This window comes from Moschus berezovskii, chromosome 1 (assembly GCF_049115385.1).
Source record: "Moschus berezovskii isolate FMDL1 chromosome 1, NW_MosBer_1.0, whole genome shotgun sequence".
NCBI lineage: Eukaryota > Metazoa > Chordata > Mammalia > Artiodactyla > Moschidae > Moschus > Moschus berezovskii.
The window spans coordinates 115,863,817-115,935,905 of NC_142460.1; positions in this window are offsets into that span (position 1 = coordinate 115,863,817).

The window sequence follows — 72,089 nt, forward strand, 5'->3', positions numbered from 1 at the left end:
ACTACTTCAGAAGATAAGTTTGAATTGTTCTAAAATTAGCATATCAATTATCTGTATGTATATACAGATTTAAAGTGCTTCAAAAATTAGTTACTAAACTATGGATAATATTATTAATTTTCTCTGCAAAAAAACATTGTTCTCTTTATGAAGATAAAGACACATAAATTTACAATAAATTTTCTAATCTGAGTTAAGGAAGATTATTAAGATTATTATTATTATTTAATTGCCCTTAAAACAATAGAAATATGAAAATTATACATCAGTAGAAGAGACAGGCAAGACAAAAAATGGAAATAAATACTATGCATATTTTAATAAAGAGTTCCCAAATATGAAGTATATGCAAACAATGTGTTGAAAATGTAGTCATACAAGCCCCCAACCACCTTGTTTCTGTACCTACAGCTTTGGAAAATTAAACGCTCATAAACTCCTTTTCACTTTGCAATTCTAGGATTTCCTAGATTGTTTTATATCACAGTAACAAATACACATTAAATTTTAATTCAGCCCCACAGCAGAAGGGTGTGTAAAGCAAACAGAATAAACAGAGGAAGCTGCTTCACTGGGGCTGAGGAGAGACCCCAGTGCTGCTCATCTGATTGAGGGAATGCTAGACATTAAAGGTTTATGCTAACAAGAAACATGCACCAAGAAACCAAGAGAGACACCAGAAATTTGACAAACGAGGTAGAGATATCTGCCACCTACTGGCCATCTGTAGAACAGCAAGCAACAGAGCCTAGAGCTGGGGAGGCAGCATCATGGAAGCCTCCTCTGAGACTTGCACCACTATAACCAAGTCAAGCTCTTGGGCATTGCTCTTGAAAGAAAACGTTCAAGGGCCCTTCCAAGGAAACTGGAGATTGCCCTTTCCAGAAACTCCTTTACCTGGAAACACTCTTGCTTGCAAGTGACTGAAGTCAACACAAACTCTCATTGGAAAAAAAAAAAAGGCATGCATTATTTCATGTAAGGAAAATCAAGAGAAGAGCTAGACTTGGAGACAACAAATCAGAAATGTGATGACCTCTGGATTTCTCTCTTTCTCCCCGTGTCTGTCTCATCACTTTTTTCAGGCTTTCTGCATAAAAATTTATAGTCTTAAATCTGTTTTCTCTATACACTTAGAACCACAGGGTCTGGCAGTTCCCAGGTGTGCATCTTTACTTGAATGTTGAGAGAAACTGCCTTACTTTTTATTTCTTTTAGTTTCTATTAGCTGGCTTCCGATATGGTTGTGTTTCATAAAATAGTTAAATTATAATAAAAAATGTATCTGGGAAACCAAAACAGAATTTCCACCTAATTGCTTTCCCCAAAGGAGATATAAAACAAAACAAACAACCTTTCTTCTACAAATACTACCATTTCATTAAACAAAGGGATAGTTTTAACTTGAGAGAATTTTTTATAATCTCAAAATAAGGCGCAGTTCTTTAAATTGAATATATTTAGCTTTCAGTTCAGTTCAGTTCAGTCGCTCAGTCGTGTTCGACTCTCCGCGACCCCATGAATCACAGCACGCCAGGCCTCCCTGTCCATCACCAACTCCCAGAGTTCACTCAAACTCATGTCCACAGAGTCGGTGATGTCATCCAGCCATCTCATTCTCGGTCGTCCCCTTCTCCTCCCGCCCCCAATCCCTCCCGGCATCAGAGTCTTTAGGAAATGTTATTACTTTATTTTTTCCATTTCACCCATGAATGCATCATAACTGACCAGCATCGGTCTTCGCAAATCATCATTCAGTGGCACCAAGAGATATGAGAAAAGTACTGTGGGGACCTGCAAGCAGTATAAATGTATTTCTCTCTCCACACAATCTTGTTTTAAGTTTGTTTTCACCACTGCCCACCCTTCTCCATCCACTCATTCACTAGAAACCAGACTCAGGACAGATTTATTAAAAGGAAGAAACCAAGGAGAAAAAGCCAGCAAGAGAGAAAAAAAAAAAAGGATAAAGAGATATACTCAGTGGTTAAATCATTCATGGGAAAGACGTGAAGCTTGAAGGGAATTAGGATATGACACTCGGAAATAAGCCACTTTGACATCAGATTTATTTTGAGCTAAAGGCATTTGAGTTCCTGAAATCATCAACTGTCTAAAAGCAGGGCCTCCCCAAAGAACTCAGTTGTCATAAATCCCCTCCCTTGAAGCAGGTCACAGAAACAGCAGGAGTTGGAAGGATTCTCTGACCTCCCTCACCTCCCCTGGAGTGGGTCAGAAGACCCTCACGGGAGAGATGCCCTTCCCGTGCGGGTCGCAAAGGAGCATCCTATTTGCGAAGACTGAGGGACACCCAGAGGACTCCAAACAGTCAGGCCTGGCTCTTCCCCCAGTTAACCTCCCTTAGTGCACACCCTTTGTCTTATCATGGGTTTCCATGATTCTCCACTCTTCATCAAACCTACAGTAAAAACGCTCAGGCTTTTCTTTGGGTTGTCATTTCCTTCAGAGGGCTCTCATGTCTCATAAAACTTACATTAAATGAATGTGCCTGCTTTTCTCCTGTTAATCTGCCTTCCTCAGTCTAATTTTCAGGCCCAGTCAGAGACCTTAAGAGTAAAAGTGTTTCCTCCTCTTAAACACATCTCATCACTTTCTGGACTATGTACTTTTAAATCCTTTCCTCTCTTTGAATATGCTACACAATATAAAGCACAGACCACAACCCCAGATCTTTCGTTTAGCACCAACTAAAGGACACAAGATTTCTTCCGAATTCCAAATATTCATGTAAGAATATGCAGCCTAATTTGCTGGTATTGTTTTCTAATTGCATTTTATGTGTCCCTCCCATACCTTCATAAGCATAATGAGGTATTTAAATGGAAAATTTTTCTCCAATGTTAAAGAGCAAAACTCAAACTGCTACACTGGAATATATTCAGTCATTCAACAACAAGCCAAGCTTTCAAATTAGCATTTGCATTAGTGGTGAATGACTCTGATATAATATAAAATTAATCCTTTACAAATTTATACAGGCTTCCTCAAACTGTTAGTGTAATAGATTTCCTTATGAAAGCACACTTAATCACACCTTTTAGGGAGAGTATTACATCAAGACCTAGACATCAATGTTTAAAAAATTAGGTAAAATTACATTTCTAATGAGAAAAAAATTAAAACAATACCAAAATTATCAACATAATTTTCAATTTTCAAAAAGAGCTGATAGAAATCCCATCAATCTTGTTGTGTCAATTTTGGCAAGAAAATAAATTTGTCCTTCCAAGGCAATGCAGCTTTTGCACAAATCTCAAGTTAAAATTTTTCTCTTTGACAAAAAATCACATCATATCCTTTTCACTTCCTCAAGCATTTATTGCAGAGAGAATCAATTAACAGAAAAGTTAATTACTAACTATAAAATTGCTAATTGAGACAAATTACACATGATGACTTTACAATTTGGGTAAATGACAGGTTCAGATGGATGTGTGACCTACAAATTTATGTTATATAAGTATTTGTCTTTTTAACAAAAATTTCAGAACCACCTGTGCGTTAAAATGTAAGAGCAACAGAAGCTACCATAACATGATGTATTAGAGTACAGAATTCAGTAACAGGACATCTCCAACCTGCTGCTGCTGCTGCTAAGTCACTTCAGTGGTGTCCGACTCTGTGTGACCCCATAGACGGAAGTCCACCAGGCTCCCCCCTCCCTGGGATTCTCCAGGCAAGAACACTGGAGTGGGTTGCCATTTCCCTCTCCAATGTGTGAAAGTGAAAAGTGAAAGTGAAGTCGCTCAGTCATGTCTGACCCTTAGCGACCCCATGGACTGCAGCCCACCAGGCTCCTCCAGCCATGGGATTTTCTAGGCAAGAGTATTCAAGTTTTACAAGCAGCTCATTGAACATTTTTAAACTCATCATACAATCTTGTGACTTGAGACCTTGAGGGCTGAGTTACAGTAAGAGTCAAGGTATACTGCTAGAATGGTTTTCATCATGGTTGCTTTTTAATATTCTGGTAAAGTCAATCATTCATTCTAGTATATACCTATGCAAACATTTTAAAGTGCTTAAACCAAATGCTAAATGTTTGGAGTTAAATGCTTAAAACTTTGGAGTATTATTTCCTTTGTGAAAACTAACTTCTCCCTTTCCCTTAGTATGAAATGATTCATATTCAGAGCAGAAAACCTGAATGAGTAAGAAGAAAAACAAAAATCACCAATAAGTCTATCATCCAGAGAAATTCACTATGAAGATATTGGTGCCTTTCTATGTACCTATCTCTAGCTCTATTTGCATTCTTGAAAGTATTTACTTGCAACAAAATAGCATCATACTGTACATATAATTTTATGATCTACTTGCATAATATATAGATATATTTGGGAACACATTTCCTTGCTTAAATTCAACTATATATATTTATTATTACTGCTAGTATTTGGTGTTATTAAATAAGTGATTTAAATATTATCCCATTTTTGTGTCATTGGGAATTTTCCATTTTTGATACAAAAACATTGCTGTGGTGATATCCTCTTAACTAATATTTGTTTATATGTAGGGTCACCCTTATGGCAGAAAGTGAAGAGGAAATCAAAGGCCTCTTAATGAAAGTGAAAGAGGAGAGTGAAAAGTTTGGCTTGAAGCTCAACATTCAGAAAACGAAGATCATGGCATCTGGTCCCATCACTTCATGGGAAATAGACGGGGAAACAGTGGAAACAATGTCAGACTTTATTTTTTGGGGCTCCAAAATCACTGCGGATGCTGACTGCAGCCATGAAATTAAAAGATGCTTACTCCTTGGAAGGGAAGTTATGACCAACCTAGATAGCATATTAAAAAGCAGAGACATTACTTTGCCAACCAAGGTCCGTCTAGTCAAGGCTATGGTTTTTCCCATGGCCATGTATGGATGTGAGAGTTGGACTGTGAAGAAAGCTGATCGCCGAAGAATTGATGCTTTTGAACTGTGGTGCTGGAGAAGACTCTTGAGAGTCCCTTGGACTGCAAGGAGGTCAAACCAGTCCATTCTAAAGGAAATCAATCCTGGGTGTTCATTGGAAGGACTGATGCTAAAGCTGAAACTGCAATACTTTGGCCACCTCATGCGACGAGTTGACTCACTGGAAAAGACTCTGATGCTGGGAGGGATTGGGGGTGGGAGAAGACGGGGACGACAGAGAATGAGATGGCTGGATGGCATCACCGACTCGATGGACATGAGTTTGAGTGAACTCTGGGAGTTGGTGATGGACAGGGAGGCCTGGCGTGCTGTGATTCATGGGGTCGCAAAGAGTTGGACACGACTGAGCAACTGAACTGAACTGAGGGTTATTTGTCTTCCTTATATTTTAAAATAAATACATATGTATTGTTATAGGTTTGGGCCTATTTTTTAAAAATATGGTATTAAAGTTATATACACTTTATACACACAATCCACATTAAAGTTATACAACACAATCCACTTTGTATGGGATCTTATTAATACACAGGCATATTTGGCTACTTTACTCAAAGGAAATACTCCTGTACTTTCTGACCTACAAATGAGTTTGCAGAGGTAAAGGAAAAGTAGGGAAACCAATTAACATACTTGAGTATTTCATAGTCTTGAAAGGAGAACTTGTGGATAACGTCCTCTAAAGGCAATTTAAATTTTGTCTTAAGGGTGTTTCCAAATGAATCTATGGAATCTCACTGCTTGAGAAATCAGGTAGTTCAGTTCAGTTCAGTAGCTCAGTCCTGCGCGTGACTCTTTGCGACCCCATGGACTGCAGCACACCAGGCTTCCCTGCCTATCACTAACTCTCGGAGTTTACTCAAACTCATGTCTATGAATCAGTGATGCCATCCAATCATCTCGTCCTTTGTCGTCCCCTTCTCCTCCCGCCTTAAATCTTTCCTACCTGAGAAATCAGGTAGGGCCTTCTCAATAAATCCATTATAAAATGGCCACAGACTGTACTAATCTCTGATTCCTCTAAAGAGACAGTCATGTGAATTGAATTCAGCTAAATAGGGTATTTGACAAGTTGCCAAAGAAATGATTTTTTATATCTATTCAACCCAGAGATTAAGGTATACAGGTATGCATCAAAGACCCAGAGATTAAGGTACACAGGTATTCATCAAAGACCTGAATTTGATTAAAATGTTTGTGAAGCAACCATAGACTTCTGCATAATGAGGGATTTGGATAAATAAAAACTAAGTCTCTTTAAAAATCTAGAGTCATATTGAGTCTATGGTTAAATATTCAAGTATTTTTATATATAGCATACAATTTGAAATCAGGTTCTGTAAGAATATCATGAGCTGTTTATTGACTGATGGCCATAAAATTAAAATAATTTGACATAATTTTATCTTTAAAACTATAGGTAGGGCAAACTTTAAACTATAAATAAATAGAGCAAAAATATGGTGTATAAGTTGACCACTTTGAGACACAGAATGAAAAAGACTTGTTTTTGTCCATATGAAAATCACTCAAATATGTGAGTTGCTGGAAATTTTCTCCAGCTACTCAGTTTGTTTGCTGGCCCTTCTTCGAATGACCATTTCCACTTTCACTGCTACTCAGACTTGGAAACATTCTCCTTTCAATTACTCTTCCCTCAAGAATAGTAATCATCATTTATTAAGTCTCTACTCAGGGTTAGGTACTGAGCTAGGTGCTTTATATGGGAACTCACTTGATTCCCATAACAAGTTTGAGAGGTACGTTATTACCCTGATTTTATAGATGAGCAAACAGAAGGTTGGAGAGATTGAATGATTTGCTCTGAGACATAATAGTTGTGATCTAAGATTCAAAATCCTACCTTGTTTACCTGGCTCTAAAGCCTCTATCTTTTATGACAGGCTATTAGAGATTAAAGGGACAGATAAAGTGTGATCTCTTTCCTCTGGATACAAGTTAATGGTGAAATACAAGTAAAGAATGAAATGCAATTGTATGGGGAAGACAGTAATAACCTTTAATAGAAGTGTGCATCAAGCGTAACAGGTGAGGGGGAAGCGACTGCTTCTTCCAAAAGTGATAATATTTAAATAGGGCCTCGAAGCACAAGTAGAATATCCACAGATGGCAAAAAGAAAGAGAACAATATAGACGGGGAAGGAATTGAGTGGTTTAAACTTAAGCAAAATATGGGTGAATCTGAAAAGCTTGTGGTGATATAGCAAAATGTTTAAGATGATACGTTAATAAGTTTGTTCTTTATTATTCAGGACAAATAAAAGGATAAATGTAACACTCATTTATATAGAAAAATGTGGTTTACATATCCTAAGATACTTATAAGCTATTTGGTGATTTTTATTTTTTTATAGTTTCCATGGGTCTTGGTTTGTTTTCAATTTTGAGATTCTCTGTTAACTATCGTGTTAACTTTTCAACACTTGCAAAGTCTTTGACAAAGTTTCAATTTACTTAAACTACAGAGCAGTATTAGATATAACCTTTAGAAAATAACACTTTTAAATGAGAATAGCAAAATGGAGATTTATCTGATGTTTTCTCTGGCTTAAAGAATGTATTTGAAGCATTACATATGCTTAGGTTCTGTCTCTTAGTATGAAATTTTAAGGTCTATTCAATCCCTAATAATTTTAAATAACTGCTGGATGACCTTGTAGCTAATTAGAAGTTGACACCTTTGTATTGGATTTGATCTTCCTGAAGATAAATTCACTAACTGACATAATTGCCTCTGAGTTAGTAAGATACTATCATTTCAGCATTCTAAAAAATTATTTCATTCAATTGTGAACATATTGGTCTTAAACTCAATTATATTGTTATTTGGAAGGCAAAAACAGTTATTTGCAAATCATGACAGCATTAAAACCTTTCAAATTCTTTATAGTAAAGTATTAACAGTGTGAATACTGTTAGAAATAAAGAATTCATTCAAGAACACTCAAAATCCCAAGTGTCTGTTATCATTCCAAGAAAACACTTTAACCAAGAAATGGACTCATCAAAAAGCACTACTTTGTGCAAAATCTTATTTTAAAGACTTTATCTGTCATGTGCATCACAGTTTAAAGTTATTCTCATTTCTGAATTTACTATCTCCTCACATTTTTGCAGAAACTGCTCTTTATATTTAAAGATGACAATTTTGATTCATTTATTGCCATGTATAAATATCAATAAAGCACCTGTGTTTCCTCCTTATTATCTGATGCACTTTTATTGCTCTAAACTTTGTGCCCTGCTTTGGTAACTTCATGTTGAAGTATAGCAGATTGTGCTGTCCCCAAACATGGCACTTTGGCATACTGATTATTTAGAGTTGAAAGCAGGTGAGAAGAAATAGATAAAAAGAAAGTTCTCTGCCCTCAAAGGTGTTTGTCCTCCGTGCTCTACCAGAAAGGACAAAGTTTAATTCCCAGAGGCAATTTTAGACCTGAACAGTCTGGAGAAGGCACCAAAGGAATCTATACAACACATTCTACTTAATAGTCCTTAGAAGCCTAAAACTGCTTTTCTTTGTCATTTCTTCAAAAATTTATAGCTATTTGCTGATGATACTATATAAACTAAAATTCTAAGCCACCTTAGGAAGTCATTCACTTTTCTCTGGGTTCTCCCAGGTATACATATATACTTGTTAATCAGCTTCTTTGTTTTTCTCTTGTTAATATGTCTCTTATTATAGCAGCCTCAGCTAAGAATTCAGAAGGATTAAGGGGGCAGTTATTTTTTTCTCCTACAATATCATATCGAAAATCCTCAGAGGAAAGAAGAGGAGCTCTTGATTAATTGTTATATTCAAATCTAGCATCTCTACTATTAATATATCCCTTGAAAGTGGTACCCACAATCTCAACCATACTGCACACAACATGATAAGCAGAATATAGTCTTAATTCCAGGAATTAGATGAGTAAAAGCGAACAGACCATCCCTTACTCTCACCTTAGGGCGGAGTAATGACCAAAATTTGACCCTGGTTTCTCTGAAACAATGACAGTGAGAACAGAATTGCAAATTTTCAAGTTGCTGACTTAAAAATTATGAAACTTATTCAAGGACTGTAGAAGGAACACTAGAACTCCTCCAACTGAAGGCGAAATGATAAAGATGACATGAACAAGACACTAGGTACCCATAGTGTTAGATCAAGACAGATCAAGAGTGATCTGTCCTGTTAATTGTTCCATGGGAAGCTAAGTGTCAGGGCATGTGCCCTTTGAGTGGGAAATGGTATTTCTTTTGAAACCAGTGACATTTCCAAGTCATTCACACTGAAAAAATGATCAGATTAAGGGGCTTCCCTGGTGGCTCAGTGGTAAAGAATTCTCCTGCACTGTAGGAACTGCAGGAGACACAGGTTTGATCCCTGGTCAGGAATATCCCCTGAAGGAGGGCATGGCAACCCAATGGAATATTCTTGCCTGGAGAATCCCATGGACAGAGGAGCCTGGTGAGCTACAGTCCATAGGGTCACAAAGAGTCAGACACGACTGAAGCAACTTAGCACGCAAGGGATAGAAAAATAACGACTAGAAAAATAGACTTCATCAAGAAAGAAGTTGGGGTAAATTCTTATTTTTTCTATCAGGCAGTAGGGTAAAGTGGACATGGAATTCCCTGAGACTGGAGTGTAGGTACTAAGGGAGGTGGACAGGGCCACCGTGGGGGCACTGGGCTACATCAATTACAAGGTCAGAAGCACAGACTTGCTGTCACAGTGGGCTGAGGAGGCAGAGGATTGTGAGAACTTTAGCAAGTTCTCTGAGCTACAGAGAGGGTTCCTTGGGAGCTCTGAGAAGCACTGAAGGATGTTTTCAGGAGAAGCTCTGGCCCTACATCTATCAATTCAGCATTAAAAAAAAAAAGCCATCTCATTTTACAAGCTATAGGCTATAGAAAGTTCTGGAAATATTAAGCACTTACTCTATACCATAGGACTTCCCTCATAGTTCATTTGGTAAAGAATTCACCTGCAATGCAGGAGGCCCCAGTTTGATTCCAGGGTCGGGAAGATCCGCTGGAGGATGGCATGGCAACCCACTCCAGTATTCTTGGGCTTCCCTAATGGCTCAGCTGGTAAAGAATCTGCCTGTAATACAGGAGATCTGGGTTTGATCCCTGGGTTGGGAAGATTCCCTGGAGAAGGGAAAGGCTACCTACTCCAGTATTCTGGCCTGGAGAATGCCATGGACTGCATAGCCCTTGGGGTCGCAAAGAGTCAGACAGGACTGAGTGACTTTCACTTTCACTCTATACCATAGAACTGCCATTTGTTTTCTTGTATGATAAAAGAAAAGTTCCAAGGGAGAAGAGATTTTTCTAGGTTTTGTTTGCTCATGTTAACTTTCTTAGCTCAGTGTTTCAGTACAATGTGAACTTCAAGGAGTATTGTTGAATACTTGTTATTTAAATACATCTGTACAATAACTCTGAAAGGAGCTATTAGTATCCCCAGTTTACAGATGAGAAAGTTAAACTCACAGAACTATCAGGGCCCCAGAGTTACAGAGAGAGAAGCATAGCCTAGACTTGAACCTGGATCTCTTCTTTACCATTAGACAGCTACAACCACTATGGCACAGTTATGGATCCAAGAAACATAAACTAAAACTTTGATAATAAATAGAATCTTTAAACCCCCAAGCTAGTTTTGTGTTTATAGCTACTGTTCTGAATTGAAACTCTGATTATACATTTTTTTTTTCTCTTAGGGGTACCAAGGAAATTAAAATAAATGGGCCACATTCACTAATGTGAAATTGGAACCATTTTCCTCCAGTCAGTTAAAAAAATGAAGGCACATTACACAATATAGCAAAGCAGGGTGGCCAAAAGGAAGGGAAAAGCCAACAAACACTAAAGCCAATTTATTACTCCAATAAATGTCAGGGCAGTAATTGTGTGCGACACAGATTAATACTGAAAAGAATGGATTTGTGTCATTCTTAAAATATAAATATGAATGCTTTTGACCATAGAGTTAATAAAAGTATGTTGTCCGCAGTGACTGGTAATTGATGTGAAATGGTTACCTTTACTTTATCCTGTAAATGGCAGAAGCAAAGCTTCTACCAAGGGTGCTATTCACACGTAAATTGTGTTTAATGGTTTCCTGTTAATGTGTTCTATTTTTATAATGAAAGTCTAGCCAAATTATAAGAGAGATGCTCTTAACTCCTTTACTGCTATCAAATTGAACAGTAATTGAATCAGGCAAGAAATCTCTTTTTGACCTTGAAGACTGAGATTTAGATTTTACCTTCTCATCCCATCATCAGATTTAACAGAGACATGGTATCAATTTTTCTAGCCTTTTATATTTTATATGGTAACCTAATGGCACTAAATAAAATGCTTCCAAATGGAAAATGCAATAAATCATCAACAGATTCATCAGTTTTCATACGGAAACAAATTTTGATGAAGCTCAACTTTAATTCATTAATTCAGGTTTCTCATTCAATTTTTTACTTGCTATAAGATATTAGCTAATAAGCAATTTGGCCATTATATAAAATCTGTCAAAAGAATCATTACTATCTGCAGAAAAGAACAATCAAATCAGAAGAAAAACTGTATAGAATAGATGATACTATTATACATACAGACGCCTTAACAGAATTATTCCTGAAGTATTTAAATAATATTTAGTTCAATTGAAAAGAGTTTTATCCTTTTGTATTATTATCTTGTAAATTTTAAAAATTAAATAATAATTGAAAAGTGTCAGTATTTTGGTTTAATATTGTTAAAAGGACTGTTCCTTTATATAACTTCAGTGATTTTCAGAAGAACATGATTTACATGCAATTGGCAAATTACAAGCTACATTAGACAGATCTATCCTCATTTTGAGGGAGCAAATGGCTAATTATATTCATGCTCATTTGAACTTCAGAGACTAAATTGTCCTTAAACATCACAGAGTTTATCTTCAGAGGTATTATGTGTTTGAATTAAAAAATTTTTTGAAGTCCTGTTTGTAAGCCATCTTTAAAGTTTTCATTTCACATTCCCTAAAATACTTATAAAAAGTTGATACTGATTTAGAGAGGAAGCACCTTCCTACTGACATCCATAAAAGTTTCCAAATTCTACTACTATAGTCACTAAGGTCCTTGGGATCCTCACCTTCCCTAACCTCACTAAGTGTCCTATTCATGTAGCATCACCCAGTTCTATGCCTTGTCCTCTCCACATGGCCACACCTCTCTGATCTTGCTCAACCTATATATGCCTTCTGCCTACAGAACTCTTAACCATCTTTTATGCTCAGATAAGTCATTGCCCTTGTGATAAAGGATTCCCATGTCCCCCTTCTGTTGCCTGTTAGAAATTAATCACTCCTACTTTTACCTATTCTCCCATGAAACACACCTTATAAATTCTATATTGTATTTTCTACTTTTAATTTAACCTGGATATTTACTTTCCCTCATCACCAGCTAGATAATAAGGTTCCTGAAGAATCAAACTATTGTACACTTAGTGTTTAAGAGTGTTGACTCAAAAGTCAAAGAAACCTTGGTTAATTCATGCTCTAACTCCACCAATTTCTAGTGAGCAAATGTAGCAGTGTTACAGAACCTAAGTCTTGTTTATTCTACTATAACATTATAGTATCTATCTCTTAGAGTTAGATAGAGATTTTGAAAAAATTTCAAGAAATAATGCATTTTTTAACACACTTATCATGTTATCTGACATATACTCAACACTCTGTAGCTGTTAGATATTTTAATTAATAGTTATTCAGTATCTTTCATAGAGGAACACAGAATGTAACGCAGAATAGATGTTCAATACCATTAGATGAGGAACTGAATAAATGAATGAAATTAAATCAATAAAAAAAAAAAGACTCTAATTTGAAAGGGGGTTTTCAATTCTTCCCAAGAATCACTGTCTATATGTCCAAGAACATGAAAGGACCCTAAGTTTCATAAAGAAATTTTCTTCTTTATTGGGTTGATGTTTATACAGGGAAGATATGGCCCTTGTCCTGTTGTCTGACATTAATCTGTGTTTCTCCCTAACTGCACAGTAGAGTGAGGATCAGTATTTTGAACACACTCAGGATATGTTCTCCTCCTCTAGGGATGGGCATACCTGTACAAGCAAATCTGAATGTCTGCCTGAAGAGCCAAGAATGATTCTATGGAGTTAGGGCAAGGGTAAACGTGAGGAGGAAATAGAAAAGAACATGGCGGGGGGGGGATATTGGGGTGAGAAGCAAGAGGAATTTAGGATTTTTATGTATCTGCCTTTACTTTCACATATTTTCTTCAAAATCAAACAGTGATACAGTCCTATTCATAACGGGTCCCTCTCTGTTGGGGGAGGTGTATAATTCCCTTCCCACTGACATCAAGCTTTAACATGTGACATGCTTTGGCCAATAAAATGTGAGCAGTAGAGACATATGCTACATCTGAGTAGCACTAGGGGATATTCTGTGGTCCTTTCATTAATCTTTTCCCCTCCAGTGACATGTGCCTGGCAGAAATGAAGAGGAGATGGAATGGGGACACAACTACACCAAAATCTTTATTGCTGCAAGATTATGGGCAAACTTCCGGAGATGGTGAAGGAGAGGGAAGCCTGGTGGGCTGCTGTACATGGGGTTTAAAGAGTTGGATACAACTGGGAGACTGAACAACAAAAATCACAACATAACCCAGCAAAAACCACACTAATACAGAACCCTTTTGGGGTTCATTCATCAAGTAAGATCCTCTTGCAAAACCCTGCAGTGGCATCCCCCATACTCCTCCTACACACACAAACACACACATACACCCCAAATCAGTCAAGACTAATTTGGGCCAGCAAAACCACTATACTCACTCTGATCATTCTGGAGAACTCAGTTCTAAAAACTGCACACGTAACCAGCATAATTTTGTTCATGCGTGTTCATATTAACAAGTGGATGTGTGTGTACATACAGAGATTTATCTATCTTTGAATCTACCTGCATCTCCAGGTATATGTACAACAAAAAGACCTGACTCCTGCTTTCTACAGTTCACGATATTTATGAGATTCCACACATGAAATCCTTGGAACATGAAAAACTAGTTCTTGTTTCATGACATTCAGCACTGCTTTGTCCCATGTAGTGTGCTGAAAGCAGAGGATGATGCAAACATATCTTAGGAAACATAGTTTCTCTTATCAAGAAAATGACTGCTTGTTAGAGACTTAAACATGCACATGATAAGCTGTAACATATCCTAAGATATAATGTAATATGTGCCATAAGGGAAGGTGAAACAAAGCACTCCGGGATGTCACAGTCAGGAAAGATTCAGGGGATGCTTCACAAAACAGTTTTTGAGATCGTTGATTGATGGGAAGAGAATAAAAACATTTGAAAATCAAAGAAAGGCATCATCTAAAGCACAGAACTTGAAATAACAACTCATTTGATTTAAGCATGAAACTGAAGGACGCAAGAGGTGTGTATTAGTTTGCTACAGCTGACAAAACAAAATACAACAGACAGGGTGACTTGAACAACAGAAATGTATTTTCTCACAGTCTAGGGGCTGCAAGTTCAAGATCAATGTGTCAGCAGGTTGGGTTTCACCTGATGCCTTTCCCCTGGACTTACCATGGCCATCTTCTCACTGTGTCCTCATGTGATCTTTTTTCTGTGCAAAGGCACCCATGGTATCTCTGTATGTCTTGATCTCCTTTTCTTATAAAGCGTCTGGTTCTATCAGATATAGGCCCACCCTAATGGCCTCGTTTTAACTTAATTACCCCTTTTAAAGCCCTATATCCAAATACAGTCAGATTCTGAGATACTGAGAGTGACTCTCTCAACATATGAATTTGGAGGAGACACAATTCAGTCTACAACCAGGTGAACAAACAGAATAAGGTATGGTCTGGTTGGAAAATGGAAAGAACTGAAAATGCATAATCAAGAGAGGGACAAACAATTAGATCTGTGATTTACATACATCATGTTTGTGCATGAGGTAAATAAGACAAGCAGAGAGATTGGACAGATCTTTTCAATTACAGGCAACTAAGGATCTGATTAAAGAAAGCCAACATAACATTGTAAAGCAATTACCCTCCAATTAAAAATAATAAAAAAGAGAATGTCAGTGAGGATGGAGCAGAGGAGATACTCGTGAGAGAAAATGAGAGACAGAATGAATAATGAAATTGAAAATATAACTGAATTTAACTTTGTGACTGGATGACTATATGCTGGTGGTTACAAAGGTAAAACTCTTGATTAGAAAAGAAATACAAGTCTTGAAACTAGAAATATAATCTAAAGAGGTAGAAAAAGATCCCCAAAAGAGTTGTGACGTTAGAAGAGGAAGCATTTACAAAGTCATTGGGGTGTTTAAAACTGTTTATGGGGGAAAAGAAGAACCAATTCTGAGAAAGGTCATTAGATTTGGCAACCAGGGCAGTACTGATAATCTTATCAAATGGTCTGTGATAGACAAGGGTAGGTTATGGAGGAGATGTAAAAGGAAGTTGGAGAAGGTAGCTTGATTATATGGCACAGGGGAGTATGAGAACAAGGTCTTACAGCTGAAAGTATGATGAAGTCAACCTTGCTAGCTATTTGATGGTTTGAGTTTTATAACAGCCTAGGAGCTAGAAATTACCATCATCCTTGTTATACGATGGGGAAAATGAGACACAGGTGAAGTATACTATTTAATGTTACATAGCTGGTTAATCAAAGAGCTAGATATTTGACCTTGGGCAACTCACTCCAGTACACATACATTTACTTGTCTATATATAAATTTAGTTCGATGGTAAAAAAAAATCACTGAAGGTGGCAAGAAGAGCATGAACATTTCAAATGGGCAAGAATGAACAAGCATGTGTTTGTGTGGGTGGGGGATGGGGAATTGTGAGATAAGGCAAATGCAGCAATGGGCTTATGCTGTGTACTCATAAGGGATAAAACAGGAGCAAGTTGAAGGAATAAGTAAAGTTTATTTATTTGCTCTTTGCAATTGAAGTCAATTTCTAAATGAAAAAGCCATATATATTATAGTTTGTTAGTATATTCAATATTATTGAATATTTATATTCAAAATATATTCAATATTTACTGAATATCTACTACATTTCTGGCACTTACACTAGAATCTAAAGACATGATGAAGGAAAATCCAGAATTTATGCATTTTCCAAATAGTGATACTTAAAGGGATCACTAGCAATTTGATGAAAAATGGAGGTACTATTTTATATCAGAGGTCATAGATTATAATAAATCTGCCTTCATCCTTAATGGGACATACAACTCAAAGAAAGTCATTACACCTCTGATATCCCAGTTTGTCCATCAATGAGATAGAGATGAAATTACAACAGATGATTATATCCTTGAATAAAAGGCACATTGGAGAGGTAAAGTAATATTAATAAATGAAAATAGCATATAATACTATCTAATAAGAAGAAATCTTCATTTTATTTTCATTAGGGAAATATTAATTATTAGATTTGACCCAGGTAGACTTGTTATTTTAAATACACTGAATAATCTTTAGAGGCTTTTATCATTTTCTCCAGAAGTAATAAAGACATAATTTGTAAAATCTGAACTTAATTAAATTAAAAAAGTCTTACAGTAAAATGATGTTATGATTGAGATTTAACACTGACATAATTTAAGACACAGTTATGACTCCCATGGTAACCATATCTGGCCATATTACACCCTCTCTCGATATGGTCTTTTACTCTGTTTAAACAACAGATGCTAATATTTGGACTGAGTTGTTCTTTGATGACATAGATGAAAGTACTTCTGCATTTTGAAATCTTAAGGATTATCATTCCATTTTAAAGATAAAGTAGAAATATTTTTTATTGCTTAAAAATTAGCATCTTTGCATTCAGAAAGTTAACAAACAGAGCCAATATAAATTCACATAGGACCTTCTTCCAAACTAATTTAATTTTTAATAAAGAATATCTTGATTTTAGCAGCATACTCCCTTAGGTTTGAACACTTTTGTCTATTATTTAAAGAATGATATAAAATGTATTAAAATTTGCAGATGGCAAAAAGCATAGAGGCATAGCTGATATGAGAAGTGAGTCAAGATTCAAATTTATTTTGACCAATACTAACAAGTCAGTCCTACGCCCAAACACCTGATAATGCAGCAGCTATATTTTACTTTCAAAAATACAACTGCACAAGCCTAGCCTGGTAGAGAACACTGGCAAGAAGTCATGGGAGGGTTCTGATAATTTTGGTTAAACATAATTTTAACCATTACAAATGGTCTTTGTAATAACAAAGCTAACAGGAAGCTTCAAGCTACACAAATTGAATTACAAGTTTCAGTTCGTCAGAAGTGATCCTTGTTGTGGATCTGATGCTTGGTTAAATTCTGAGAAACATATTTTAAGTGATACAGATACTCAAAACTTCATACATAGACACTGAGGAAGGGACTGCAGAACTGAATGTGAATTATTTTAGGTCATTTACAAGGTCCATTAAACATTAAAATTCTTTGATTCTATGGAAAGTATAAACTACTACAGAGCATGCTAATATCAAATAAATCCCACCAAATACTGTACATATAATCTTTGATTCAGTTCAGTTCAGTCGCTCAGTCGTGTCCGACTCTCCGCGACCCCATGAATCACAGCACGCCAGGCCTCCCTATCCATCACCAACTCCTGGAGTTCACTCAAACTCATGTCCACAGAGTCGGTGATGCCATCCAGTCATCTCATTCTCGGTCGTCCCCTTCTCCTCCCGCCCCCAACCTTTCCCAGCATCAGAGTCTTTTCCAGTGAGTCAACTCGTCGCATGAGGTGGCCAAAGTATTTCAGTTTCAGCTTTAGCATCAGTCCTTCCAATGAACACCCAGGATCGATCTCCCTTAGAATGGACTGGTTGGATCTCCTTGCGGTACAAGGGACTCTCAAGAGTCTTCTCCAACACCACAGTTCAAAAGCATCAATTCATCGGCGATCAGCTTTCTTCACAGTCTTTGATTATATACTACAAATACTTATAAATATGAGTTTGCATCAAAATTATTATTATCTTGATAAGTTCAATTGTGAAATAATACCAGTTCATAGCCTATTAACTCAAGGAAAAGCATCTAATCATGTAGGCTTTACAGGTAAGATAGACAAGTGTGTTTTTTCTTTGAAAATCTTATTCCCCGTCCATCTTTTAATAAACCATATTTTTTACACTGAAATTTACATAAAGAAATATTCTAGAATTTTAAAATATCCTTTTTTGTATTCCTGAAGGTAAAATATTTATTATGAAAATCTTTTAAATTTGTTTTTAGGCTAATATGAGATGAAGTTCTTAAAGTCATTTTATTTTAATACATATCTACTCACCAAAAGCTTGACTTCCTAATTTAGAGTAGTGCTTTTGAAATTTTAATGTGCATACAATACACCTGCAGATCTGAAGAGGAACCTCAATTATGCATTTCTAGCAAGCTCCCTGGTGATATCAATGTTGCTGGTCCATATGGACCACTCACTGATTAGCAAAGATTTAATGAACTCTACTTCACTAGTGCTATCAATCATTCTAAAATAATTCTCACTTAAATAATGTAAAATAAAATAAATTATTTTCAAAAGAGGAAAAGAACCTTGCAATTTTCTCTTCCCTATAAGTCCTTAACATTTATGATGCTGTTCATCTGATTAATGTCCCTATTACTCTTGTGAAACACTAAATCCTCTTCCCATCTTCCTCACCTCAAAAGGGCTCACAAAATTGTCTCTTGCCACCACAGCCTCACCATTCCTCAACTCCCTGTTACTTCCTTTCGGTTTTATGCTGTACCCGTTTTCACAGGCTTTTCAGGTTGTTATGGACTGAATGTTGGTGTCCTCTCCAGATTCATAGGCTGAAACCGTATCCCTCAATACGAAATTAAGGAAACAATCCCATTTATCACTGTAACAATGAATAAAATATCTAGGAATTTAAAATATCTAGGAAAATATCCACCCAAGGAGAAAAAAGACCTGTATGCATAAAACTATACGACATTGATTAAAGAAATAAAACACACACACAAACAGATGGAGAGATATACCATGTTCTTGGATTGGAAGAATCAATAATATGAAAATGACTATATTACCCAAAGCAATCTACAGATTCTATGCTGCTACTGCTAAGTCACTTCAGTCGTGACCGACTCTGTGCAACCCAATAGATGGCAGCCCACCAGGCTCCCCCGTCCCTGGGATTCTCCAGGCAAGAACACTGGAGTGGGTTGCCATTTCCTTCTCCAATGTGTGAAAGTGAAAGGTGAAAGTGAAGTCACTCAGTCACGTCCGACCCTCAGCGACCCCATGGACTGCAGCCTTCCATGCTCCTCCATCCATGGGATTTTCCAGGCAAGAGTACTGGAGTGGGGTGCCATTGCCTTCTCTGACAGATTCTATGCAATCCCTATCAAATTATATTTTTCATAGAACTAGATCAAAAAAATTTACAGTTTGTATGGAAACAGAAAAGACTGAATAGCCAAAGTAATATTGAGAAAGAAAAACAGCTGGAGAAATAAGGCTTCCTGACTTCAGAGTATACTACAAAGCTACCAATAATAACTTTTTCAAAGTATTTTCTGATTCCTATATTTTTCTTTTTAAACATAGCCTCTATTTTGAGTAAAGATAAAGCTTTTTGCAAAAGCAACAAAGGCAAAATTTAAAAGTGGGACTACAACAAACTAAAAAGCTTCTACACAACAAAGGAAAATATCAGCAGAAAGAATAAGCAGCCTACTGAATGGGAGGAGATATTTGCAAATCATATATGTGATAAGTGGTTAAACAACAAAATATATAAAGAACTCATACACATCAATGACAAAAACAATCCAATTTAAAATGAGCAGAATATATGAATAGGAATTTTTTCAAAGAAGGCCAACAGGTACATAAAAAGATGCTTTGCATCATTTATCCATTCAACTCTTTGCGACCCCATGGAATGCAGCATGCCAGGCTTCCATGTCCATCCCAACTGTCGGAGCTTGCTCAAACTCATGTCCATTTTAGTCATGATGCCATCCAACCATCTTATATTCTGTTGTCCCCTTGTCCTCCTGCCTTCAATCTTTCCCAGCATCAGGCTCCTTCTTAATGATCAGTTCTTTGCATCAGGTGGCCAAAATACTGGGGTTTCAGCTTCAGCGTCAGTCCTTCCAATGAATATACAGGACTGATTTTCTTTGGGATTGACTGGTTGGATCTCCTTCTAGTCCAAGGGACTCTCAAGAGTCTTCTCCAACACCACAGTTCAAAAGCATCAATTCTTTGGTGCTCAGCTTTCTTTATGGTCCAACTCTCACATCCATACCTGACTACCGGAAAGACCATAGCTTTGACTAGACAGACCTTTGTTGGCAAAGTAATGTCTTTGCTTTTTAATATGCTGTCGAGGTTTGCCATAGCTTTTGTTCCAAGAAGCAAGCATCTTTTAATTTCATTAAATTAATGAAATTAATTGTTTCATTAATAACAGCTGCAGTCACCATCTGTAGTGATTTTGGAGCCCAAGAAAATAAAGTCTGTCACTGTTTCCATTGTTTCCCCATCTACTTGCCATGAAGTGATGAGACCAGATGCTGTGATCTTCTTTTTTTGAATGTTGAGTTTTAACTTAGCTTTTTCACTCTCCTCTTTCACTTTCATCAAGAGGCTCTTTAGTTCCTCTTTGCTTTCTGCCACAAGGGTGGTATCATCTGCATATCTGAGGTTATTGATATTTCTCCCAGCAATCTTGATTCCAGCTTGTGCTTCATCCAGCCCAGAATTTCTCATGATGTACTCTGCATATAAGTTAAATAAGCAGGGTGACAATATACAGCCTTGTTGCACTCCTTTCCCAATTTGGAACCAGTCCATTGTTCCACGTCCAGATACAAATAAAAACCACAATTATGGTCTTCTCTGAGTATATGCCCAGTAGTGGTATTAGGGCATATGCTAGTCCAACTTTTGGCTTTTTAATGAATCACCATACTGTTCTCCATAGCAGCTAGATCACTTACATTATCACCTACAGTGTAGGATGGTTCCCTTTTCTCCAACCCTCTCCAGCATTTATTATTTGTAGATTTTTGATGATGGCCATTTTGACTGATTTGCAGTGACATCTCATTATAGTTTTGATTTGTATTTCTCTAAAAATTAGTGGGATGGAGATGGTTGGAGTGAGGCTCAAATGGGAGGGGACGTGTGTGTGTGAGTGTGTGTACAGAGAGAGAAAGAGAGAGAGAGGTGATTAACTTTGTTGTACAGCAGAAACTAACAAAATATTGTAAAGCAACTGTACCCCAATTAAAAAAAAATAAATATCATCTCCAGAGAATGCAATGGCAAGCCACTCCAGTACTCTTGCTTAGAAAATCCCAGGAAGGAAATGGCAACCCACTCCAGTGTTCTTGCCTGGAGAATCCCAGGGATGGGGGAGCCTGGTGGACTTCCGTCTATGGGGTCACACAGAGTCAGACACGACTGAAGTGACTTAGCAGCAGCAGCAGCAGATATCATCTCATAACTATTATAATGATTATTATCAAAAAGACTAGAAATGACAGGTGTGAGCAAGGCTGTGGAGAAATGGAACCTTAGTGCACTGTCAGAGGGAGAGTAATTTGGTGCAGTCAGTATGAAAAATAGTATGGAGGTTCCTCAAAAAATTACTATAGGACTACCATATGATCCAGCAATTCTACTGCTAGGCATTTTGCTAAAGAAAATAAAAGCACTAATTTGAAAAGATACCTGATCACTGTAAGCAATCACTCACTTGAGATAACATAGATGGACTTAAAGGGCATTATGCTAGGTGAAATAAGTCAGAGAAGGCTGATATGTATCATCTCTCCTACATATGGAAACTTACATAATATGTGTACACACACACACACACTCCTAATAGACCAAGCTAACAGATACAAAGAAGAGATTGTTGCTTGCCCAGGGGCAAGGGTTTAGGGGTGGGAGAAATAGATGAATTATTCTTTCATGGTTTTTTATTTAAATAAATGGAATTAAAAAAAAAAAAAAAAACTAAAATAATGTAGGACGTAGAAGTGTTCCAAAATCAGGTACAGCATTTGCACTTGTTAATGGTGCCAGTATAAACTGGTACAACTTCAAAAAAAATAAGCCTTTTTAAACCTGGGTTTTTAAACTCATTAAATAACCAGTTCAAATCATTCTCATAATCTTGAAGGATAAAATTAAAACTTTTAGGGCAGTTGGAAAGCCCATTTTAATTTTGTCCTTATCTGTTTTTTCTACTTTATCTTCCATGAAACTTAGATTAGCATGCTTTTCTAAGGTCTTTTGCTGATCAATTTTTGGTATAATTAAATCTTGCTTTTAAGCCTGATGAAGCAGGACTGAACTATGAAGGGGTGGGCTGGGTTGATCTGGAGTTGGGGATTAGACTGTGTTAGGCTGAAATATTACATAACAAACACTACAGAGGCAGTCCTTGACTGGACTCGTTAGATATCTGGGATTTGGAAGAGCCCAAAGGAAGACCATGTACCATCCTATCCCCCTAACTCAAGTATTAATAATTTAATTCTGGCTACCACTGAACACATCTGACACATGCTGTACTTGCACACTTTACCACACTGCCCCTTTCAGGTCAATTTTATCCTTCCCTCCTTCATCTTAAGTATTTAAATTTACCTATCATTTAAGTTTCACTGAAGTCATGGTTTCTTCTCTATTCATCTCTACCCAATGGGTTCTTTGCATTATTGCCCTCATTATGTGACTCTCACACTGTATGTTTAACATATTTTATCATAATACACACAGATAATTTCTCAATCAATGTACTAGAATTTTCTTATACAAGCTTGACTTAATTCTGTGGATTCATCAATCTCTCTGAACTTTGTAAAACCTATTGACAGTTGTCCAAAACCTACAGAATCTGGGAGGTGGTAGGATTTTCTCTGATTCATCCACTCCCTTTTGCTTCTGCAAGTGGAACTGTCTGCTTGGCAAAAGTATTCCAACATTGTTTATGCTGGATAAAAACATTCATTTTCACAATGAAGATGAATGTGAATAGAGTTAACTGTTATGAAAACTAATACGTTGCTGTAAATTAGGTATTGTTGTTTAGTCATCAAGCTATGTCTGATTCTTTGGTGACCCCATGGACTGTAGCCTTCCAGGCTCCTGTGCCCATGGAATCTTCCCAACCCAGGGATCAAACTGGTGTTTCCTGCTTGGCAGGTAGATTCTTTGCTATTGAGCCACCTGGGAAGCCCACATTAGGTACATAATATCATTGAAGATAGAAAACATATAGAATATCTTTTTCTCATATTTATGAGCAATTTTCTTTAGACATTTTACTCCAAATAAATAGAAACTGGAAGTCTGTAGTCAGGGTATTATAGAAAGAAAGAATGTGAAGGATTCCCGTTAATGGACTAGGATGCAAAGTAAAGTTGTTGGTCTTACATCAAAAGACTGGCATAGTAATGTGGGTAATGTGTATTTATATGTTTAGGGATAACAAATGTTTAAGGTATTCATGCAAATCTTTATTATAAGTCCTTGCTTTAATGGACTTTTAAAAATTTAGTTATATTAGAAAAGAAAACTTGTTATTTTTTTAAATTGATAACTTTAGAAAGACATGCAATTACCACATTGTTTAAAATAAGTTTTCACTCTTCTTTTGAAGATGCCACTCTACTTTGAAATGCTTTACCCTTTGTACTTACTAGTAATATGCTTTCATTATTCAAGGGTAGATTCAGTTCTTTGGAATTAGTTAAATGTCAATTGAAGCTCCATTTGTGAATAAAATAGTGATCATGCTGGTTAATACCAGCTCTGGGCAAAAACGAAGTGTAACTAGAAAGAAAATTAATCTCTTTGTCTTATAAATTGGCTCTGAAGGAAAATTAAGAGGTAAGTTCCCAAAACGTTATTAGGATTTTAAAATACAAAGTGTCAGCAGGAGAATAAAGGTACCCTTTTACCTATAATTCTTGAAAGAATTATATTAATTTTTTCAACCAGTGATTTTTACCAATTTTTCACACATACATTCTTGAAATGTTCATTATTTGCATCATCTTATTCTTAGTAATTTTTTTTCATTATTATAAGATAAACAGCCAGAATTATATTTCTGGTTATTTATGACATAGATTCAGAGATATCGAAGTTAAAATAATCTCCTAGGACTTCTTGAATGTCATCTGTGACCAAGTACTTCAAATAAAATCCACTCAGAATTTTTAAAACATTGCTGGGTAGAATATGGAAAAAAAAAATGTCATCTAAAAGCTTTCTTTAAAACTCCTTGAAATCCCCTTTTGGGGCAAATTATTCTTGTGTTCTGGAAAAAAATACTAACCAGAGTTCTATTATGAGAACATCAAGGAGTCAGACTCTTCTGCAATTGATATGACAATCAACTGTGTCTCTAAGGAGTTCAACTGTTCTATCAAGTAATTAAGCTTATTTTATGGGACATTCAGGGTTGCACCAAGTGTCTGGAGATACTGGCTCCTAGAGAGACTGTTATCTCCATAGAAGAAACCATGGTCTATGTCTGAAGACTGTTACTGACCATCATAGAAGTAAGCATGCTTCCTCTGTTGGTGTGTAAAACTTCTGATAGTAGTTAGGAGCTGAATACCAGAAGCAGAAAAAATTGTTTGCAAGGAACCTTTCATAGACTGTGTTATGGGTAATAATGCTTTCAGATCCAGGTGATAATGTCTGGTATGGCTTTGGAAGGTGCAAAAGATAAAAGATTTTCCCTTCATCTCTGTCTAGAGTCTAGAATATACCAGTATTTCAGGGGTTGGCAGCTTTGAGAGAACTGAAATCAGCAGGACCATTGGGTTTCTCTGTGGGAGCAGCGGTAGGATAGGCAGCGACTCCTGATGAAAATAAAAGTGTAAATAGATTTAATCCTGAACATATGTCCACGTTCTGAGGACTCTGAGATAAATGGACTGTAGGTGGTGAGTACCTAGTTGGGAATGGAAGGGATGAAATTGCCATAATTGGGTTTTAATAGAAATGATATTATTTGATACACATAATCAAGTGAAGTTTGACTTTGAGATTATACTTTACCATTTCTTCTTAATATATCAATATTTTAGCCATCTGCTGAAAACGTCATAACATTATTAATTACCTCCTCTGCTGAGACATGCAAGGAGCATGGATGTTTTCTTCTAAAAATGTAACAGTGTGCCTTCAGTTCAGTTCAGTTCAGTTCAGTCGCTCAGTCATGTCCGACTCTCTGCGACCCCATGAATCATAGCACGCCAGGCCTCCCTGTCCATCACCAACTCCCGGAGTACACTCAAACTCATGTCCACAGAGTCGGTGATGCCATCCAGCCATCTCATTCTCGGTCGTCCCCTTCTCCTCCCGCCCCAACCTTTCCCAGCATCAGAGTCTTTTCCAGTGAGTCAACTCGTCACATGAGGTGGCCAAAGTATTGCAGTTTCAGCTTCAGCATCAGTCCCTCCAATGAACACCCAGGATCGATCTCCTCCAGAATGGACTGGCTGGATCTCCTTGCAGTCCAAGGGACTCTCAAGAGTCTTCTCCAACACCACAGTTCAAAAGCATCAATTCTTCGGCAATCAGCTTTCTTCACAGTCCAACTCTCACATCCATACATGACCACGGGAAAAACCATAGCCTTGACTAGACGGACCTTTGTTGGCAAAGTAATGTCTCTGCTTTTTAATATATTATCAAGGTTGGTCATAACTTTCCTTCCAAGGAGTAACCATGGGAAAAACCATAGCCTTGACTAGATGGACCTTGGTTGGCAAAGTAATGTCTCTCCTTTTTAATATGCTATCTAAGTTGGTCATAACTTTCCTTCCAAGGAGTAAGCGTCTTTTAATTTCATGGCTGCAATCAACATCTGCAGTGATTTTGGAGCCCAAAAAAATAAAGTCTGACACTGTTTCCACTGTTTTTCCATCTATTTCCCATGAAGTGATGGGACCAGATGCCATGATCTTTGTTTTTAAGGTTGGTTAAATTACACATGAGTTGGAAAGCTGACTCTGAAGTAAGCATATTCCAAATTCAAAATTAATTTGACAACAGAGGACCTGGCAAGTGAACTCTCAGTGAATGAGGTGAAAGCAACGAATGCTTTAGAGGCCGGCTGTTCAAAGGGTAAAGCCTACCTAGGCTCCTTGTTAAAATATAACACAGGAAAAGCTATGCATCTGTGTTGGGCTTCACTTTCCTTCTCCGTAAAATAAATATAATTATCAGGAGGTTCTACAGATCATGAAAGCTAGCCATAGCCATCCCTTCAGCCAATCTCAAGTGTGGCTCAATCCACAGAGACATTTGCATTGATGGTATTATATTGCCCATGGGACATTAGTAGTCAAAGTTTATTGACAATGGGCAAGATCTTGGATGACTCTTGGTTTAATGGGACCAGTACTAAACCAACTGTGAACCTCAATTCTAGCCCTGGGTCTCCTGCTACTATGAAGCTTGGTTCCGTTATTTTACTTCATTGAGCTTTGAAAGTCTCCTTCTTATATTATGTGGTTAGATCAGGAACTAATAATTAAGAATACAATCTGAAAACTTGGGCAAGTTAATTAAACTCACTATGCCTCAGTTTCCCTAATTGAAACTGGAGGTGATGATAATATTACAATCCTCACAGAATAATCATGAAGAAGCACAGTTGCTTAGAATAGTGCTACAAACATAGTAAGAACTCAAGAACCACTGTTAACCTTAGAATCCATTTGATAAAGGGCTTTAATTAGAGTTATGAACGAAAGCCCTAATCACATAGGCCTCAATTTCGCAATTCTTAGCAAACTTAATATACTCTTAGGATTCTGAAACACAGTTAAAAATTCACTTTTAATGGGTGATTTTGGGTATTTTATCCAGATCAGAAGTGCATGAATTTGGAAACCGATAGAGGCAGAATTCTAATAAATTAATATGAGTCTCTCATGCCATCCATTTGATGGATAACTGATCTCTATAGAACAGAATATTGAATAGGAATATTCATATTTCCATCATCATCATTTTGTACAAAAGTACACTGTAGCCCCATTCCAAGATTTTATCATTTATATATCTCATCCACTTCTAAAAATGATTTGATGCAGTTTACTGTAAATTTTTATGACCATGACCTGTATTGTGAAACTATATTATGCTATTATTCATAGTGTAATAATTACCTTAAATACAACATGCCTTCACATAATGCATTCTGTTCCATTTGGAAAAAAGAATCCACTAATTTGATTTAATCACACACTAACACATCACAACCCACTATTTGAAAAACTTGGTATGTATTCTTGCCTGGAGAATTTCATGGACAGAGAAGCCTGGTAGGCTACAGTCTATGGGTTGCAAACAGTTGGACATGAATAAGTGACTAACACACACACACACACGGATTTTGAGCTTATGTTTTACATTTTTAGGGTAGTTTTGCTGAGGAAATTCCTGAAGGAAGTTCTTGGGATGCACTCCAGATTTACTGAATCAGAAACTCTGGCTGTGACACTAAGTAAACTGTATTTTAATAAACCCTCCAGATGATTCTGATGCACTTTAAAGTTTGAGAAGAGCCAAGTCAAAAAAACCCAACATTTCTTTGTTGTTATATATACAATAAGTATCTTAAAATAGAGACAGAGGTAATTTTATATATGTGGAATGGCAGCAAAGTACCACATCAATTGTAGATGCTGAGCCACAACCACTGAACAGAAGTAAGAATTATTTTTCTATTTGACATCATTTGCTACTCCAAACTTTATTTTCAATTAAAAAAATATGGCAACATAGATACACCAATGCTTAGACTGATATATTCTCCTTGAGAATTTGATATATACTTGTTGATATTTTGAAAATAATTGAAGTCATTCCTATAATTAAAAACAAAACACAAAATAGTCTACCATTAAACAGGGGCACTTTAGAGTGTCGGACCAACTAATGATAATTTTTCCTTATTTCTCAGTTCATTCATGGCAGAAAGTCCCCTGCAGTATTTTGTACAAAAGGATGCCATGTGGACACAGATGATTGGTCTAGGAAAAGCACATGACCGATTCTAGCTCAGGGTCTCCCTTTAAGGAATTTAGGACTGAGATTCATAGAGATTCATTCATTCCTTTTTCCTTCTGCAGCTGGATTTGAAACACAGAAATTCAAGGAGGTGAGGGGTGAGGGGTGGCATGTTTTCTTCCATAAGCTTTTGAAAGAGAGAATGCTGGTCTACAGAAAGAATGGGGTGGGCACATAGAGAGAAGCAGAAAGTTCTATCAGACTCCAAGTCCCTGGCTGCAGTACCTTCCTTGGGAGCAGTGGCATTCTGGCCTTTGGGTTTCATGATACCCAAATAATCTTCAAACAATATCTCCTTTTAGCTTAAGCCACTCCAGTACTGTTACCTAGAAAATCCCATGGATGGAGGAGCCTGGTAGGCTGCAGTCTGTGGGGTCGCTAAGGGTCGGACACGACTGAGCGACTTCACTTTCACTTTTCACTTTCACACATTGGAGAAGGAAATGGCAACCCACTCCAGTGTTCTTGCCTGGAGAATCCCAGGGACGGGGGAGCCTGGTGGGCTTCCGTCTATGGGGTCACACAGAGTCGGACACGACTGAAGTGACTTAGCAGCAGTAGCAGCAGCAGCAGTCCTAGTTAGTTTCTCTTATAAGCAACCAAATATTGCAAATCATAGGCTGGTAGGCTAGATAATCTTTAAGAAACTAAGAGTATAAAAAATGAATTCTTTGGTCCAAGAAAATCCACAGAAATGAGCATGTTTAAAAAATTAAAGATAAAAAACATTAGACATTTTCACATCAAGTCAACATTTTTTATTTCTAATGGTTTTTGAAGGTTTGTTGCCCAACTCTGCCAGCTTCCATCCTTCTCCTTCTGTTTCCTCTTTGTAGGGTTAAAGTTTCAGACATTTTCTCTGTAAAGCTGTTGATGTTGGCCTAGCCTTCTGCTTTGTATTTTTATAATTATTTGACATTGGTAAAATGCTCATGGAATTCCAAAAATTGTTAAGATTTTTAAAAACAAAAAATTTCCATCTTCTTCAGGCAAAGCACATATCCTTAATTCTAACTTAAAGTCAAGGAATTAGATCTGGTAGAGAGAAAGAAAGGATTAATGCTGTCACTTAATTTTGCCCGGATCCTTTGCTACACAAAATGTTTTAGTGTAAAAGAAGAATGAATCACGCATGAGCTTAAAATTTTGCCATCAGATGTAAGATAGAAAGCTAAATTCTAATGGGTTTTAAAATAGAGTTAATGCATTACTAATTAAGGCTCTTTTGCTTTTTATCAAGATTAAATATGGAAATGTTCACACAAAAGAAAATCTTACAAAGCTAGTATCTACCAATATATTGTCTATATGTTTCAAAATTTTAAAGTAAAATATGAAATACATATATATATTTTTCTAATTTATTTTAGTTTTTCCATAACAGTTAAACATGTAAAATCCTTTATGTAATCAACTTCTCGGAGAAGGCAATGGCAAGCCACTCCAGTACTATTGCCTAGAAAATCCCATGGATGGAGGAGCCTGGTAGGCTGCAGTCCGTGTGGTCGCTAAGGGTCGGACACGACTGAGCGACTTCACTTTCACTTTTCACTTTCCACTTCCACACATTGGAGAAGGAAATGGCAACCCACTCCAGTGTTCTTGCCTGGAGAATCCCAGGGACGGGGGAGCCTGGTGGGCTTCCGTCTATGGGGTCACACAGAGTCGGACACGACTGAAGTGACTTAGCAGCAGCAGCAGCAATCAACTTCTACTGACTTATGTATAATATTGAGATATAATAGCATGAAACAAAAAATGCATTTACTTTAAATTGATTTGTGTGTGCATACATATGTGTTTGTATATATACACTTGATTTACTCCGCAACAAGGAGAATGAAACTTATGTCCAAATTCCATCTGATGTGATGTTACAAATACAGTTAGCACAGAATGGACCATTTAGTGCACATGTGGTGTATCTTTTACAAATCACAAGTAGCAGCATGAATAACTAAATGGGTGAATTTTCTTGACCACATACAAGTGAATTCATGAGGAATTGATCTGTAAGATGGTTTAATGTTGCCACAGCATATTCAAGTCATCTCGATGAAAATGTTGTATCACTGAATATGGGATCCAACTTTGCGGAGACCACTCATTATGAGAGTATTAAACTGTGTCCCAGTGACATCAAAATAATGAAAATGCCTATAAGGTGTCCCCCTTCTATTTATTTACATATTATAACAAGAAACAGGAGGAGTAATAAATGATAATGAAGAAACATTTATCCCCCAGGGATTGAATAGCCTCTTGTCCTATTTTACCAGACAATCATTAATTTTAATTACTTCCGATTTGTTACCCACATGGATAAAATTAAAAGCCATTCCGACATAAGAAAAACAGACTAAGATTGCTGTAAACAGAAATCTCTTCCAAGATTTCTTTTTTAACAAATAAGCACAAACATTGCTGCATTATTTGGACTAAGCATCTATGATAAATATTTGGATTTTTACAATAGAACTTTAGACTATATGTGTGCTATTCATAAATTCTTACATTTTCTTGTTCTATATAAAATAAAAAAATATATTAAAAACTAACATAATGTACCTGAGAGTGTGTTAAAACTACTCATTTAACATTCAGCATAAAAAGTTACTATTATACTGATTTTCATCATCATATTTTAAGATAAGTCTATTTTATTTATGAAAATAATTCTTACATGAGACATTTATGTTTGAGTTTTATGGCAGTCAGACCATAACTATGTGGTTTATTCCTGATTTCACTTAAAAAAGACAAAGAGCCACTGGTTCATTTGTTGAATCAGATTTATAGCCATGCAGGGGTGCCCGTGGCTTAATGTAGAGTGGAACAAAAAATCTTTCTTCATTTGCTGTCTCTGTGTCTCTGCCCTGAGGTCTTTTGTAAATTCAGGACCTGAATCACGACTATCCAGATAATGATTTATATTAAACTTGAGTCCTAATATACTGTTGAGCAATAAATCATTTTAATGGGTCAGCACTAGATTCTTAAAACCTGAAAAAAGCAGAATGTAATTTAAAAGGTCAAAGTTCATTTTACTAATAAAGGTAAATATCAGTTTACTTCAGTCACTCAGTTGTGTCCAACTCTTTGAGACCCCACGGACTGCAGCACGCCAACCCTCCCTGTCCATGAACACCTCCTGGAGTTTACTCAGATTCATTTCCATTGAGTCAGTGATGCCATCCAACCATCTCATCCTCTGTTGTCCCCTTCTCCTCCCACCTTCAATCTTTCCCAACATCAGGGTCTTTTGAAATGAGTCAGTTCTTCGTATCAGGTGGCCAAAGTATTAAGAGTTTCAGCTTCAGCATCAATCCTTCCAATGAATATTCAGGACTGATCTCATTCATGATGGTCTGGTTGAATCTCCTAGCTGTCCAAGGGACTCTCAAGAGTCTACTCCAACACCACAGTTCAAAAGAATCAATCCTTCGGTGCTCAGCTCTCTTTATAGTCCAACTCTCACATCCATACATGACTACTGGAAAAACCATAGCCTTGACTAGACAGACCTTTGTTGGCAAAGTAATGTCTCTGTTTTATAATATGCTGTCTAGGTTGGTCATAACTTTTCTTTGAAGTAACAAGCGTCTTTTAATTTCATGGCTGCAGCCATCACCTGCAGTGATTTTGGAGCCCGCAAAAATGAAGCCTCTCACTGTTTCCATTGTTTCCCCATCTATTTGCCATGAAGTGATGGGACCGGATGCCATGACTTTAGTTATCTGAATGTTTAGTTTTAAGCCTACTTTTTCACTCATCTCTTTCACTTTCATCAAGAGGCTCGCTAGTTCTTCTTTGCTTTCTGTCATAAGGGTGATGTAATCTGCATATCTGAGGTTATTGATATTTCTCTGGGCAATCTTGATTCCAGCTTGTGTTTCATCCAGCCCTGTATCTCTCATGATGTACTCTGCATATAAATTAAATAAGCATGGTGACACTATTAGCCTTGACGTACTCCTTTTCCTATTTAGAACCAGTCTGCTGTTCCACGTCCAATTCTAACTGTTGCTTCCTGACCTGCATACAGATTTCTCAGGAAGCAGATCAGGTGGTCTGGTATTCCCATTTTCCATATTTGGTATCCCAACTTTCCACAGTTTGTTCTGACCACACAGTCAAAGGGTTTGGTAGAGTCAATCAAGCAGAAGTAGATGTTTTTTTGGAACTCTCTTGGTTTTTCGATGATCCAGCAGATGTTGGCAATTTGATCTCTGGTTCCTCTGCCTTTTCTAAAACCTGCTTGAACATCTGGAAGTTCACGGTTCACGTATTGCTGAAGCCTGGCTTGGAGAATTTTGAGCATTACTTACTAGCATGTGAGATGAATGCAATCGGTGCTAGTTTGAGCTTTCTTCAGCATTTCCTTTCTTTGGGATTGGAATGAAAACTGACTTTTCCGTTCCTGTGGCCACTGCTGAGTTTTCCAAATTTGCTGGCATATTGAGTGCAGCACTTTCACAGCATCATCTTTCAGGATTTGAAATAGCTCAACTGGAATTCCATCACCTCCACTAGCTTTGTTCGTACTGATGCTTCCTAAGGCCCACTTGACTTCAGATTCAAGATGTCTGGCTCTAGGTGAGTAATCACACCATCATGATTATCTGGGTCCTGAAGATCTTTTTTGTACAGTTCTTCCGTGTATTCTTGCCACCTCTTCTTAATATCTTCTGCTTCTGTTAGGTCCATACTATTTCTGTTTTTTATTGTGCCCATCTTTTCATGAAATGTTCCCTTGGTATCTCTCATTTTCTTGAAGAGATCTCCAGTCTTTCCCATTATTGTTTTCCTCTATTTCTTTGCACTAATCGCTGAGGAAGGCTTTCTTATCTCTCCTTGCAATTCTTTGGAACTCTACTTTCAAATGGGTATATCTTTCCTTTTCTCCTTTGCCTTTCACTTCTCTTCTTTTCACAGCTATTTGTAAGGCCTCCTCAGACAACGATTTTGCTTTTTTGCATTTCTTTTCCATGGGGATGGTCTTGGTCCCTGTCTCCTGTACAATGTCACGAACCTCCGTCCAGAGTTCATCAGGCACTCTATCTATCAGATCTAGTCTCTTAAATCTATTTCTCACTTCCACTGTATAATCATAAGGAATTTGATTTAGGTCATATCTGAATGGTCTAGTGGTTTTCCCTACTTTCTTCAATTTAAGTCTGAATTTGACAAGGTCAGTAAATCTCTAATCCAATTTTCTGTTGATGGGTGGGGTTGTGTTCCCTCCCTGTTATTTACCTGGTGCCAAACTATGGCAGAAGTAATGAAGATAATGGCGACCTCCTTCAAAAGGTCCCATGCAGGCACTGCTACACTCAGTGACCCAAGCCCTTCAGCAGGCCACCACCAACCCAGGAATCGAACCTGCATCTCTTGTGGCTCCTGAATTCCAAGTCTATTCTCTACTGCTGAGCCACCAGGGAAGCCCTTTGGTGTGTATACATACATATTTAATATACATATATAGTATACAAACACACATTCATAAATATATATGGGTGTGTATGTGTGTTGTGGAGAACGATAATTTATTGGTTACTACGAATTGTGGGAGAAAGACAGAAATGTTTGAAAGGCACTTTACAATGGAGAGCAGCTTTTGGTGCTGGCTCCTATGAACAGGCAGGGGAAAATATATTGGTATGTTTCAAATCTGGTTCTTAGGACAATTGCATCAGAATGACCTGAACCTAGACCCCACTCAAAACCTACTGAATCAATCATCTCTGATGTTGAGGAGCTTACATAAAACTGGTTCTCCAGGTAATTCTTGTGTGTTCTGATATGTGGGGTCTCCACTGCACTAGAGACCATTTCCACACTCTGAGAAGGGGTGTCTAGAACCATCAATAAAATATGACAGAAATATTCCCCCTTGTACCTCACATTTCCTTCTACCTATGATATCCAACAGTAACCACTAGCCACAGGTGGCTATTTAAATTTAATTAAAATTTAATAAAATTATGAAATCAATTTCCCAGTAACATTAACTACATATCAAGTGTTCAAGAGACATGTAAGCTAGTAACTATTGTGTTGGACAGTGCAGATAAAGAGCATTTCTGTCATCTCAGAAGTTCATTTGGACAGCCCTGCTCTAGAGGTTTTTAGTGAATTATGAATTTGGCACAATGTTTTCAGATTGAATATAGTCAAATATTTATGATATTGAACCACACACAACTTACCAAATGCACACAAGTCGTACAGACAATATATATATTTTTTGGATTTTAAAAGTATTTTTTATTTCTGGTGGCTCAGCTGGTAAAGAATCTGCTTGCAATGCAGGAAACCCCAGCTTGACTTCTGGGTTGGGAAGTTCCCCTAGAAAAGGGACAGGGTACCCACTCCAGTGTTCTTGGGCTTCCCTGTTGGCTCAGATGGTGAAGAATCTGCCTACATTGTAGGAGACCTGGGTTGGGAAGATCCCCTGGAGAAGGGCATGGCAACCCACTCCAGTATTCTTGCCTGGAGAATTCCCATGGACAAAGGAGCCTGGTGCATGCACATATGCTAAGTCACTTCAGTTGTGCTCAACTCTTTGAGACCCTATGGATTGTAGCCCACCAGGCTCCTCTGTCCATGGGATTCTCCAGGCAAGAATACTGGAGTGGGTTGCCATGCCCTCCTCCAGGGCATCTTCCTGACCCAGGGGTCGAACCCACAACTCTTATGTCCCCAGTATTACCAGGCAGGTGTTTTACCACTAGTGCCACCTGGTGCTGCTGCTGCTGCTAAGTCGCTTCAGTCGTGTCCAACTCTGTGCGACCCCACAGACGGAAGCCCACCAGGCTCCCCCGTCCCTGGGATTCTTCAGGCAAGAACAGTGGTAAACTCTACTAAAAGGTAGTTACATCCCATTACACATTTGTTCAAGACCATTGAACGTACAACCCAAGAATGAACCATAATGTAAACTCTGGACTTGAGTGATAATGATACGTCAATATAGGTTCATCAATTGTCACAAATGTACCACTCTGGTGGGGCATGTAGATAACAGGGGAGGCTATATATCTGTGGGTTCTGGGAGTTTGTGGAAAACCTTTGTACTTTCTCCTCAGTTTTGCTGTAAACTTAAAATTGCTCTAAAAAATAAATTTTGTTAAAAATGAATATATACTTAAATTTTTTTTAAGTAAGAAAACAGACTCAAAAAGCACATTTTATATTCTAATGTCCTTTGCTATTTTTCTTAAGAAAAAATAAATATATTTTATTAGGATAAAATATTTATGAATATTTATAACTATATACACACATTTCATACCAAACAGCTGTGAGCTGTTTACTAATTTTCCCTTTAAATTATAATGACATTATCTCAAGACGACACATACTGCTTGAACTACCATTATCATCAAGTTGCCAATAGAGTAAATAATTTTCATGATACTGGCTGCATCAAATAATATTCAAAATAGATTAAGACTCTCTGAAAAATAAATCTTTAAGGCAATGGTACATTGTTAACTGGAGTTGTTATATAAGTCACATAAAACTTTGCATGCTTGTTTGCAAAAATTTTCAAACAAGTTGCAATCTTAAGTGTGTTTGTAAAAAAACAAAATGTATTTTTATAAAGGGACTATTGACTCTCTTTATAAAGTGTCTTCACCCAAGAGAAGGAGAGTGAAAAATAGCTAACAGGCAGAGTCTGGATGAGAAAGGACAGGTAAGCAGTACATGGTTGCCTAGCACCCAAAGACTTAAAAATAAATGAAGTCACTTTTTCCTAAGAGAATAACTATATAATCACCCAGTGGAGTGTGGTGTGGTAGTCATTCATTTTAGCCTTTTTAACAGCCATTTCTACTTCTTGCTAGTTAAGAGAAGCCATCCCTCACTCTCATCCTGGGCGATATGCCCAGCTGCTGAGCATGGATCACGATTATTCTAAACCAGTTATGCCAATTTTGTTCTTCTCTGCCAGTAATTTGTCTAGAGCTGAGTTGGTGATCCAGGCCTGCCCAAAGAAAAGTAAAGAGGGAGGGAGAGCTTGGATAGGGTGGGGTGAAGGTCCTATAAGAGACAGCAGAGAGCCTTTTTCCCCTGTCCCTCCCTTCTTGATCTGTTGGTTGTTTTATGACAACTTGAAGTGAGGATGATGAGATGCAAAACCAAAATCGTGAGAATGGGAGAAAGAATGGGTGGGAGAAGAAAGTCTTCCATGACATAATTGAGCAGGTTTCTATTCTTGCCTTGAGACTACAAACTCTCAGATGTCTTTTAAAATGTCTTTATAGTTTGAGCCACTGTGAATGAGATTTTTGGTTACTTTTGGCTGGACACATTCTAACATTTATAGTGGGAAAGGTTGAAGCAACACAAAGTCTTCTTAAAGGGGAAGACTACTAGGTTGGACTATGACTCAAGTCATCTGTCGTCATAATTTAAAAAGAAGTGTCAATCCAAAGAGTTTGCTCAGATATGGAGGTAAGGAGAAAACAAAACATCAGAGGAAAAAAAAATTCATCCCTGAATGTCCATTCAAGCTTGCCCATGCAACAGACTTGAAGCATGAAGACACTGCTGTCAAAGTTACCTGTACAGTGGAAAAGAGTTCTTCAAGCTCTCTTAGGTAAGGATCATTTCTTAAGAAAAACTGACTCAGATTGTTTTGAGTACAGCATGTGATTTCATGTGCAGACTAGCCTAAAGGTAAGGAATGTGTAAGTCATGCTGGTGCTGTGATAGCAGTGGATTTGACTGTTGGGTTTTCTCATGCTATGATAATAGCTGCCTTATACCTCAGGCTTTGTAGTCTGAGTTAGTGAGTGACAACCTGTGAGAGATGTGACAGAAGGCAGTTAGCTGAGCCAAAGCCTGATGCACTCACCAAATTAGGTGCCACCTCGTGAAGATTCTTGCCAATCAGCTGACTAGTCTTTCCTGCCTTATCTTTCCTTCCACATTCTAAGTGGGAAAAACAAAAGTGGATTGCACAAGAGAGATGGACAGAGAGACAGCAAAGCTGAGAGGTGACTGAATGAGGTGACTGCGATGGCAGTCGCTTCCAGAGAAGGACATGAAGCGGGGCATGAAGATGCTGAGGAGAGAGCAGTGGTTCTGAAGGAAAAGGAAAAAAGAGATGTGCATCTAATAGGAAAATTAAAGTAGAATCAACCAGTTCAGTTGAAGAAAGCAATACATAAAACATATTTGGCAATAAATGCATTTTAAAAACAGGACTGTTGGTATGGGGAATTCAGGAAAGTTGTACAGGGAACAAAGAAAACACAGGAGAAAATGTTAATTTCTGTGTGCACAACTCTTTTTCCAGGAAGCATTATTAATAATCATTGGAAGAAATATTTGTACCCTTTGGAAGTCATGATATGTAAGTTTGTGTGAATTAGGTAAAGCCCTCTCACCCTGGTTCTTCCAGTTAACGTCAGAGAAACTTTTTATTTTTCTTCATTCATCCTAGAATTGGCTAAGCGACTCCCTAAGAAAACAGCAGGTTATTATAAAGACCTGACAGAAACATGGTAGAAGAGAGAATATAAAAGAGCATCTCATCTTTTCTTTTTAAGAATGAGCTTGTCCCTTACTCACACAGAAACTTTATTCCCCACAAGGAAAGAACATTTCAAATGGGATCTGCCATTTGTTGCAACTCTTTTCCCACAGAGAGAAGCAAACTGTGATGACTTCCGGTACCAGCCTCCTGATAGGGGTTATCAGACTAGACATTGTATTTTATATACTTGTTCCTGTTTATTCCAATGTTTGTGTTCCCAGATCTCTCATATGTTTGGAAACAAAATAAGAAATGAACATATGAAACTATATTTTGTAAGTGGGCATATTCAGTAACCAGGTATCTAATTTTTCTTTAGGTGATAGAAAAATGGTGAGCTTTCCCAAAATGTATCTGAGCATCTTTTCTATTGCTCTAGGCACATTATCCAAGTAGAGACTATGAGCTTTAGTAAAAGTGAAAATACACTTTAAAATATCAGTATTGATAAAGAAAGGTATCTGGAACATTTGACAGTAAAGCCACAACTAATAGATAGACTCATTAATTCTCAAAGCAAGTGAGAATTTGACAGTAAGAGCTCCTTTCCTGATAAAAGTGAAAAGAATTATTAAGTCATTTGCTAAGTCCAACTGAATCACAGTATGGCATATACTCAATACAACGATACAATTATAAATAACCACAGGGCAGAGCTGGATCTGCACATTACTCTTTGCACAGGTTCAGAGGATGAGGCCCTGAATGACTGCTTTATTGGTGAAAATGAAGTTAATGGTGACAATTATGGTGTTGCAGATGATACTACTCCACTAAGGCAAACTAGGTAACGATGTAGAAAGGAACTGCAAACAAGAAACAAAACATAGAAACTGTCATGGAAATGTTTATAAGCTTTTGGAATCAAGCCTTGATATAATATTTTTCCTATTGTAATTATTTCCATATTTTGTCAACCCTCTTATATCAAGATTAGTGCTAAACTGAATTTAAGCATAGGCACTTACTCCTTTTCTAATTGCAAAAAAAATGGAGCTCAGATTTTCTGAACTAGTAGCATTCCCACAGTTGATTCCTTCAGATTTGAATTTCTTGATTCAATAACAGGGCCAAAGTCAATTTGAAGTAACATCTGAACTAATTAATGACAAGAGCAATTTGACTCTTCCCTTTGTTACAAGTACCATTTAAAGCTCTGACCTCTCTGCCTTAGGCTAAGAGGTAGGAACTGCGTTATGCCAGTCCTCAAAGAACACTAGACATGGTAGTGGTAATTTTAGGGAAGATTTGTTTCAATTTTCTATATTACCCACTTCTAATGTCCACTTCAAAAATCTAGGCAGTTTTGCCCAAAATGTTGTTTGATCAACCTTATGAGGCTGGATAAAGTGTGTTTCAAAGTAATTTCATTGCCTTTTATCTTTCCAAATATTTGTAATTTCTTCCAATCTTTACTTCAGCTGAACCATAATTCTCTAGAAGACTAAAGGAAAGTTCACTGAAATGTCATTAAGGGGTCTACTCTAAGACTTGAGCTAAACCAGCTATTCTAGGGGGACAAGAACCAAAGAAAGTGGTCTGGGGAGGACCACTCACTGACTTGCTCTGAAACACCTGAGGCCCACTCATGCATTTGATATTCTGAAGGGAGGAATTCATCTGAGAATTGGACAGATGTACCTACAGGACTAAGAGACTTGATCCCAACATTTAGATCCTATGTATCAGTGTGTTAGGTCTGCTGAAACTAAATCCAAGAATTGGATGGCCTAAACAACAGAAATTTACTGTCCCATGTTTGTGAAGGCCAGAAGTCTGAAATCAAAATGTTGGCAAGGTAAGTTACTTGCAAGGGCTGTGAGAGAAGGATCTATACTAGGATTCTCTCCTTAGAGTGTAAACGGGATCTTATTCCTATATCTCTTCACATCACATTCCCTCTGTACATGTTTGTCTTGCTGTCCAAATGTCTCTTTTATATAAGGACACCACTCATACTGGATTAGAAGCCCTCTCTATTCCATGTATGACCTCATCCTAATGTTATTAAACTAATTATATCTGTGATGACTTCGTTTCTGGAGAAGATAACCTTTTAAGGTACCAGGTGTTAGGAATTCAATATATGAATTTTGGGGGACTCAATTCAATCCATAATGTAATAGTTTCTTTTTTTTATTGGGATATAGCTGCTTTAGAGTGTTGTGTTAGTTTCTACTGTACAATGAAGTGAATCAGCTATACATATACATACATCCCCTTCCCTCTTGAAACTTGTTCCCACCCCCATCCCCATCCCATTCCTCTAGTTCAGCACAGAGCACCGAGATGAGCGCCCTGTGCTATGAAGCGGGTTCCTACTAGCTGTCTCTTTTACTCATGGTAGTGCATATACATCAATTCCAATATCCCAACTGATCCCACCCCAGTGTTTCTACACATCAGTTCCCTATGTTTGTGTCTCTATTCCTGCCCTGCAAATATGTTTATCTGAAACATTTTTTTCTAGATTCCACATACATGGGATAATATACGGTATTTGTGGTAAAAAATCACCTTATTACCAAATGCATGACTTCAGGCATATGTATGCAGTCTTTTGAGCAAATTCATTTGAGGCATCTGAAGTATGGAAACATTGTGTTAGTGATAGTTAAAGGGAAACTTTTAAAACTCCTTGTTTTAATTTATCAATGTATATTTTCTATAAAACTAGACAGAAGTTTCTCTCTTAACCTGTCAACTGGCGCAAGAATGAGTTTCTGCTACCCAGATAAAGGTTTCCTTGGCCTGAACTCTTGTAATTTTGCACAGCTTTCTGAGATTTGGAATTTATTGGGATGGAGTGGGAAGGTTGCCTGCACATGCTCTCATAGACGGAGAAGGCAATGGCAAGCCACTCCAGTACTCTTGCCTGGAAAATCCCATGGATGGAGGAGCCTGGTAGGCTGCAGTCCATGGGGTCGCTAAGGGTCGGACACGACTGAGCGACTTCACTTTCACTTTCACACATTGGAGAAGGAAATGGCAACCCACTCCAGTGTTCTTGCCTGGAGAATCCCAGGGATCGGGGAGCCTGTTGGGCTGCCGTCTATGGGGTCACACAGACTCAGACACGACTGAATTGACTTAGCAGCAGCAGCAGCTCTCATAGAAGGGGGCTGATCTTATCTGGGATCACTCCAAACCTTGTGGATACTAACGAGTGATTTCAGCAAATAACGCAGAAAGTTTCAAATCACCATAGCTCTTTCTTACTGCAGATGTGCAGCCATTCCCAGGGGGATTACAGAATTTCTAGAGTGGATGGCAAGCGTGATTATAATGTGGTGCCAGACAATTCTGGACCACATGTACCAGAAGATAGCTTTAAGATAATCTAATACAGCATTTCTCAAACTGAATTTTGTGGAATATTAGTTCAAGCTGTTGCAGGATAAGAAAAGGTGCTATGATCAGATAAGTCTGATGAATGCTCAGTTAAATACTATAAAGAGATTTATTTCCAAAGGATTTTTCATTATTTTAAAATTAAAAATGTATACTTTGAATCTCCAAGAGAGAGAGCTGTAGTAGTCAGAATTTCCTACATTTTTGTACCATACAAGCTTTTGCAATTTCTTGCATTATTTTGAGTAAGCCAATATTTAGGTTTTAATGAATTGGCATTTTGTAGAAGCTAGTATGGATTACTAATCTGGTCTCATTCTCTCATTTGATATATGCAGAAATTTTGACTATGAGAGATAAGGCATCATGACGAGGTCCCTAAAGTCAACAATCTTTGGTTATTTGGCTTTAATGAAGGTATATAATAAACCAGAGAGCCAGAACCCAAAGCCAGGATCTTCAGTCACATCCAGTAAACTTTCTCACAGCCACTGGGCTCCTGAATGTACTAAGCACTCCTAGGGGGTTCAGTTAGATTTGATTTGTCTCTGAGAAGATCTGTTTATGCCAAAGAACTGGAAATTACCTCAGCCATCACGTTGCTCAGTTTTAATTGAGAAATATCTGCTAGTCCTGAGACATCCTCTAGCCCCAAGGTGTCAATTTTGAGGATATGTGACAGTAACCTAAGGAGCTTATTAAAAAGATTCAGTCATTTATTCTACCTGTTCTTGTTGGAGCACCTCCTACAAACACAACCGTGAACAAAGCATAGAAAAGTTCCTGTGCTAGTAGAGTTTCACCTTTAGTAAAAAGAGTAGCGTTTCAACTTTAGCAAAAAGAGACAGATATTAAATGTCAAAAATAAAGAAATAAATAAAATCTGGCATTGCTAACTACTTAGATACAAATAAAAGATGTTAATGAGACAGGAACTCCTGAGTGACAGTAGCGGTTACTTTGGGGTATCAGCGAATTCTAGAGGTAACAGTTGAACTGAGACTTGAATGGGGAGAAGGAATCCTTCAGAGGAAGTTGGGAAATGAGAGATCCAGGCAGAGGAAGAGTTGTGTGTGGACTCTGAAAGTGTTAGTCACTCAGTCACGTCTGACTCTTTGCAACGCTACGGACCGTAGCCCACAAGGTTCCTCTGTCCATTGGATTTCCCAGGCAAGAATACTGGGATGGATTATCATTTCCTCCTCCAGAGGCTCTTCCCAACCCAGGGATTGAACTCGGGTCTCTTGCACTGCAGGCAGATTCTCTACTGTTTGAGCCATCAAGATCTAGTGGAGACAGATTTGGCATGAGTCAGAGACCAAAATAGGCTGAAGCATAGGAGCCAAGAGGTAGGTAGAGAGATGGACATTGAGGTCAAATTCCTGGAATTCAGTACCAAGGATTCTGATCTGGGATAGATCAAACAAAGATCCTGCCTTTCAAACAAAGATACAGGTGTTTCTGATTCAGGAAGGTCATGAAAAACCTGTAAGGAATTTATGCACTAATCCTTTGGGCACATGCTGAACTCAAATCTGAAATAAGTAGCATTTCCTAAGCAGAGTGGGACCAGTGCTCTCCACTCACAGTTCACACTACCAGGGCAAATTGGGAACAGTTCAACAAGTGATCCGGGGAAATTTAAGGCCCAGGGTGCCCTGTAATCATGGTTTAAGTAAAGTAACTTACTATTTTTTATTATATGCCAATTGATATACATTTTGATAAGTACATGTAAAACCAAGTAAAGCATTCCTCTTCAAACATAAAGATAAAATAAAAGAAAATTGACAATGTCTATGAGAAATATGCTAAGGAGCTTATCCAAATAACAAAGGGAAAAAAGAAGAAATCAATAACTTGTAGTTTTAAATTTAATTATTTCATATTTTGTTCCTTTTTGTTCCCTTCAGAGAGGAAAATAAAAGTAATAGGTAAAAGCTGATCGCCGAAGAATTGATGCTTTTGAACTGTGGTCCTGGAGAAGACTCTTAAGAGTCCCTTGGACTGCAAGGAGATCCAACCAGTCCATTCTAAAGGAGATCAATCCTGGGTGTTCATTGGAAGGACTGATGCTAAAGCTGAAACTGAAATACTTGGGCCACCTCATGCGACGAGTTGACTCACTGGAAAAGACTCTGATGCTAGGAAGGATTGGGAGTGGGAGGAGACGGGATGACAGAGAATGAGATGGCTGGATGGCATCACCGACTCGATGGACATGAGTTTGAGTGAACTCCAGGAGTTGGTGATGGACAGGGAGGCCTGGCATGCTGTGATTCATGGGGTCGCAAAGAGTCACGACTGAACTGAACTGAACTGAAAATAAAAATGATTTTTTTATGAAGAAACAAGTAGAATTTCAGTAGTGTCTCTATCATTCTAACTCTATTCAGTGTCTTTAGACAACTATCCACATACTACTTCAGTTCAGTTCAGTTCAGTCGCTCAGTTGTGTCCGACTCTTAGCGACCCCATGAATCACAGCACGCCAGGCCTCCCTGTCCATCACCAACTCCCGGAGTTCACTCAAACTCATGTCCGTCGAGTCGGTGATGCCATCCAGCCACCTCATTCTCTGTCATCCCCGTCTCCTCCTACCCCCAATCCCTCCCAGCATCAGAGTCTTTTCCAGTGAGTCACCTCGTCGCATGAGGTGGCCAAAGTATTGGAGTTTCAGCTTTAGCATCAGTCCTTCCAATGAACACCCAGGAGTGATCTCCTCTAGAATGGACTGGTTGGATCTCCTTGCAGTCCAAGGGACTCTCAAGAGTCTTCTCCAGCACCACAGTTCAAAAGCATCAATTCTTCAGCGATCAGCTTTCTTCACAGTCCAACTTACTAGTGACAAATACCTCTTCAAGATTCATTCCAGGTATGGAGTTGTATCATGTTGCTAGGCAACAGATAAGTGTCTGGTGGTGACAAAAGAATGTAATGCGTGAGCCAGAATTTGGAACGTATTTTTCAAAGTAAACTGCAATCAAAACTTAACTTAAAAAAGAGAAAATAATACCTACAAGTTATTTATATGTTCCAGGTACCTATCAGCACTACCCTCACAGAAACTCATAGTAGCGACGGAGATGAAATCAATCTCTTACCAATAGGGATCACCCTCACCAATAAGACAGGAAGCATTTTGACTCAAAACTGATACAAGGCATGTCTGCCTATGACCATTAATCAATCATTTACTACTTTTCATTCCTATTTTTTTATTCTCTAGAATGATCATTCTTCACCTTATAGAGTTAACTGCCCTTACTCTAAATTTATAATCCATGACATCCTCTGGCTCCTTATATGTGGGTTCTTAAATTCTATGAACCAAGCATTCAAAAATATGTGGTAGAGTTAGAATAGTAGGCTATTGGAATTATACTTTTTCTCTCCTAAAAGCATTTTCTTTTTACTCCCATTAGTCCAATTCTTTCTCAAGAAAAAAATAAGCATAGAATAATTAAATATTAAAATATAAATTGTGTAGTTTCTATTTTTTTATTGCTTCAGATAAAACTTCTTAGTATGTTTCTCAGTGAAATTGTCTATTTTCTTTTAGTCCTTAGAAACTAGAGTGCCTCATTCTTGGCATTTACATTCATACCAAACTAAATAATGGCACACATCAATAGTTAGAATAGAGCTAATGGTCAGATACCTGGATTCTAGACCTATTTATTTCACTTTTTATACACATGACCATGCAATATGTTATTTAATGCCTTGGAGTCTTAACTTTCTCATGTGTAAATTGACACTAATACATATTTTCTGTTCCTGACATGTTTGAGGTGAATATCAAAAGAGATTTAAAAAATTTGAGAGTGAGAGTGTTTTGACAGTCATAAATGGGGCACAAAAGTGTCATTAAAATAATTTTACTTGAAATAAAAAGAAAACATCATGGCAGGTGATTTATTTATTTATGATATTCATATGTGTATGACTTGTCAACATTTATTATATCAAAGAGAAAATGAATGCTTGCAAAATGCTTCAAAATTTATAAAGTGGTATATAAATATGTGCATTATTGCTAGAATATGATTATATGTAAGAAAATATGCCTGGTACCATGGTACACAATGCAAAGAGCAGACACTGTAACACAGATATAAGTTAACTGTCATAGAAAAGGACATATGTAACAACATTAAAATAAACAGCACATCAAAACATGCCCCTACCTAGCAATATAAAAAACAGAAGACATATCTGGCCAATGTCATTGAACCACAGATATAATACATCAAATGAAATAAGATCCCAGCTTTAATACAACATAGAAATAGATGGAATTATACAGTATATCAGTGATGCCTGTAAGCAATGACTAAAATTCTCTAGCATTTTGAGCTAAAACAACTTTATATGGAAATACGTTTGGCCAATATTCCCACTAAAAAGATTCAGCATTCTATACTTTTATTCCTGGTGTGTGTGTGTGTGTGTGTGTGTGTGTGTGTGTGGTGTGTGTGTGTGGTGTGTGTGTGTGTGTGTGTGTGTGTGTGTATGTTACTCGCTCAGTTGTATTTGACTCTATACAACCCCATGGGCCTGCCAGGCTCCTCTGTGCATGGAATTCACCAGGCAAGAATACTGGAGTGGGTTGCCAGTCCCTTCTCCAGGGGATCGTTCGGATCCAGGAATTGAACCCAGGTCTTCTGCATTGCAGGTGGACTCTTAACTGTTTGAGCCACTAGGGAAGCTCAATTCATGGTATAAAACCATTCAAATACTATTAACTCAAATGCTTGGTGAATCTACAAGAGGGTGATAAAAACAAATGATCTAAAATAAAATCAGTTATCCTGACTTGTTTGGCTGATAATCTAAATCAGTGAATAGCTGAACTTTGTTGAACACAATACTTCAGTATTTTATATTTAATCCTCCCATAAATGTTATACTGTAGTTATTATTATTCCTACATGATAAAACTGGAAGTTTAAGTCATCAGCCAGACAACTAGAGATTCGTATCTGGGTTCCATATCAAGTTTCATGTGACTATGAGATCCAGAGTCAGACACTAATATAGTCTTAAATATAGGATGCAAGTAAAGGTTTGATATAATTTAATAAAATAATTTATGTAAAATTATGTATAATAGACATAACTGAAATTAATAGTTGTGGAAGTCAGGACTGAGAAGAACGTAGGATTAAATGATAAAAAATTCATTTCTCCTCAAAATTGATAATAATTTATATTCTATAAAATATAAATAGACCAATTATAGTACTCAAATATTAGAGGAATATTTACACTAACTTGAAATAACATCCACTGCCATCCAACCAAATTAAACAGAGAAGCTATTTTATATATATTAAAGCAAGAACTTTTATACATGATGAGTCTGGAAGAGTGTGTCAGTATACAATCTTTTTTTGAAACCATATCAACAATCATATGAATGTCTTTATGCTTTGATATAGCAATCTATACTCATAGGTATATATCCAAGGGAACAATCCAACAAGAAAGAAGAACTATATTTCCAAAGATGTTCCTTAAAGTATTATAATAATGAAAAAAAATAGAAATAACCAAATATTCAAACAAAATAGGAATATCTTAGTAAATTATAATGCATCAACCCAGTGGCATTTTTTGCAGTCATTAAAAATGATAAACATAAACTAAATAATATAAATAAAAATGAAAGTTGAAAGCAACATGAAGGAAACTTAAAAGAAGATATATTTTAGGGTAATATGTATTTTTAATCAATGTAGTTTTGTATACATTATTTCTTACTTAATAGTTAAATGTTTTAAATGAGGTTTTTATATGTTAATTCTATAAAGTAATTTCTCAATTTTCCAATTCACTTTCCAGTAATTTAAACTTGGCCAAGAGATACAACTGGCTGGTATAACCCACTGTATTTTTACTGAGTAGGTGGGTTTGGATCAGGAGCAATAACACATTACTTCTAGATATTTTACCTTTGAGACACCACACTTCAATATAGAAGATGAGATGGAAGTAAATTTATGCCATTGTTACTACCTGGGAGCTTAACATTAACCTCAAAAGTATCAATACAGTCATGATTAAGATGGTAAATGAGAACTGTCAGCTCAATACTTTGAACACATTTATAGAGTATTCTTTTATTAAAAAAAAGCAAAAAAACTTTGGTATCCTTAAGAAGAGGAAAGAAAGAATTCTAGGAGTTCATAATCTAGACTTAACTGGAAAGATACATAAGCAATCAATAAAAGGATATTTTGAAAAGCCTAGAAAAGGAATGCAAAAATAGTCCCATGGTTTTATACGAAGATAATGTCCCTATAGTAACCTTGGTAAGACTTCCAGTCTCATGGTTTCTTGAAAAATTTTGCATTGTGTACCAGGATTAGCCCAAACTTTGTTAAAACAGAACACTGTTTAAATATTGGTGCTCAATTACACTAAACAGAGCCTTTGTCTCACTGGAGTCTTTATATAAGACCTTTCTTACCTATTAACTCTGTCTTATGTTCACATTTTTCCTATTCAACCTAGATTCTTTGAATCATTTTTAAAATAAACTTTCATGTTTAATAATCCTGTGATCTGTACCTGCCTTATAAAATCTTTATTTCATACTCTGACTCTCACCCCTTCCCATCTGTTGATTTCCCTCTTATGTATTTCTGATTTCTTCCTTTCGCTTAGATTATTTCGTTCTATATGTAACATTCCCAAATGTCTCTCATCAAACAAATGAAATCAACTCTCTGATCCCACTTTCTCCTTTAGTTACTGCTTTACCTCTTCTTCTTTACAATTCATTCTTCCGGAATGGTTATAGATATATTTAGTCTACCATCCCTCCTTCATCCTTTATTTTCCCATTCACTCCTTAATTCACTCCAATCTGACTTAATTCTCACCTGCCTTTGCCATTAGTTTATTAGTGAAAAACTCCTAATGTCACCAGTTAACTAAAATGAATGTTTTTGGTCCCTATTTTACTCATTTTTACTTGATTCTCAGGATAATTTGACAAAGCTGATCACTCCGTTTTTCTTTGGCTTCAGTGATATCCCATACTTTTGATTTTCTTTCTTCCTGGCTAGTTGTTTTTGTTCTTATTCATTGGTTGTTTAATTTGTACCTAATCCTTAAATGCTGGGGTCTCTCAATGCTAGTTGCTAGGCCTTCTTCAGTTTCTCTGTGTCTTTATAAATAATTCCATGCACTTTCATAACTTTACTTACCACTTACTTTTACTTTTAACTGCCTATGGCTCACATATCTCTGAAACTCAACTAAATTAAAAATTTCCCACCAAAACTGTTTTATTAATCTTAGTGAAAAATGCCAATATGTCATCATGTACACAAGCTAGAACTTGGGATCCATCTTTCTAAGTATTGCATGCTAACCAAAAGCTCAGCTGAAGTTCCAGGAAGCCATCTTTAATATTCCCTTATCAATCATCCTTCCATCCAGTCCATCATGGATGAAGACAGAGTCAATGTCACAGAAAGCAGGAGGAGGTATATGATTCTTGGTGAAATTGTGTCTGACTGAGGCTTATATGAAGCCAGATCAATGCTGGACATGATCATTATGGGTCAATAAATACCATTTATTAGTTACTTGTAAACACAAGAGTCATGACCTTTTATCCCCTGACATTGACATTGTTGGTACTTTCTCTTCCCTTGGCTTCAAGACAGTTGAATCCTGGTCTTCTTCCTATTTCTTTCCTTCTTATTTCTAACTTTGTTGGCATGTTCATCTTCCTTCAAGCCACAAGATGCTGATAATCTTCTAAAACTGCTCCTTAATTCTCTTTCCTTTTCTAATTTGATATTTTCACCCTATGTGATCTCATCCATGCTCACAGATTCAATTATCAGCTAGTCAAAATCAATTCATACAATTATATCTCTAGGCCATACACTATTCTGAGTTCCAAATCTGTATAACCAACTGTCTACTTTACATTCACTCCTGGGTATTTCAAAGACATCTCTAACTCAACATGGCCAAAATTGAATGCATGGATTTCCTTCCGTTGTGCTCCTAGTGTCTGGACTCTGTCCATTATTCTCAATCTCAATGAAACCTGATCACTAAAAATCAACTTTGGTACCTTTAACCTCTCATATGAAATGTTTAAATTCCTGCTTAAAAACTTTAGTTGTTTCCCAGTTCTTTTAGGGTTAAGAAACTCCTTAATATGCTGTAGATGATCTTACATGCTTCAACATTTACCAAACTCATCAAACTTAGATAAAGCTCCCCTTTATCCTTTGAAATTTGGTTACATTATTAAATTGCTATTTTGCCTATCCTTTACCATAAACCCTCTGATCATTGTATCAAGGCAATTCCCCCCACCTGCATCCCCATTTGAATTATGCCTTCTTCCCCTGTTTGCCTAATTACCAACTGGTCATGGTGTCATGGTTCAAATTTTCATTTGTGTCATTTTCTCTGTGAAGCCTCCTCTTATCTGCTTGGTGATGTCCAATAGCCCTATTATAGGTTCACATAGCATGGGTATCTATCTATTAGAGCATTTGTCTTCCCTGGTGGCTCAGCTGGTAAAGAATCCACCTGCAATGCAGAACACCTGGGTTCGATCACTGGGTTGGGAAGATCCCCTGGAGAAAGGTGTTGCCACCCACTCCAGTATTCTGACCTGGAGAATTACACGAATTTATAGTCCTGCTGCTGCTGCTAAGTCACTTCAGTTGTGTCTGACTCTGTGCGACCCCATAGAGGGCAGCCCACCAGGCTCCACTGTCCCTGGGATTCTCCAGGCAAGAACACTGGAATGGGCTGCCATTTCCTTCTCCAATGAATGAAAGTGAAAAGTGAAAGTGAAGTCGCTCAGTCGTGTCTGACTCTTCACGACCCCATGAACTGCAGCCTACCAGGCTCCTCCATCCCAGGCAAGAGTCCTGGAGTGGGTTGCCATTGCCTTCTCCAATGTATAGTCCATGGGGTCACAAAGAGTTAGACACGACTGAGTGACTTTCACTTTTCACTTTCATAGCATTTGTCACAGTTATAGTCATAGACATATCCGTGTTTGTGTGTGTGTGTGGAAACTCGAGGAAGAAAGGACCTTGACTTTATTTGATCACATTATGCCTATAGTACCCAGCACGTGGTAAATACTCAATGCATACTTGTTAAGTGAAAGAACACATGAAGGAATGAATGTGTGAGTGAATTTCTCTGCTCAGATATTGAGTATAGAAGCTGGATAGAAGTAAAGTAACAACATATAAACTTAACAAATTGGCAGGTGGTCAAAAATCAAATTGTTAAAAAGTTAAACAGTATTTATGAGAGAAGATGACAAGAAATGTTAATATTTACTTGAGAAAATGATAGTGAAACATAAAAGGTCATAGATTCCTTAAGGACACATGTCATGGAAAGAATCACTGGCTTGCAGAATTGTGCTCTTCAGTGTAGCTTGGAAAAACTAACTGAAAATAAGAAAATTAGAGAGACTAGCTTGTAGTAAGGCATATTTATCCATGATAGAGAATCAGTAAAAGAATAAATTGTCAAACCCATGTCTCCTCCTTGCCAGGTGGATTCTTTACCACTGAGCCACCTGGGCAGCCCTGAAATAAGAGAAAAAAAAAAAAAACCCAAATGTGGGAATTTGGCAATATTTATGCTAGTTCCATAACTCTTGTTGCACTCAATGTATCAATATATCACTCAGTTGTGATTACCCTGATTTGTCAAAACTTAATCCCATGGACAGAGGAGACTGGCACGCTACAGTCCATGGGGTTGCAAAGAGTCAGGCATTACTGAGTGACTAAGCACGCATGCAACCATTTTGTTATAGTAAATAGTCAGTTGATAAATATTTCTTGTGGATTTAACAATAGTGTATCAGGTGCTTGGGATACAGCAATGATAACCAGATGCAGAAACAGTGGTGAACAGGATATATTATTGTTCTCCGGAGACTTAGTCTATAGTGGAATAAACATAAACACGAGAAAATCAATCAAAATGACATGAACACAAAAATGCCACAAAAAAAGATGAAGGGTAATATGATATATGATGACTAGAGTGGGAAGGAGTTGACAAGATGGTTAGAGAAGCCCTGGACATTCAGGTTACATGAGAAAAGGGCACTGGAAGAGGAATCAAAAGATACTGTCTCCAAAAAAAGCTCATACTAGCCTGTGCAACCTTGGGTAAGTCAAACACCCTGTCTGAATCTCTATTTTCTCATATTTTCAAAGATATCCTGCACATATTTGTCATGCTTAGAAGAACTATTACACTTCTAAGTATTAGTATTAGGACATTTTCCCTCCTTGAAAATCAATTACATTTTCATTCTGGAACCAATATTATTCCATGGTTTACATAACACCAGACTGTCACCTTCTTATCATACAATAATTCTTGTCTCGTCATTCTCACTGTCCCATAGCCTCTTTTCCAGTCAAGTATTCCTCACTGATTAGAAAGGATGATGGTGGACAGTAGTGAAGGGGACCAACGGGAGGGGTTTGGAGGAGATCCCCATTGTTGAGTCTCCTCCATTAAATCTACATGTGAACTCATTCTCTACTTTCCCTGAATCCTCAAATTGGTCAGATAAAAACTAGATTATTTTCAGACTGAGGTATCTAGCAAGAAAACAATGATGTATCTGAAGACAGTTGAAGGTGTAAATAGACTCATCTTCAAAAGAATGTATAATCCATTTCTATGATGCTGAAGCCATTTTAGATTCCAGGCTTGGAAATATATAAATCCCATTAGCCAGTGTTCTGTTTCTAGAAAGATATGACCACAGGTCACCTCCATGTTTGAGCTCATTGAACCTAATAATAAATATTCAGGGTGGCATGTGAGAAGAACATTAATGAGTCTTGAATCAAAATGAGAGTAGAAAGGTGATTATTTATGATTTATGACTCATGACATTACTTCTAGTTTCATGTATCTAGGAGACGACAATGAGACTACAAAACAAATATATAATTTCAATTATTATGGAAGGATAAAACATAAAATAGGGCCATCGTAGAGAGTAGTGTAAAATAAGACATTTCTCTTTTTATTAATACGTGTCACAGATTGTTCACACTTTTAAGAATTGGGACACAATCCTAAAGCTTTCTCTAAAGTCCCCACAAAAGTATTCACTTCTTTTTATCTTTGCTAGTATTTTATCTATACCTTTCCCTAAGGAATTTCTATTTTTCCTCACCTTCAACTTTGCTGTTGTTCAATCACTCAGTTGTGTCCAATTCTTTGGAAGCCTACAGACTGCAGCACACCAGGCTTCCCATCACCATCTTCTGGAGCTTGCTCAACCTCATGTCCATTGAGTTAGTGATGCCATCCATCCATCTCATCCTCTGTCGTCCCCTTCGCCTCCTGCCTTCAATCTTTCCCAGCATCAGGGTCTTTTCTAATGAGTCGGCTCTCTGCATCAGGTGGCAGAGTCCTGGAACTTCAGGACAGTCCTTCCAACAAATATTCAGGATTGATTTTTTTACGATTGACTGGTTTGATCTCCTTGCAATCCAAGGGACTCTCAAGAGTCTTTCCTAACACCACAGTTCAAAAGCATCAATTCTTCGATGCTCAGCCTTCTTTATGGTCCAACTCTCATATCCACATGAATACTGGAAAAACCATAGCTTTGACTATATGGACCTTTGTTGGCAAAGTAATGTCTCTGCTTTTTAATACGCTGCCTAGGATTGTCATATCTTTTCTTCCAAGGAGCAAGCATCTTTTAATTTCATGGCTACAGTCACCATCTGCAGTGATTTTGGAGCCCAAGAAAATAAAGTCTCTTACTGTTTCCATTGTTCCCCCATCCATTTGCCATGAAGTGATGGGACCAGATGCCATGATCTTAGTTTTCTGAATGTTGAGCCTTAAGCCAACTTTTTCATTCTCCTCTTTCACTTTCAAGAGGCTTTTTAGTTGCTCTTCACTTTCTGCCATAAGGGTGCTGTCATCTGCATTTCTGAGGTTATTGATATTTCTCCCTGAAATCTTGATTCCAGCTTGTGCTTCATCCAGCCTGGCATTTTGCAAGATGTACTCTGAATATAAGTTTAATAAGCAGAATGAGAATAAACAACCTTGATGTACTCCTTTCCCAATTTGGAACCTGTCCATTTTTCCATGTCCGTTTCTAACTGTTGCCTCTTGACATGCATACAGGTTTCTCAGGGGGTAGGTCAGGTGGTCTGGTATTCCCATCTCTTTAAAAATTTTTCACAGCTTGTTGTGATCCACACAGTCAAAGGCTTTGGCATAGTCAATGAAGCAGAAGTAGATGTTTCTCTAGAACTCTCTTGCTTTATCTATGATTCAACAGATGTTGGCAATTTAATCTCTGGTTCCTCTCCCTTTTCTAAATCCAGTTTGAACATCTGGAAATTATTGGTTCATGTACTGTTGAAGCCTGCTGCTGCTGCTGCTGCTAAGTCGCTTCAGTCATGTCCAACTCTGTGTGGCCCCATAGATGACAGCCCACCAGTCTCCGCTGACCCTGGGATTCTCCAGGCAAGAACACTGGAGTGGGTTGCCAATTCCTTCTCCAATGCATGCAAGTGAAAAGTGAAAATGAAGTCGCTCAGTCGTGTCCAACTCTTCACAACCCCATGGACTACAGCCAACCAGGCTCCACTGTCCATGGGATATTCCAGGCAAGAGTACTGGAGTGGGTTGCCATTGCCTTCTCCAACTGTTGAAGCCTAGCTTGAAGAATTTTGAGCATTACTTTGCTAGCATGTGAAATGCATACAATTGTGTGGTAGTTTGAACTTTCTTTGGCATTGCCTTTCTTTGGGATTAGAATGAAAACGGACCTTTTCCAGTCCTGCAGCCACTGCTGAGCTTTGCAAATTTGCTGTCTTATTGAGCAAAGCACTTTAAGAGCATCATCTTTTAGGCTTTGAAATAGCTCAGCTGAAATTATAAAAATTTTAATTCTCTGCCAAAATCTAATTGCAAATGTCAGGATTTGTGACTTGTTTTACCTCTTCTCAATAGTGTTTATTTAGAGCCTTGTATATAGTAAGTGCTTAAGAATTATTTGTTAGGTGAATGAATAAATCAAAGTCTGAGAACTCAAAAATACATGTATTTTATAAAAAACACAAAGCACTAAGAAAAGTCTTAAGTTTATAGCAAAGTTATAAAAACATACATGATAATCCCATCTCTAAAAATTCAATGATTACTCTAAATACTAGAACTGTTTTCTTAGGAATGAAGTAAATCTTTCATCAAATACCCTCCTAAAACTTTATAATTTTATCTTTCAGCCTCTCTTAATCCTAATCGCATAATAAGACTTATTAAGTCTAATTGCTCTTTGAGCAGACTTTTGATTATTTACCCTGAGGCTACATTGCAGATTCCAAGTTGTTCTGCACAGTTGTAATTACCATATGTTTTCATTAATCTAATTCTGTTAGCTGGCTGTTTACTGAGTGGTCTTAGTGTCAATCAATTATCCTGCTAGCCCATGCATCAAAACAATTAGAATGGGATTCAGTTCTCAAGGTGTAGTCATTAGGGTATTTTATTACACATTTCCAAACTATTAGAGTATAACCAGAAAAAGACAAATAGGAGATTTTTAAATGTAGTTTTATCACTGATAATAAATACAGAACTACTGGGGAATCATCTATGTGGCTAACATTATGATCAAAGGATAAGGGTCTTGGAAAACATTATTAAAGACTTGAAGAATGAAGCTCTGTAGATCTAAGTAAATGTAAAAATAATCAACACAGATTGATATTTTCTTTCAAATTCACTGGAAACTAGGCTTCTCGAGGTAACACAGAAATTGTCCTTCACCAGGTCACTACATTTGATATGGTCTCCTAGCAATATTTCTTCAAAGAAATACTTAAAGTGTTTTTTAAAAAATTAGAAACATAATCTTATTCCTCAAAAGTTAGTTATCATGTTTTTGTTCAAAACTCTTGCAGAATTTGACTAATTCCATATGCATTGCTCTGTACATTTTATTTCACTCTTCCCCCATTTCCTGAGTCATTGCCTCATGCTGCTAAAGACATTACACAAAAAAGGAAAAGATGACACAGCTCCTGGGCTCACAGTCTTGTGGCAGGGGATTGAAACAATGAATCCATGCCCCAAGGGAGCAAATATCTCAAAGCATAGCACATTAGATTAATCAGAACTACCAGGTGTTTCAAGAATACTGAGCATTTTATTTTTCACAATAATAAGAATTTGTTTTCAATATACCAGAGACTGTTTTAAAGACTGAAGATGCATTGAGTCATATAGATCTTATAAGAATACTATGAGTTGGCTGCTATTAGATATCTTAATTTTACAGATGAAGAACCTAAGGCCCAGAGAGGCTGAATAATTTGCAAAAGGCACTGAACTAACAAATGACTTTGTTCTACTGTAAACAGAGAACCTTGCTTTTAAAGCACTATCTTACCAGGGTGGCTCTCAAACTCTACAGCCTGCGTGAGAATCACCAGCTGGGTTTGTTAGAACACAGATTGTTGGGTTCTGTGCCTAGAGTTTCAGACTGAGTAGGTGTCACTGGGGCCTGATAATTTGCATTTTTTAAATTACCAGGAGACGCTATGCTCCAAGTCTAGAGACTACACTTTGAGAACCACTGCTGTATTGTATTAAACTCCAAACCTCTATCATTTGCCTCAGTCTTTTTTAATCTACCCTCCACTTTCCCACTATCTTAACTCTCAGTAGGAAGGCTCATCAATTCCCACAGAAAATAGGACATTTCTTCCAACTTATTTCTGATCTCTCATCTCGTCCTTCAACTACATCTAATGTATTGTCCCTCATTATCTCCTGTTCCACATATGTGAAAGCTTGCTGCTCAAGCTCAGTTTTCCCAAATGCAGACTTCATTACTCTCACCCCCTTGGGATCTTATTTAACAACATGCACCAGTAAGCTGAATAAGCATGACTTGTGTGTCCAGTTCGGAGAAGGCAATGGCAAGCCACTCCAGTACTATTGCCTAGAAAATCCCATGGATGGAGGAGCCTGGTGAGCTGCAGTCTGTGGGGTCGCTAGGGGTCGGGCACGACTGAGCGACCTCACTTTCACTTTTCACTTTCACACATTGGAGAAGGAAATGGCAGCCCACTCCAGTGTTCTTGCCTGGAGAATCCCAGGGACGGGGGAACCTGGTGGGCCTCCGTCTATGGGGTCACACAGAGTCGGGCACGACTGAAGTGACTTAGCAGCAGTAGCAGTGTGTCCAGTTACGACACAACTTATTTTTGTCTCCCATCTCTACATTTATTGAATGGAAAAATCCTTCTCTTCCACTACTGTGATAAAAATCCAAACAATCCATAACTTTTCCAGTTATTTTTAGAAAACTAATCACTTTAAATCACAAATCCTATATCTACTAAATACTAGTTCAGTCCTAAATAATAGTCAAAACTCGGAACTTTTATCTAAGCTGAAGCTACTTCTATTGCAGGCAGGCAGGCCACCAAGGAAAGGAATGTGGCAGACTGTGTTTCTTTCTTTCTTTTAAATATGGAAATTTTTTAAAGTCTTTATTGAATTTGTTACAATATTGACTCATTTATGTTTGCATTTTTTTTGGCTGCAAGGCATGTGGGATCTCAGTTCCCTGACCAAGGATTGAAGATGCACCCACTGCATTGGAAGGCGAAGTCTTAACCACTGGACTGGCAGGGAAGTACCTAGACTGTGTTTCTTAACTCTCTCTTCTCCCACTGAAAAAGGGAAAGTGGAATAGTCTTACTTGGTTAATGCTGTAGTAGATGTTTTATGTTTTCTAGCCCTGTTGTGTCTTCATTGGTTTGCTGTGTGTTCTTCAGAAGCTCCCCAGGTGGGCATTTTCCACTGTAGCTGTCATATGTGGCCATGGATCGCTCCTTTCATGGCTCCTGATTTCCTAGAGGCTCACTCTCCATAGACCCCTCTACTCATTTGCACTTCAGGTAGTCCCCTTGGTAAGAGCCAATGTCTACCTGCCAGTTCTTGGTTGTAAACCATACGGGTTCAGAGGTAATCCTAACACAAACTCAGTTCAGTTCAGTTCAGTCGCTCAGTCGTGTCCGACTCTCTGCGACCCCATGAATCACAGCACGCCAGGCCTCCCTGTCCATCACCAACTCCCAGAGTTCACTCAAACTCATGTCCATCGAGTTGGTGATGCCATCCAGCCATCTCATTCTCTGTCATCCCTGTCTCCTCCTGCCCCCAATCCCTCCCAGTATCAGAGTCTTTTCCAGTGAGTCAACTCGTCGCATGAGGTGGCCAAAGTATTGCAGTTTCAGCTTTAGCATCAGTCCTTCCAATGAACACCCAGGATTGATCTCCTTTAGCATGGACTGGTTGGATCTCCTTGCAGTCCAAGGGGCTCTCAAGAGTCTTCTCCAGCACCACAGTTCAAAAGCATCAATTCTTTGGCAATCAGCTTTCTTCACAGTCCAACTCTCACATCCATACATGATCATTGGAAAAATCATAGCCTTGACTAGACGGACCTTTGTTGGCAAAATAATGTTTCTGCTTTTTAATATGCTATCTAGGTTGGTCATAACTTTCCTTCCAAGGAGTAAGCGTCTTTTAATTTCCTGGCTGCAATCAGCATCCGCAGTGATTTTGGAGCCCAAAAAATAATGTCTGACACGTTTCCACTCTTTCCCCATCTATTTCCCATGAAGTGATGGGACCAGATGCCATGATCTTAGTTTTCTGAATGTTGAGCTTCAAGCCAGCCTTTTCACTCTCCTCTTTCACTTTCATCAAGAGGCTTTTTAGTTCCTCTTCACTTTCTGCCATAAGGGTGGTGTCATCTGCATATCTGAGGTTATTGATATTTCTCCCGGCAATCTTGATTCCAGCTTGTGCTTCTTCCAGCCCAGCATTCCTCATGATGTACTCTGCATATAAGTTAAATAAGCAGGGTGACAATATACAACCTTGACGTACTTCTTTTCCTATTTGGAACCAGTCTGTTGTTCCATGTCCAGTTCTAACTGTTCCTTCCTGACCTGCATACAGGTTTCTCAAGAGGCAGGTCAGGTGGTCTGGTATGCCCATCTCTTTCAGAATGTTCCACAGTTTGTTGTGATCCATACAGTCAAAGGCTTTGGCATAGTCAATGAAGCAGAAATAGATGTTTTTCTGGAACTCTCTTGCTTTTTTGATGGTCCAGCGGATGTTGGCAATTTGATCTCTGGTGCCTCTGCCTTTTCTAAACCTGATTGAACATCTGGAAGTTCACAGTTCACATATTGCTGAAGCCTGGCTTGGAGAATTTTGAGCATGATTTTACTAGCGTGTGAGATGAGTGCAATTGTCTAACACATCCTAAGTCCTGGCAAATTCTGGGAAGGAACTTTATTACTAAATGTGCATAGGGAGGTTTGCACTTAGTGTGAGTTGGGCACCACCAGTTCTCTGTGCCCTGTGACTAAAGTGAAAGTCACTCAGTCATGTTCGACTCTTTGTGACCCCATGGACTACACAGTTGATGGAATTCTCCAGGCCAGACTACTGGAGAGGCTTTCCCTTCTCCAGGGGATCTTCCCAACCCAGGGATTGAACCCAGGTCTCCCACATGCAGGAGAATTCTTTACCAGCTGAGCCACAAGGGAAGCCCAAGAATACCAGAGTGGGTAGCCTATACCTTCTCCAGCAGATCTTCCCAACCCGGGAATTTAACTGGGGTCTTCTGCACTGCAGGTGCATTTTTTTTTTTTTTTAACCAACTAAGCTATCAGGGAAGTCCCTGTGACTAAAGGGAACCCATGTCATGGCCTCAGAGAAGCCTAGGAAATCTAAGCTGACATCTTTACGAGGGACATGGTAACTCACCTTAGGATTTCACATCTACTGTTTCTCTGTGATCCAGGGGAAATTTCCAAATAATATTTCTATTACCAAATTATTCACCACTTTGTATACTTATCCTCAAACAGCTTTCTTTCCATGGGGTGTGATAATATGCTCAAATTAGAAAAACATATTCTTAACCTCTTCTCTCTCTCTTTTCAGCCAAGTCTATATATTCTTTCTCCATTTCAAGTTTCAATTACTTCCCATCAGATGGAAATTTGATTTTAGCCCTTTTCACTCTCTGAAAGTTGCCAGTGATTGCCTAGTTGCTCTTTTCCATGGATATTTTTCAGCTCTTATCACAGCTGACTTCTCATTGGCAATTCTTAGTATGAACAGTTCCCTTCCTGGAGTCTTTCTTTATTGAGACCACTTTCCCCTTCTTTCTTTATGGTCCCTTCTTTCATTCAGAGTCTTCATCGTTTTGATTTTTTTCCACACTATCCCTTAAATAGTAGAGAGTGTATCCAGGTTTTCACCATTAACATCCTGCAATCTGTATCCTATCTATAATCCTTTCTAGGCAATAGAATGAGTGGCGAATCACCATTCACACAGTTATACCATTTAACACACCACTACCAGTAACTCACAAACTGATTTTCACTAGATTTGCACTCTGTCTCAAATTTAACGTCTGAAACACCAAACTCCAAATCTACTCTTCTACCTTTATTTCCAGTCAGCTCTCCAGTAGTACTCAATCCTTCCACTACCTCTAGAATTTGGTCTTCAATTCTACTTTTTAAGAAGTAGCAGCTAGCATCACCAGCAACAACTACCGCCTGCTGCACAGTAACTATACACTACACAAGTATTCTATGGATACAGACACATGTTTAGAAGTTAAATAACTTGTCCAAGTCATTTAACTCTTAGAAGACAAGGCCAGGATTTGAATCCAGATCTAGGCAGGTCTTCCATGCTCTGTTCTTCCCGTAGCTCTGGCGTCTGAAAGTGAAGTGAAAGTTTAGTTGCTCAGTCATGTCCGACTTTTTGCGACCCAGTGGACTGTAGACCATCAGGTTCCTCTGTCCATGGAATTCTCCAGGCAAGAATACTGGAGTGGGTTGCCAGTTCCTTCTCCAGAGGATCTTCCTGACTCAAGGACTGAAGCTGGGTCTCCTGCAATGAAGGCAGATTCTTTACCATCTGAGCCACTCCTCCTACAAATGTCCCAGCTTTAATGTTTGCTTATAATTTTGAATAAAATCTAACTTTCTTTCCATTGCAAGCGAAGACCTAATTATCTGGCTTCTATGTCCTTCCTCCTTAATTTCTTCCTACCTACCCATAAAACATCTGGACTGCAACTATACAACTTCTTGCATTTGGATTCAAATTTCAGTGAAATGCTGTCCCTTCTAGCCAGAATGACTAACAATGGAATAACCTTCAGGACTCAGGCTGCTGAGGTGACTTTCCTCTGTTTTCACAAAGCACCCTGGATATCTTCTCTCATAATACTTACCATAGACTATCACAAGCCTTTCCTAACGTTTACTTGAATCACCCACTACTAAACACATGTACTCTATTGGTCTTTAGCAAAAAGGACTGGGCTTACTTTATCTTGGGAGCTTAATAAACTAGAGTATATTTTCTAACTGACATATATTTACAAAATATCAATCTAAATTACTCCCATTATTTTAGGTATCAGAATCTATAAAAAGAGTTAAAAACATAAACTCTGTAAGAAATTTAATACATGATTTTACATCTACTGAATGCATTAAAATAACTGTATATGCTGCTGCTGAGTCGCTTCAGTTGTGTCCAACTCTGTGCAACCCCATGGACTGCAGCCTACAAGGCTCCTCTGTCTATGGGATTTTCCAGGTAAGAGTACTGGTGTGTGTTGCCATTGCCTTCTCCAAAATAACTGTATATAGTTCACTTAAAAAATATTATAGTGATTAATAAAAATAGGCCATAAAAAGGTTCTACTTTATGGTGAAATTTTTTAAGCACAAATATCCTCTCCATGCTTCATGAAGCAGAACTCTGAGATTTGAAATAAATTATTGTGCAATTACTTGGGATGAGTCAAAACTCCTTTTTGGTAACAATTTACATTCTACTTGAGGCACCCCTCTGTGCAAAAGTGGTGAGAAGAAAAATCGAGTTCCCAGATTTTCATAACAAATGTTAGCTCTAACATAGACTTACATCATGTTTAAACAATATGCATTACTATTGAATCAACAGCATAGAACACTGGCACTTCAGACTCATCACAGAATCTAGTCCTGTACTGAGTTTAATTCTAAAACAAACTCATGTTAATCTACAGTATCTGGGACAGACTGTTCAAGGAACAGGCTAACTCTTGCTTTAGTTTTTTATATTCTGTACATGGGCTAATTTAGAGTATAAATTATCGAAATTTTAGATAATCTCTAAAATATTTACTTGCTTGCTTGCTATGTTGCTCCAGTCATGTCTGACAATTTGTGACCCCATGGATTGCAGCCTGCCAGGCTCCTCTGTCCATGGAATTTTCCAGGCAAGAATACTGGAGTGGGTTGCCATTCCCTTATCCAAGGGACCTTCCCAACCCAGGGATCAAACCTGGGTCTCATGCATTGCAGGCAGATTCTTTACTGTCTGAGCTACCAGGGAAGTCCGAAAATATTTACTAATGGTATTTAGTTCTTGGCTTTTATAAATGGGTGACATAAAATAGTGAAGAAATTTCCCCATTAGTCTTCAAAATTACATTGCAATTATGTTACTTGAAAACTCTCTGTAAGGATTCATTTAATAAAGTACATATAAAATTAAATACTAGGAAATAATTTGTTTTTCCAGATGAACTGGTCTGCATTCCTTTATCAAATAATTAAAATCACAGCACATGGCATATTGTGCCTGTGATTTTGATTACAGAAAAATAAAATTGCTTATAATTTAATTTTTATTCCCTATGTTTGGTCACATTTTGATGCTGAAATCATCCTCAAGTCATTTTCATTTACACAATAAGTTCAGTTCAGTCGCTCAATCGTGTCTGACTCTTTGTGATCCCATGAATCACAGCACACCAGGCCTCCCTGTCCATCACCAACTCCCGGAGTTCACTCAAACTCATGTCCATCGAGTCGGTGATGCCATCCAGCCATCTCATTCTCTGTCGTCCCCTTCTCCTCCCGCCCCCAATCCCTCCCAGCATCAGAGTCTTTTCCAGTGAGTCAGCTCTTTGCATGAGGTGGCCAAAGTATTGGAAATAAAAATAAATAAAGTGAAAAATACATATAAACCTATATACACATTGACAGTAACAAGCAAATTTTGTTTTTTAAGTTTCCTTATATATTCTTTTCTTATTCAATTTGGTCTAGTTAAAGATGATTTCTCAATAATTGTAGAGTGTTAGAGAAAGTGAACACATCAAAGTTCACTCTGTGATAACTTTCCAGAAAGCCTAGGATTCAGTAAAGCATTTATTAAATATCTTTTGACTATAAAGTATTTATTTTCTGATTAACACACTTTATTAAAATCTTCCAAGCAGTTTTATGTCAAAAAAGTAAAAACTTAACCAGAAGTTATAGGGGAAGTTTAGGGTGACTGAAAAGTGAAAAAAAAGGCCCTTATGAAAATGCCAAATGATAGATTTTGACAAGAACTCCTTTTTAGTGGAAATATTAGTTGTGTTAAAATTAGTACAATAAAGTATTTAAAGTATTTTTTAAGAGAAAACATACTATTAAACATCTCATCAGAGTCACCTTATTCCAGTTCAGGCAAGAGTCCTAGACTGTGCCCGGCAGGGTTACAGGAAGTGAGGCTCTCAGGTTCTGCCTGCTGGAGGCCAGTATGGTCTGTTTGCTGCGATCACTGTCTGGCAGTCGGGAGTTCTGCCACATTGCTTGAAGGCCTCAGAGTACTTCTTTCGCCTACTGTGCTTACAATCACTTCATTTAAGCTAGTCTATCAGCTGCTTCGCCACCCTGCTGTTATCCATCTTCTACACATGTCCAGTCCAGTAAATCTGAATCTCAGTGAGCCCCCTTCCACACTGATGTCCCAGGACCCTGCTGTTGTTGACCTTGTCTTGCTATTAGATGTTAAGCATGACTTGCAGGCAAAGTTAATACAACTGTTCCAGAAACTGTATGATTTTTTTCTTCAGATATTCATTTACAATTCATCTACTAAAGAAGCTTTGGCATTGGCATTATTTAGTCCTAGACTTTTCTCTTTGAATAAATGTAAAGCTTGGTTCCGGCTTCCCAGGTGGCAGTAGTGATAAAGAATCTGCCTGCCAATGCGGGAATCATAAGAGATGTGGGCTCGATCCCTGCCTTGGGAAGATGCTCTGAAGGAGGGCATGGCAACCCACTCCAGTATTCTTGCCTGGAGAATCCCATGGATAGAGGAGCCTGGTGGGTTACGGTCCATAGCGTCGCAGTCAGACACAACTGAAGTGACTTAGCACGCATGCACACCAAGTCTTGGTTCATGTCATATTTCTGTATAGTAGTAGTGTTAGTCGCTCAGTTGTCCCAACTCTTTGTGACCCCATGGACTCTGGAGTGCCGAGCTCCTCTGTCTGTGGGCTTCTCCAGGAAAGAATACTGGAGTAGATTGCTGTTCCCTTCTTCAGAGAATCTTCCCGACCCAGGGATCGAACCCGGGTTTCCTGCATTGCAGGCAGATTCTTTAACGTCTGAGCTACAGGGAAGATCAATTCTGTATACTTACCTTGCAAAATGGATCCTACTTAATGAAACCAGTCTCAATTTGGGGGTTTAGCAAGGTCTATGCATGGGTCCGTCTAGTCAAGGCAATGGTTTTTCCCGTGGTCATGTATGGATGTGAGAGTTGGACTGTGAAGAAAGCTGATCGCCAGAGAATGGATGCTTTTGAACTGTGGTGCTGGAGAAGACTCTTGAGAGTCCCTTATACTGCAAGGAGATCCAACCAGTCCATTCTAAAGGAGATCAATCCTGGATGTTCATTGGAGGGACTGATGCTAAAGCTGAAACTGCAATACTTTGGCCACCTCATGCGACGAGTTGACTCACTGGAAAAGACTCTGATGCTGGGAAAGGTTGGGGGCGGGAGGAAAAGGGGACAACGGAGAATGAGATGGCTGGATGGCATCACCGACTCTGTGGACATGAGTTTGGGTGAACTCCGGGAGTTGGTGATGGACAGGGAGGCCTGGCGTGCTGTGATTCATGGGGTCGCGGAGAGTCGGACACGACTGAGCGACTGAACTGAACTGAACTGATGCATGACATTGACACTATTTTATGGGAATATTTCTTCTATTTCTATAGTATTCTGTTCAATTTTTGTCTGTTAAAATCTACCATATTGTCATTGTCGATTCTGCTGAGCAAGCACATAACAGTTCATAAAGTCTGCTTATCACTGAGGGTGGTAATACAGGCAGCTAGAGTCAGTGTATGGAATGTATATATACGTTCAGCAGCTAGCTGGGTCATCTGAACGTTCTTAAATGATATCTATAAGTTTTCATATTTTTTATGTAATGTAAAAAATGGGTGGTACAAATAATTCACATACTTTCTTGGTTTATTATTTATCTTTATATTATTTGTTTAGTAACACAATAATATTTGCTTCTGATGACAGTTCCTTCAAGACTGACATTTTACTTCATATTAGTATTTCAAATCAAAACAAACAAAAAATATATATCTCTTGGAATCTTCAGATTAGCTCATGTCATACACTTTGAGATTTAGGAAAACAAGTTATCTCCTATAAGAGGAATGCATGAGTGTGCTTTGAAAGGCAGAGTTGTAGACTTTTGATTGGAACCGAATAGTCTCTTGATGAAGGTTAAAGAGGAGAGTGAAAAAGCTGGCTTAAAACTCAATATTCAAAAAACTAACATCATGGCATCTGGTCCCATCACTTCATGGCAAATAGATGGGGAAACAATGGAAACAGTGACAGACTTTATTTTCTTGGGATCCAAAATCACTACAGATGGTGACTGAAGCCATAAATTAAAAGTCACTTGCTCCTGGGAAGAAAAGTTATGACCAACCTAGACAGAATTACAAAGCAGAGACATTACTTTGCCAACAAAGGTCCGTCTAGTCAAAGCTATGGTTTTTCCAGCAGTCATGTATGGATGTGAGAGTTGGACTATAAAGAAGACTGAGCACCAAAGAATTGATGATTTTGAACCATGGTGTTGGAGAAGACTCCTGAGATTCCCTTGGACTGCAAGGAAATAAAACCAATCAATCCTAAAGGAAATCAGTATTTCCTGAATATTCATTGGAAGGACTGAAGCTGAAGATGAAGCTCCAATACTTTGGCCACCTGATGTGAAGAGCTGACTCATTAGAAAATACCCTGCTGCTGGGAAAGATTGAAAGCAGGAGGAAAAGGGGACGACAGAGGATGAGATGGTTGAACGGCATCATCGATTCAATGGACATGAGTTTGAGCAAGTTCCAGGAGATAGTGAAGGACAGGGAAGCCTGGCGTGCTACAGTCCATGGGATTGCAAAGAGTCTGACATGGCTGAGTGGCTTAACAACAACAGAGATACTGAGCATAGCAATGAGGGATTTTAAATCACTGGCTCTATCGTTACAGAGAGAGACAAGAGACCAAATTGTGATGAAAATAATAGGTATCTCAAGTATTAGTTTACACTACTCAAAGTTAAAAATCTTCAATTCTCAAAAAGAGTACAAGCTAAATACTACTGAATTGTATAAAATTAAAGTATCCTTAAGACATGAATAAGCTTGAGTCCTTTTCCCCAAACCTAACACACAATATATGCATGCATACTATAAAAATATATATACTTATATATATATTTTTTTAAGTTTTTTAACAGTATTATCAGTAACATTTGCATTTACTGTAATGAAGTGTGTTATGTTTTCTTTTCAGCTAGTTTAGCAATTTCTTTAGAGCAGCAAGAGAAGTTTTACTTCAGGTAAAGATATCATTTGTGTCCAGATATCTTAAAACTTGGTTACTTAGATCCTGAAGGAAAAGGAAAAAAGCCCTAAGAAAAATATTTCCCACCTGTGGAATATTTCTACATACATTTTCACATAAGGGTAGCAAGAGGTTATAATAAAGTATAGCATCATTTTTAGACCACAGACTTCTTAATTCAAATAATACCTGTAAAGAATTCAAGAAACACAATTTGGAAAACAATGACCAAAAATATAAATCAAGATACACTGCTCTTCACAGCTATCCAACAGAGCTCTTTATGACTATGTGTGTTCTTATTCAGATATGATATCTAGACAGCTGCCACAGAATCCAAGGTCTTCTTTAAATTTTATCTATGTGATTGCCAATCCCATCCTCATGCACTATTTCAAAATGTTAAATATAACTCCAACAATATTCTTACTTTAAAAAAAAATTGGCATAAAAATTTAAAAAAATGTTATTTGAGCTCAAGGACATAAATGTATAAGACTATCATGAAAAATCAAACTGCCACATTTAACCATGCCCTTTTCTATCCATTTAGGAAGAACCATTATTAAAAATTTAAAGAAAAAAGTCAGAATTACAGCTGATTCCTCCAACTTTGACAAGCAGGGCAAGTTTAGAAAGCAAGAGGACTGTATTTCAAGCTTCTACCTCATACAAGGTGATTATGATATGCATGATGCTCTGTGAAGAAGTCCTTTAACGTTCTGCCACAAAAAGTATAAGTTTAAGTCTTTGTTTCCTGATCTAGTGGAAAGAACACTTAATGGGGAATCAGAAGTCGTATGGCTCTACTATCGGCCAGCTATGTGACCACCGGCAAGTCCCACACCTTCTGAATGTGGTCAAATGTAACATGTCCAAGGTTGCTGTAGAAAACTTTGAGGTACTTTCCAATGCTGACATTCTATCATTTCAGTTTGGTAACAGGATGAACTACAGCAGCAGTACCCAAACTTTTTGTCACTTGGGACTGGTTTCATGGAAGACAGTTTCTTTCATGGACCAGGTGGGTGGTGGGAGGAGATAGTTTCAGGATGATACAAGTGAATTACTTTTATTTTGCTGCTGCTGATCTGACAGGAGGCAGAGCTCAGGTGGTAACGGCAGTGATGGGGAGCAGCTGTAAATATAGATGAAGCTTTGCTTGCTCGTTCACTCACCACTCACTTCCTGACATGCGGCCTGGTTCCAAACAGGCCTCAGGCTGGTACTGGTCCATGACCTGGGAGTTGGGGATCCCTAAACTATAGGACTCTATGTTGTCCCTCACTAATCAGAAGTACATAAAAGAAGTATACCTGCATATGTGTAACTAAATCTCTTAACTGTACAACTGAAATTAACACATTGTAAATCAATTATACTCCAAATAAAACTTTAAAAAAACAAGAAGACAAAAAAGGAAAGAAAATTTTGTGTGTAAGATGTATGAAAACACACAGAATTACTAATTCTTTGCAAGGGGCAAGGAACCCCAACCAAATGTTATAATCATGACAAATAGATTCTGCTTTGCTATTGTGCTTTTAAAAAAGCAAATACATTTCATCTAGATACAAAAGAATATGGTTGTGGTGGTGGTTTAGTCACTAAGTCGTGTACGACTCTTGCAATCCCGTGGACTGTAGCCTGCCAGGCTCCTCTGACCATGGGATTCTCCAGGCAAGAACACTGGAGTGAGTTGCCACTTCCTTCTCCAGGGGTTCTTCCTGACCCAGGAAATGAATCCACGTCTCCTGCATTGCAGGCAGATTCTCTACCGACTGAACTACGAGGGAAGACCTATACGGTAGGTCTATATGATGTTGCTAATCATTTGTTTCTTTAGATAGCTGTTCAAAGATGTTCAAAATGTGTGCTAAATTCTTGCCTCGATAAGATATTTGACAGTAACTGTTAAAATTGTGTTTGAATCTTGAAAGATTTTTTATAACATGACATGGAGAATTGAAATAAAAACAAAACTACCAGCTTCATGCTAAATTTTGGGCTGCTACTAGCAAATACTTGTGCAAATTAGAAGTCAAAAAAAGAAGTCATCATTTCTGGGAGGATGAATTATAAAAGGTGTCCTTTCTGAGAAGACTAAATAGAAAAAGCAGACCCATTTGGACTATTAACACAAAAGCACCCTCTGTTCCAGCTGACATGGCTGGGCAAGCAGGGATAGGCTGGGTTTCAGCATCTGGTCTTCCTTTCACTCAGAGCCCTATGTCGGTATCTGAAGCAGGCCTCTTGGGACATCCTGTTGAGAGGTACGGATCTTCCTTCAAGAACTCCTTTGGTATCTTCTCTATGTCCTCATATTCTCTCTTTCCACAAATATACGTGTTTCAGTCCCTCTAATAAAACTCTTTTGTGAATTTCTAGCTACTGACCTTGTCATCTACTTCTCTACACACCCTGGCTTCTATAAAGTTTCCACTAATTTCCCCACTAGTCACCTACCACATGCTCCTGAATCGAGCACAGAGCTCTCAAGTCTGTCCATATCCTCTTGCTCACTCGCTGACCAACTGGCAAACCCACTAGATACCTTTAAGTTTTATCTTACTTGACCCCAGAATTCAACATTTTCACTATTTCTATATCATAAAATCTCTCTTCTGTTAGCGTTGGTGTTAACTCCCTGTTTGAATGATTAATTCTCCTAATATCTCTAATTTTATGCTTTCTGAATATCAATGTTTCCCCAGGCTTTATCCTTTGTCCTCTTTTTTTTTCTTTTTCCCTCAGTCTACACAGTATTTTAAATTAGCTTCTCCAGGACTTCCCTGGTGGACCAGTGGTTAAGAATCAGCCTGCTAATGCAGGTTCAATCCCTGGTCTGAGAAGATTTCACATGACGCAGGGCAACAAACCCTGTGTGCCACAACTACCATGCCCACGCTCCACAACCAGAGAAGCTACAAGAGAAGCCACCACAATGAGAGGCCGACTCACTGCAGTGAAGACTAGCCCCTGCCAACTTGAGAAAGCCCTCGCACAGCAACAAAGACCCAATACAGCACACCCCTCAAAAAAATCTTCTCCATACCTGAAACTTCAACTTCTATTAACACCGATGACTTTCAAAACTGATGACTTTTCCTGAACTGCAGATGCCTTAACTAATACACAATCTCTCCTAAAATCTGCTAAGCATGTGGAGTGTGACACATGTGAGACAGAACTGACAGAAAACTTTTATTTTCTTCTATGTTTTCCTTTACCTTTCCACATTATCTAAGGTACACAGACATTAGAAAAGCAATTTATAAAACTACAAAAATGTTACTTATAAGATTCTAAAGTTCTTTAATGAACCCCTTTTCTAACTGTCCCCTTTACCCCCCTCCCCCACTTAACTTCATGGCTTCCATCTCTGTCTTAATTAAAACCATCCTCTTTTCTCACCTCAGCTGTTTTAACCATAAAATTGGAATAACTCACATAGTTGTGGCATGAGTCAGATGATATGATATATTTAAAAGGCCTGGAACACAGCAGGAGTGAAATAAATGAGAGAATATTATTATTGTCAGAATTATTATTTTTATTACAGGTAGGATTATGAGGTTCCATAAATTGCAACTCGATCATAGCTACCACAAACTTTATTTGCTAAAGCAATAATAGTTCAGGGTTGAACTTGATCTGATTTACTAAATTAGCATTTTTTTCAACTGTTACACAGCAGTGAAAGATTATAGACTAACATAACATAAGAGATCCCAACTTAATTTAGAATTGCAGACAGATACGGTATACTGAGCATCAGTTTTCAAAATTTTAATTAGAAAGTATCCTTAGGCTATTCTGTACCAGAAGGATAACTTCGTAGTTACTGAGACACATCCAAGAATGTATTTGTTAGTTAATGGAACTAACACATGCTTTTGCATTAATAGAGAATTTCCTAGTTTACTGCATAGTAAATTCTTTATCCTTTCAGAACTTTAAACTTCGGGACTAAATTTCCCACTTCAAAAAAGAAATGATTATTTAGGAAATATTTGAGACTTTCTAGCATCTGTTTTAGAATTGAAAACTAATTTCAAGAATGTTCAAATAAAGGGAGAAATAAAATATCCATTTTGAAAGTTTTAACTAACCTATGACAGTTCATGGTAGTACTTTCACCAAGAATAGACTTGGATGAGTAAGCTCAGCCTAAAAAGGATGTTTGACTTAACACATTGTATTATAAAGAGAGGATGAAATACTGTCTTCACCAGGCCTTCAATTTAAGATGGCAGTTGAATAAGAAGCTTCTTATTTGACTCCTTATAGTGACCTCCGAAATGCCTTCAAAGACACGGAAAATAAAACTGTATATATATACATATATTCTGAACTTCATTTTGTTGCAAATCACTGTCTTGTGCTTGATTTTCAAAGTCCAACTTCATTTTTAAAAAACATCTTCTCAGTAGAAACTGTTCATGAACTGAGTACAAAGACTCAAGACTTTTAAAAACAGCTTACTACTTTTTTGCCTCCCTGTCACATTTTACTCAGACCAGCAGATAGTTAAGGAGCTGAAGACAGAAGGATGGCTTCAGGATGAAGACTTTCATGAATAACAGATCAACTATAAGTCACTTTGGGGCTCAAGATAGCTAAGTAGACAGTAAGGATTGCCATTATTAAGGTTTAAGGTCAATACTAATGAAGCTTCTCTAATGAAATTCTTCTAATTTTCAGAAGGCTGAATCTAGATCCTCCATTCAGCATGGAGCCTATCCTTCCTCACCTGCAGAGGAGGCACCATCATTGTCTCCGTGGTACTGAGTCCTCTGTCTTGCCATATGGTTTTTCTTTAGGTTTACAAAAACCTACATCCACCTTTTATTCAACATCTGTATTTAATGTCAGTCTGTCTTCAACTTAAGCAGTATATGCAAGGGAACTAGATATGCATATATCTCAATACTACAAACGACGTCTACTTTATAACATTTTTAAAATAGTCCATATGTATAGACATTATGGCTTCAGGATGAAGACTTTCATGAATAACAGATCAACTATAAGTCACTTTGGGGCTCAAGATAGCTAAGTAGACAGTAAGGATTGCCATTATTAAGGTTTAAGGTCAATACTAATGAAGCTTCTCTAATGAAATTCTTCTAATTTTCAGAAGGCTGAATCTAGATCCTCCATTCAGCATGGAGCCTATCCTTCCTCACCTGCAGAGGAGGCACCATCATTGTCTCCGTGGTACTGAGTCCTCTGTCTTGCCATATGGTTTTTCTTTAGGTTTACAAAAACCTACATCCACCGTTGGTGATGGACAGGGAGGCCTGGCGTGCTTTGATTCATGGGGTCGCAGAGAGTCGGACACGACTGAGCGACTGAACTGACTGAACTGAACTGACTGCCTCAGAACTAGGTCAGAGGCCTTTGCTGACTATGGAAATGGAAACATTGGCTTTTCCAGCGTCTTGAGCCAGTTCTGACTGGAACTACACCATCAGCCCTCCTGGGTCTCCAGCTTTCCAACCCCCTCTGCAGATCTTGGTATCTGTCAGCCTCCATAATTGTATAAGCCCATATAAATTTATTATATAAGAGAAACAGACATGGATAGATCCAGATATCTAGATCTATATCTCCTATTGGTTTATTTCTCTGGAGACCCCTTCTCAGAGCATCATATCAGGAGGTCCACAATGTCCATATGTCTTATCACTGGGGATATTAACCCTGACCATGTGGTAAAGGTATTATCCGTATGGTTTCTTCCTATCTTGAGAGTCCCTTATACTGCAAGGAGATCCAACCAGTCCATTCTAAAGGAGATCAATCCTGGATGTTCACTGGAGGGACTGATGCTGAAGCTGAAACTGCAATACTCTGGCCACCTCATGCGACGAGTTGACTCACTGGAAAGGACTCTGATGCTGGGAAAGGTTGGGGGCGGGAGGAGAAGGGGACGACGGAGAATGAGATGGCTGGATGGCATCACCGACTCTGTGGACATGAGTTTGAGTGTACTCCGGGAGTTGGTGATGGACAGGGAGGCCTGGCGTGCTGTGATTCATGGGGTCGCGGAGAGTCGGACACGACTGAGCGACTGAACTGAACTGAACTGAACTGATAGACATTATTTTATAGAACTCCTAAATTGGCCCTTCAATGGAAGAGAAACCAAATTATAATCAGCTTTGATTAGTAAAGTTGGGAATAGATAAAGACATCCCAAACCCA